General features: G+C 41.6%; 1 protein-coding gene across 1 annotated transcript; it reads right to left on the bottom strand.

Annotated features, from left to right (window-relative positions):
* Positions 1-27,502: 27,502 nt before the first annotated feature.
* On the bottom strand, positions 27,503-28,486 carry KCTD12 (potassium channel tetramerization domain containing 12). Its single transcript, XM_006879493.1, has one exon. It carries the CDS (start codon positions 28,484-28,486, stop codon positions 27,503-27,505), a length of 984 nt encoding a protein of 327 aa, XP_006879555.1.
* Between the last annotated feature and the right edge of the window lie 24,519 nt (positions 28,487-53,005).

Consider the following 53,005-nt stretch of genomic DNA (forward strand, 5'->3'; position numbering starts at 1 on the left):
ATATATTTTAATTAAAGTTTATAAAGAACTTGGATTTTTATTCATTCATTGTTGCACATTTTCCTCCCTGTTCCCCTCTGCCCCAGTTCGCTTTTTCTTTGGAAAAAAAGGGTTTTCATTGCTTTACAGTTTCCTCTCTACCCCAACCGCTTTACTTTGCAACTCTTACTCTGGACTCTTATATATTCCTTTTATATAGTTTTCTCCCTCACCTGTTTCAATGCCATGTACATTATTTAACCCCTCTTTTCTGTTTCTTCCCAACCCCCATATCAGTCTTATACTATAACAGTGGCATTATGCAGTATTTGTCTTTTTGTGACTGAGATATTTCACTCAGCATAATGTCCTCCAGGGTTACTCACATGGTATATTTCATGAGGTTTTTCGGTTTTTTCAGTGCTGCATAATATTCCATTGTGTGAATATACCACAGCTTCTCTGTCCATTCACTTGATGATGGGCACTTGAGTTATTTCTAACTCTTTGCTATTGTGAACAAAGCAGCAATATAAACATAGGTGTGCATAGATCTGCTTGGGTGATAGTTCTGGTTTCTTTAGGGTATATTCCCAGTAGTAGAATTGCTGGGTCAAATGGTATCTCTATTTGCAACTTTTTGAGAAAGCATCATACTGCCTTCCATAGTGGTTGCAACATTTTACAAATCCACCAACAGTGAATAAGAGTTCCATTTTCTCCACCACCCCACCAGCATTTGTTGTTTGCTGCTCTGTTAAATTTTGCTACTCTTACTGGGGTGAGATGATCTCTAATAGTTGTTTTAATTTGCATCTCTCTTAGAGCTAGGGATTTTAAATTTTTTTCATGTGTTTGTTTGTAATCTGAATGTCTTCTTTGGTGAAGTGTCTGTTCATATCCTGTGCCCAGTTTGCAACTGGGTTTTTTACCTTCATTTTGTTGTGGCATTTGAGTATTTTATAAGTTCTACATATAAGTCCCTTATCAGACATGTCATTACCAAATACTTTTTCCCCAGTCTGTGGCTTCCAATTTTACCCTGTTGGATAAGTTTTTGGATGTGCATTGGGATTTGATTCTTAGAAGGTTCTATTCATCTATTTTATCTTCTCCTGGTTATGGTTTTTTCAGAATGCTTGGAAGACTCTTCAAATCTGGATTAGTGCTTCTAGGGTTCTTCCAAGCTTTTCTCTAACAAAGTTTATAGCCCTTGGTTTTAGTCCTAGGTCCTTCTTGATCCATGTAAAGTTGGTTTTTGTGTATGGTGTGAGGTGTGGGTCTTGTTTAGCTTTTCTACAGATGGTTTTCAATTTTGCCAACACCATTTGTTAAAAAGGCTATCGTTTCCTCACTTAATTGATTTCATCTCCTTGTTAAAAATCAGTTGTCCATAGGTAGATAGGCCAATTTCCAGGTTGTCAAATGTATTCTATTGATCTATGTGTCTGTCATTGTACCAGTACCATGCTGTCTTGACCACCACAGCAGTATAGTAGGATTTGAAATCAGGGAGTGAGAGGCCTCCTACGTTGTTTTTCTTTTTAAAGAATGTTTTGCTTATTCAGGATCTCTTTTCATTCCAAATTATATTGGAGATTGGCTTTTCCATCTCATTGAAGATGGAATTGGTATTGGGATTGGGATTGCTTTGAATGTGTAGATTGCCTTTGGTAGGATTGTCATTTTTCACAATATTGAGTCTTCCTATCCATGAGCAAGGGATATCCTTCCATTTATCCAGGTCTCTTTTTGTTTCTTGTAGTAATGTTTTGTATTATTTTTTAATAAGTCTCTTGTGTTTCTAGTTAGATTTATCCTCAAGTATTTAATCTTGTGATTAGCTATTTTGAAGGTATTATTTTTCTTAGTTCCAATACTATATTGTTTTTGTCACTGTAGAGAAATCCAATTGATTTTTGTATGTTGATCTTGTATCCTGCTATTTTGCTAGATTGGTCAACTATGTCCAGTAGTTTTCTTGCTGAATCTTTAGGGTTTTCTAAGTATACTATCCTATCATCTTCATATAGAGATAATTTTACCTCCTCTTTGCCAAATTTGATACTTCTTATTTCCTTCTCTTGTCTTACTGCTGCTGCTAAGACTTCTAATACAATATTGAGTAGGAGAGATGATAGTGGGCATGCTTGCCTAGATCCTGTTCTCAAGGGGAATGCCTTTAATCACTCTCCACTGCATGAGTTTTTTCTTCTTTATCCTCTTCTTATTAATTTCTAATTTTGTAGCACTGTGGTCTGAAAAGATGCTTTGTATTATTTCTATGCTTTTGAATTTATTGATACTTGCCTTGTGTCCTAAAATGTGATCTACTCTGGAGACTGTTCCATGCAAATTGGAAAAGAAGGTATACTGTGCTTTTTGGAAGTGCATTAGCCTATAATTATCTACGAAGTCAAGTTGGTTTATTGTGTGGTTTAATTCTTCAGCATTTTTGTTGAGGTTTTTTTCTGGAAGTTCTGTCTTTTCTTGAAAGTGTTATATTGAAGTCTCCAACTATGATAGTAGTGTTGTCTATTTAATTTTTCAGCTTTGTTAATGTTTGTTTTATATATTTTACAGGTCTTTCATTTGATGCATAGATATTTATTATTGTTATATCTTTATGCATTGAAATCTATTTTATCAGAAATTAATATTGCCACTGTTGTTTTTTTCTGTTTGCCATTTGCTTGGTATATTTTCCCCAGCCTTTTATTTTTAGTCTTTCTTAAACTTGTGAGGAGATGCAAGGCAGAATGTGGAGACCTGATTGAAAAACAATAAAACCTTGGTTTTTCCTTCAAGAACGAGCTCCAGCTGTCTCACTCCCTTCTGACTGAGCCTAAGTGGTCCCATATCAGTTTTGGGGAGAGTTGTATTGAAAGTTCTGGTCACAAAGCTGTTTATAGTCAATTAATTCTCTGCATTGGGCAATTAATGGACAATTAAGAAACTGATTCTTCTATCATTTATTTAATTATTATCTTTATTAAGATATCTGTAACAGAAATGGCAATATTTTTATCTGGTGTAGAAGTAGAATTTTATTTTTTCTCAAATTACTCTGTAAGGCTTTGTATCACACCATTGTGATACAAAGCTCAAAAATTTACTTAGAGACCAACAGCTTTAATATATATCTGCAAATATTGTCACTAACACAGATAGTTATAAACTAGGAGGTGGAGGTAGGGCAGAGTTTATCTTATAAAGACTGATGAAGCTCTAGAAAAAATATCAAGCTTGAGTTTAGATTATTAGCAGGGCTTCACATCTGTTCAGTTATCTCAGTCATGGCCAGTTGAAACAAGGACAGACCAAACTTGCAAAATATGGGCGCCTGGGGAAGATTGGAGTTGAAAACTTGTAAGAGAAGATTCAGAAGAGACAGAGTGAACACTTTCAAGAGCCTAATCCAGGAGACTTGGCACCAACAGCCAGGAAATCAAAGACAAGTTGCACTGAGAAAGTCTGCTGTCAGGGACATCTCTAGAGTGCTAAAGAGCAATGCTATCAGTCTACAGACTAAGGTATGCCTGATCCAGGTCATGGTCTTCTCAATTAATTGCTATACTTCTGAGAGTCATAAAATGACTAAGGATGACAGAAGAATTGATGTCTTTGAGTTTTGGTACTGAAGAAGAGTATTGAACATATCATAAACTGTCAAGAGAACAAATAAATCTGTTCTGGAGAGGGTGAAATCAGGTTGCTCCTTGGAGGCAAGGATTTTGAAACTCCATCTCACATACTTTGGGCATGTTGCCAAGAGGGAAAAGTCTTTTGAGAAGGATATCATGCTGGAAAGGGCGGAAAGTCAATGCAAGAGAAGAATACCCTGAATGAGATGGATTGAGACAGTGACTGGGGTAATAGGGGTAGGTGTCTCAAAGACAGTGAGATTGGCTCAGGATAAGGCAAGATTCAGAACTATTACTCATAGGGTCACTGTAAGTATAGTCAACTTGACTGCACATAACAATAACAACAATGCAGGAGGCTAGATTACTACTAGCACTGTACAGAGCAACCCACATTCAAAGCATCACGGGGACCTCCATCATTGAGTGGGGCAGTGTTACTTCTCACTCTGCTGATCAAAATATTGGGTTGCTATGCAACACTGATGCCTTTGAGCTGTGGTGCTGGAGAAGAGTACTAAGAATACCATGGACTGCTAGGAAAACAAATAGATTTGTCCTGGAGAGGGTTAAACCGGGTGGCTCCTTGGAGGCAAGGATTCTGAGGCTCCATCTAACTTACTTCAGACATGTAGTGAGGAGAGACCGGTCCTTAGAGAGGGACATCATGCTTGGAAGGGTGGAGGGACAACGCAGGAGAGGAAAGCCCTCTATGAGGTGGATTGATTCAGTGACTGGGATAATTGGGATGGGAGTGTGAGAGACAGTGTGATTGGCACAGGACAGAGCGGAGTTTAGGGCTGTTGTACATAGGGTCGCTATGAGTCGCAGGCGACTCGACGGCACATAACAACAAACAACAACAACAATGCGACACTCACAATATGCTTGTTTTCTAAAACAAAGATTGAGTTTCTACCAGATCATGGATTTGTAGTTTTTCCAATCCAGTTATTGTTCCAAGCTCGAACATTCCTCAAATATCATTTTGTCCAGGTTACACTTTATTGGCTATGACTGAGCCAGAATGGACCGGTTGGAAGTCCTGGGCTGGTGGTTGGCTTTCAGCTGCTAATATATGTAAATGAGCCCATCCAGGGGCCCAGCTGCTGCGCATTGAAATGTGCTGATGAAAGTAAACTGGGATTCTGGAGAACACAAATCAAATTGTAAGCAAAATTACTGAACTATACCAGCCCTCCTTTTAAGCATTACAGGCCAACCTAAGAAAAATGACTAATGTATAATAATACACAGCCCTGACAGGAATCATAAGCCAGGAAGGAAGCTGCATGTAAAATCATAATAAAGAATATTAAATTGCCACCAGTCCCTGCCAGAGACAAATGAAAAGACAGAGCCGGGTCTCACCAATGGTCACTTACTCAGTCCCTTTGCAAATGTCCCAGGAACCTGTTGACAGAGAACGGTTCCACTCATAGTGCTCTTCTACTTTCCTTGAGAAAGAAATGTGTTCTCAAAGCTGGAAGTGACAGATAGGAAAATCCCACTGAAAAAGAAGGCCTAGAGAGGACCCATTCCTACCTGTGTTATGATCATTTGTGAAGGATCCAGGGTAAAACAATGGCTGCTTTTACCAGCTCTGTGGGGGAAAGATGTGCAATCTCGTGAGATTTGGAGCCTCTGAAAAGCCACTGGAGGATCGGCTAAGAGTCCATTCAGACTTGATAGCAAGGAGGTTTTCACTGAGTTACCAGCTTATTGTATAGAGACTTGTGTTTTTTCCTGAAATAGCCCCACTTCAATGCCCTTACATTTCTTCTCTGTAATGTTGTCCTTTCTGATATGTAAAATATGAAATCACTTGATTGTATATGTAATTTAACTCACATTCTTTTTATTCATGAGTTCTTTTAGTTACAAGGCAAGTAAGTACTTCAGTATTTTCCATTTGGAAACTCTCCTGAAAAATAAATCTCAAACTATGCTATTCATCACTAATAAAATGTAATGCCCTACCTGCTTCCTACCTCTCTCACCAGGGTCTAACCCTCTCTCAAAGGCACTGGCTACACCCAGCCTATGACAAGTGGCCTCCTGGACATAGTCCAGGTACACCCCTATAAAACATGAGGGCAAGGGTCAAGCAGCTTTAATCTCAGGGATCGATTATTTCTGAGTGTTGGTCTTAGTGACCCTGGCTCTTCCTCTTGACTGTACTGACCTTCTAAGTGTCTGAGAGCAAAAGCACAAACCGTCTCTATTTGGCAGACACTCCACTGCTTGCACGCCTAGTGAGTGAGTTGACAGGAGTGCAGATGTCATCAGCAGCAGCCATGGATGGCAATTAACTAGGTACTTTGTGGGGACCATTGCTGTTATGAAAACTGTGCCTTGTTCATGGATAGGAAGACTCACTATTGTGAAAATGACAATCCTACCAAAAGCAGTCTACATATTCAATGCAATCCCAATACACATACCAAATTCATTTTTCAAGGAGATCAAAAGGGAAATTGTCAAGTTTATTTAGAGAGACAAGAGACCCCCGAATAAGCAAAACACTTCTGAGAAACAAAAATTAACTGGGAGGTATAGCACTCCCTGACCTCAAAACCTACTACACAGCAGTGGTAACCAAAACAGCATGGTACTGGTACAATGACAGGCATATAGTCAGTGGAACAGAATTGAGAACCCAGAAATAGACTCAGCTATCTATGGTCAACTGATATTCAACAAGGAAATAAAACCTATCAAATGGGGAAATGATAATTTCTTCAAAAAATGGTGCTGGCAAAACTGGACTTCCATGTGCAGAAAGCCGAAACAGGATCTATATCTCACACCATATACAAAAATCACCTCAAAGTGGATAAGAGACTTGAGAGTAAAGGCTGAAAACATAAAGTTCATGAAAGACAAACTGGGATCAAGCTTAACAGCCCTAGTCTATGGTATAGATTCCCAAATACAGCCAGAAATGTACAATATGAAGAGGATAGAATTGATGAATGGGACCTTTTAAAGATTAGATCTCTGTATTCATCAAAAACTTCTTCCAACAGGGTTAAAAGAAAACCTACTGACCGGGAACAAACATTTGGCAATACCATCTCAGACAAGATTCTCATGATGAAAGTTGATAGAATACTCCTGGGCCTCCACAAGAAAAAGACTGATAACTCAATTACAAAATAGGCAAAAGACCTGGAAAGATTTTTCACAGAGAAATAGATATGAATGGCCAACAGATATATGAAAAAATGCTCAAAATCACTGGTAATAAGAGAGATGCAAATCAAAACCACAGTGAGATATCATCTCACTCCAGTGGCAGTAACAAAGTTTAACAGGACAACAAGTAAAAAATGTTGGAGAGAATGTGGTGAGATAGAACTCTTTTACATTGTTGGTGGAATTGTACAATGGTACAACCACTCTGGAAGGCAGTTTGGCGCTTCCTCAAAAAGCTGAACATAGAAATTCCATATGACCCAGCTATCCCATTGCTTGGAATATACCCATTAAAATGAGAACTGAGGCTCAAATGGAAACTTGTACACCAATGTTCATAGCAGCATTATTCACCATCACAAGAACATGAGAACAGCCCAGATGTCCAACCACAAATGAATGGATTGAGAAGTTGTGGTACATTCCTACAATGGAATATTACACAGCACTCAGGAGCAATCATTTTGTAAATTACTACCTCACTTGGGAGGGACTGGAGAATATTATGCTGAGTGAACTAACTCAATCCCACAAGAACAAATACTATATAAAACCATTATTGAAGAATAAATGTGAGGATTTGAGGTTGAGGGGAGAGTGGAAATAGAGGGGTGAGGATGGGGGTGTAGGGTGTTAATCATAGGGTTGCATAATATGATGGGTGGGTGGGGTGAAAGAAATGGGAAGGATCTGTTGTGAAAAACAATGTATTCAAACTCTAAATAAATCAGAGGAATATAAAAGAAATATATTTTTAAAAAAGAAAATAAAGGAGTTCAGATGTCAGCTTAGGAACACCTCCATGCTTGTCTCCTTGGCGCTATGGTGGAATGGTCCAGAGGGAAATGTACTGCTAACTTCTCTCTGGCATTTCAAATCCAAGAGCGGTTGCAAAGGATGAAGATGGGCAATCTTCTGAGATTTTCAAACCACGAAGAGAGTCAACTATGAGTGGGTTCCAACTTGATGGTGCTGAGTGAGTAGCTCCTTGAATTTTCTTTTTCTTTTCTTAAATTAATTTTTTCTTAAATTCTTAAACTTTTTTAATTGAAATTTTGCTAAAAGTTTATAGAGAACTTGGATTACCATTCATTCATTGTTGCACATTTTCCTCCCTGCCCATCCCTGCCCCATTTCACTTCTCTCTTTGGAAAATTATTTCATTGTTGGAAAAAATTATTTCATTGTTGTACATTCCCACTCCTCCAGTCCACTTTACTAGACACCTCTTATTTTGGACTGTTGTCATGCAAACAATACCTAATCATATATTCCTTTTAAGCAGTTCTTTCCCTCATTTGTTTCAATGCAGTGTACATTCTTTATCCCCTCTTTTCTTTAGTTATCCCTTTCTATAGTTATCCCTTGAGGAAGATTTCTTGATCATTCACACAAGGCCTTAGTATTTGAAAGGGCATTGGAAAAAAGGCACATTTAAGATTCTGACTTTGATCCTAACAGAATCAACTATACCCCTCAAAGAAAGATTATTGGTTTTTTATTTTCACAGACCGGATAAATGAATAAAAAACATTCCTGAGATTTTCACCCTTTGTTTTTCCCTGTGTTCTTATATATACAAATAATTTGTTTACATATAAGACCCAGTTGTCACCTATCAATGATGTCATTTGCAATGTTGTCACAACCACGTTGTGCCAAGAAATCTGGAAGACAGCTACCTGGCTATCTGACTAAAAAAGATCCATATTTATTCCCATTCTCAAAAAAGGTGATCCAACATAATGTGGAAACTATCATACAATATCATTAATATCACACACAAGCAAAATCTTGAAGCTAATCCAAAAAGTACATCAACAAAGAATTGCCAGAAATAGAAACTGATATAGAAAAGGCCATGTCATTAGGGATATCATTGTTGATGATATCTTGGGTGAAATCAGAGAACACCAGAAGGATATCTATTTGTGTATTTGTGTATTATTACCTATTCAAAGGTATTTTGTTGTGTGGAACACAATAAATTGTGACAAACATTGATAAGAATAGGAATCCCAGAATACTTGATTGTCCTCATGTAAAATCTATACCAAACCAAGAAGTTTCCCTTGCTATGTTCAGACCTGTAATCTGAACATAGCATGAGAACACTGCATGGTTCCATATCAAGAAAGGGATGTATCATGGATGTATCTTTTCTCCATACCTTTTTAATTTATTTGCTGAACAGACCATTCAAGAGGCTGGACTTAATGAAGAATGTGGCATCAGGATTGAAGGAACTCTTTAACAATCTACCTGTGTCATGAAGATGACAAAATCTTGCTTGCTGAAGGTGAGGATGACTAGACATGCTTGCTAAAGATCAAGGACGGCAGTCTTCAGTATAGATTGCATCTCAACATCAGGAAAACAAAAATTCTCACTACTAGGCCAATAGGCAGCATCATAATAGAGCAGAGTTTGAAGTTGTGAAGGATTCCATCTTTCTCAGATCCACAATCTGAGGGCAAGAGCAGTTAGAAAATTAAAAGACGAGTTGCATTGGGAATATCTTGCTGTCATGGACCTCTCCAGAGCACTAAAAAACAATAACAATGTCTAATTCAAACCGTGATCTTCTCAATTCCTTGCTATACACTGTGGACTGGACAGTGACTAAGTATGACAGAAGATGAATTGATGCCTTTGAGTTGTGCTACTGGAGAAGAATATCTATGGACTGCCAAGAGAACAAACAGATCTGTCCTGGAGAGGGTGAAATCAGGTTGCTACTTGGCAGCAAGGATTTTGAAACTCCATCTCACATACTTTGGGCATGTATGTTGTCAAGAAGGGTCAGTCCTTGGAAAGGCCTGGAAGGATAGAAGATAAGCCCAAGAGAGGAAGACCCAGGATCAGATGGATTGACAGAGACTGTGGCAGTGGGGTAAGGTGAGTTGGAGACATTGAGGTTGGCTCAGGATTGTTCATAGGATCGCTATGGGTTGTAGTTGAGTTAACAGAATGACATCAGTGATATCAGTATAAAGGTTAAGATGCACCTGATTTTTTCAATCGCTTCCTATGCATCTTAAAGTTGAGCAATGAATAAGGATGACAGAAGATGAATTAAAGCCTTTGAATTGCTATGTTGGTGAAGAGTACTGTATATCCCATGGACTATGGACTGCCAAAAGCCAAACAAGTATGTCTTGGAAGAATAGCAAATAAGGTGCTCCTTAAAGCAAGGATGGTGAAACTTCATCCCATATACTGGGGGTACGTTGTGAGAAGGTACCAGTGATTGAAAACCAATATCATGGAGGGCCAAGGAGATAGAGGAAGGCCTACAAGATGGATTGACACAGGGACTGTAACAATGGACTTAAACATATTCGAGATTGGATGGATGGTACAAGACAGGACAAAGTTCTGATCTACTCTTCACAGGATCTGTGTGAGTCAACATGACACCTACCAACAATAACAATCAACGATGACTTTGTAATAATTGATGTGAGTGACCGGCTTTAATGTATTCACAGAGAGACTGACCCTCATCTAACCTTGTACCTAACCTTCGTTTATTGTTATTCGGTGCCTTTGACTCACATCTACCCTATGACTAAATAGATTGGAACCCTACCCTCCCATGCCATCCCCACTATCTCTGCCTTATTCTGGCTCACTGCTACAGTCACCCTGTCAACCCATCTTGTTGAGTGTCATCCTCCCTTTTGCTGGCTTTGTCTTGGGTAGAGCTGTGTTGATCGCAGGATCGCTCTCATTTTCTCTTCCTTTCTTCTGTCCTCCCTCCTTTTTACACAATGTGCCAAAGAAAAGTACTTTTCTTGACTTTGCAACTCTCATGCTGTGTTTTCCATTACAGTACAAAGCTACTGCTTTGTATTCCACTTTAGCTACATTAAAAACATTGGCTTTGTATTCAGTCTTAGCCACATTAGAAACATTTGAAAATCTATACATACCTACAGTTTAGAACCATTGCCCCAAGTGTCAGCATTAGTTGGTCTGACCAAAGTTGTATTTTTAGCTCCCTAAGTGATTCTACTTCGGTTTAGGGTCTCCTCTGCCATCTGGGATATTTATTCGTTCAAGTTTCAGTTTTCACCCAAATCACCTGCATTACTTTAAAGCAGCTACTGCCTCTTGAATTAGTAAACTTCAGCTTTGAGTCTCCCTCCCAAAGGATGCAAAACGCAAAGCAGCTTAGACAGATCTTCCTGTGCTCAGACCTCCTCCACCTGCACGCCATCCAAAACCATCCTGGCACAAGTGTACCTTGGGAGAATCAGATGGTGCAGCTCAGTGTAAGGTTTCAATCCATGCTAAATCTATTTACTCTGAAACCTCCTTAAAATCAAGACTGTGATTTCTCCGGCACATACTTCTGCTGCATGAAATATGGATTTATGTTCTAATCCCCGCAAACACTAAATTAATGTATTTAACATTAAAAGTGGTAATTAGATTCCAAATGCTAACTTAGTTGCTGACTCTAAGTACTGAGTCTTATCCTTTTACAAAGTTATTTATTCCTCGCTCAGGCTTGTACAATGTTAGCTCTCAAGGGAATTCAAACTGAGTGGAATTTCACTTCAATTCATTTTGAGTAACCAACTCTTAATTATTTGAGCCAATGGAAAAAGCGGGAGCTCTGGTGTGACTTTAGCTGTAAGGTATTGACATCAATCCAAAGGAGTCACCTCTCTGGGTTAAAATCCAGCAGGTTCTCTGAGGGAAAACAGCGGGCGATCTTCTTCAGTACACTTTATAGCCACAGAACCAAACAAAGGTGCAGCTAGGAGTTGGTTCCAAATCGACAGCAATGAGCTGTTGTTGTTTATAAAAATGTATTGATCATTTAACAAGAAAAAAAGTGTCAAACAACACTTGTTTTTTCATACCTTCTTTATTGTTACATCAAATAAAAACTGGGAGTTCCAAGATCCCATTCCAGTGAGTATGTTAAAAAAAAAAAAAGTACTGTTTCCCAAAAAAATGATTGCTTTGTAAGACACTGATTATAAAGATTTCTTCATTTGGCTTTGTTAGTATAAAAAGAACATTCCTGTCCTTGAGGAGATATGCTTCTTGCATCTCCACTACTCTGTGTCTGGCTAGCTCCATCTTTCCTTGTCTGTCTCACTTTCAATCATCCAACCTGTGCCATGGACTCTGGCCATCTCAAATAGTGCCTAGAAGACAAGTAGTTGACTAGGCCCGTGTGGTTTGGATATTAATCTTCGCTTTGTTTTGGCTAGTATGCTTTTGTGACTAAAAACTCAAGAAGTTATTTTAGCAAATATTCTATGTAAAAAAATATTTTGGACATTGAGCAAAGGATATTTAGATGAAACACATGTTAATCTAGTATTTTTAAAAAAATAAATAAAAGAAAACACCGAAACAAAAAGCCTTGAGTTTTCATACCAAATTATATTTGGGTTAGTAAATGCAAAATATCAGTAAGGAAGACATAATTTTATTTTTAAAGTTTACTTCAGCTGTCCATAGTGTTAGTTTTATCAATGGAATTTAGCTACACAAAAACCATTGGAACTATGGACACTTCTTTGTAATACAGAATTTGGCTACAAAACAAAAATCCTTTGGGATTCATACATAATAAATAAGTAAATATTATTTGTAACAAAAAATTCCAAGACTAAGAATTGGGAAAGCACTTCTACATTGGTGTTTGGGAGATTTTCTTGAGAGGGGAGGTTCAGGGTTTGGGATGTTTTTTGGTGGCTTTTTTTTTTTTTTATTTTAGGACTTTTTTTTTTTTTGCAGTGTCTCTGACATCCTCACTTTCTGAGCAAAAAAGCACTCAAGTGGATGGTGGTGACAATCACAAACATGTCTCCAAAACCAATTTCCTTCCCACCACTCCCAATAATTATCCTTACAGAACGCTGAGCCCTAGTTTTAAAACTGCCCTGCAAGGGAATGACATGTCACAATTAAAGAGCTAAGTTCCCCACAGTCCCTCACCATATAGTGTGGCAATTTTAACTTCAATCTCTTTAAAGGATAGTGATGCCCTTCTCTCTGCTTTTTCCTGACTAAAGATCATTTCCTACAGCTAAGGAAAAGCTAATCTCATCCTTTATAACAGAGATCTTGCCAGTAGATTTATCATTTATGTCTAAGTCCATAAAGGAAGTAAAGACAAATGGTAAAGGATTTAAGCACAGAAAGCTCTTTCCACTCGCTAAATCCAAATAACTAAAAGTATCCTATTCATACACAAACAATACTTGTGTTATACAGTTTCTTGGAAGCTCTCATGTGTTCATTTCCTGTGTTTGTTATGGGTGTTATTTGCCCAGGGAATTATAAGGGGAAATGCGGTAATTGGTTGCTTAAGCCAGGTGACAGCCCTGAGTCACAGTGGCCACATGCAAGTCAGACAAGGATTGGACTCCAAAGGCTTTTCAACGGCTGATCTGCTGGAAGTGAGTTGCCAGGCCTTTCTTCCAACGTGCCTCTGGCTGAACTTGAATTTATCCTTTAACATTACAGTATATTAAGTATTTGTACCCACCAGGGAGTTCTCCTCCAGATTGGTTCAAACCTAGTATTGCATTTCATGATGCTGATGAGATGTTTTTGTTGGGGTTTTGTTGTTGTTTTGTTTTACCTTGTTTTTAATTCTTCCAAGACACTGGGGAAATGAAGCTATAGATTACAGAGGAAAATAACTGCAACAACTCAATAATGACATTTCTCTGTTTTCCTCTTACTCACATTTTAAAAGTAACTCTCCCAGAACTGGTGGGCAAAAAAGAACTGTTGGCCTAACAGCTGTGTTTTCCATATTAGCTCATGGAAAGGAGCTACACTTTGAACACAGAGACCCAAATGGGAGGGGGGGGGCGAGAGTGCGTGGTGCTGAGGAGAAAGAAACACATGCGCCATCGTAAGGTCAGAGCGTCACTGCACAGATCACCTCTTTTCTAAAAGTCCTTGCAGCTGTCATTGTAAATCCCCAGGACTCTAACCAGCAGAGCCTTTGGAAGAGTTCACCGCAGCATTTCGGGCAGGTCAGATTTCTTTCCCACAACACTGAGAGGCACCTCCCGAAACTCTGCAGTTAGGATTTTCCAAATGCTACCACATGGGAGCCCCAGAGGAAAACCTATACTACGGCTGTCAGAGAACTTGACTTCCGCCATAAAATGGAAACACTGTCAAGTATTTTCTCCATTAGCTGGAAATTTACACAGGGTTTTATAGCAGCAGGCACTTAATAACTCTTCGGGGGGGGAAATATATAATATATCCTCAAATCCGTGTAGGTCCCATTGTATTAAAAGCTTATGACATTCAAGTCTGATGGAAGGACAGCCATTTTTTATCTAGTTAGTCATGAAACTAAAGTTGCAACTTTTCAAATGGAATTTGAGAAATTTATGGAAAAAATATTCTTGTTTTGGGTTAGCAAATTGTGGAAGATTTTAAGCTAGTTCTCTCTTTGATGTAGAAATGACGTGATTAATTAACACGAGCATTCATTTATCTTTCCCACAATGCTATAAATAACCATAAAGAAGATCTGGAAGTGTGGTTTTTGTGTTGTGCTGCCAACCTAAATATCTCAACTTTCTGGCAGTTTGAGTCCATTCACAGGTTCTCAGGAGAAGAATGAGCAATCTCCTCCTATGTGTTTTGCAGTCTTAGAAAGTCACTATTGGGTCAGCTCTAAGTCAGCTCCAATTCAATGGCAATTAGCTGAATGATGGTCATTTATGTCGACAATGCCTAATATTCAGGTCCCATCATAATTACAAAACCCAAGAAGCTCTGGTGTCCTGGTGGTAAGAAGCTGAACTGCAGTCCCTAAGGCACTTGGTTCAAATCCAATAGCGGCTCCACAGAAGAGGGATGGGCAGTCTCCTCCTGTGTGATTAACTGCCTCTGAAAACACACACTGGAGGGTCAGCTAGGAGTCATTCTGACTCAATGGTACACAACAAGAAGGAGCTCTGGTAGCCGAGTGGTACAATTCCAAAGGCATGTGATGTGAATCCACCAGCCGCTCCAGGGAGAAGGATGGACAATCTCCTTCCACCCGGTTTACTGCCTCTGAAAACCTGCTGTGAATTGGTTCACATAACAGCAGTTGAGCAATTAAGGGAGCTCTGGTGACTAGTGGGCAAAGAGTTATGCTGCCAACTCGAAGGCAGGAGGTTCAAATCTACCAGCTGCTTGGAGGGAAAAAGATGGGCAGCCTTCTCCCACTGAAAACTCACTAGAGAGTCAGCTATGGTGAGTTCCAGCTTGAAGGCAATGAGCTAAGAGTAACTGCTGAACAACAGACAGGTGATATGAACACCAAAACACCAGCAGCAAAATACGTTGAGTCAACTCTCAGTTGGTTCTGACTTGACATCAATAAGAGTTTTTTAAAAACATATCTTAGGTGGTGCAACCATTGTGGAAGGCGGTGTGGTGCTTTCTCAAAAAATTGCAAATAGAGATACCATTTGACCCAGCAATCCCATTACTGGGAATATACCCCAGAGAGACCATGTCTGCCATCCAAGCAGATATATGCACACCCATGTTTATCGCAGCTTTGTTTACAATAGCAAAGAGTTGGAAGCAGCCTACAGGCCCATCAACAAATGAATGGATAGAGAAGCTGTGGTATATCCACACAATGGAATACTACGCAGCATTGAAAAACAAGGAACTCATGCAATATTATTCAAAGTGGGTGACCCTGGAGGACATTATGCTGAGTGAAATATCTCAGTCACAAAGGGACAAATACTGCATGGTGCCACTGTTGTAGAATGGGTCTGACATCAGGGTGGGGGTATGACAGAAAAAACTGGATAAATTATGTATATTATATTGAAACAGATGAGGGAAAGAACAGATTAGAAGTGATATATGATTGAGTATTATGGTTAGCACAGGAATCCAGAATTAAGGTTGCATAGAGAAGTGTACTCGGGGTGGGTGGGGGGGGGAAGGGACGTGGGAATTGTATACTAATGAAGGATTTTCTTTTCTCTTCGGAGGAGGAAGCGAGCTGGTGGGGAGGGGTGGGCAGGGAGAAAAGTGAGGCAATGAATGAATGGAAATCCAAAACCTCTGTAAATGTCTATTAAAATTAATAATAATAAACATATCTTAAGAAGGAGGCCTGGCGGTATAGTCCATCTGTAAAAGGTCAGTAATTTTGACCCACCAGCTGCTCCATGGGAGAAATATGGACAGTATCTTCTCGCAAAGACTTACAGATTTAAGAACAGACACAGCGAGTCTGGTTTGGCAATGAGACACAACTTATAAAATATATACACAACTTAACAAAAAGACAAATAACCTGACAAAGGACAAAGGCCTTGAGCAGATTTGAAAGAGGATGTTAAAACGATCAACAAGCACCCACTTAAGGTCATTGATTGCTGCAAATCACACCTAAGGGCAATTGTTTTCATTTTAACTCCTCATGACTTCAGAGGCCAGAGTAGAACCAATTCCAAAAGTTTGGAAGACTTTGATATTTACAGGAGCAGGCTGACACGTCTCTTTCACCCCAAAAGAGCCGGTGGGCTTGAACCTCTAACCCTGTGATTAGCAATCCAGTGCTTAATCACAAGTACCACTCCTGTGCTCAACAACCCTAAGCTAAAACATATCACTGCAAAGTGGATTCCAACTCACAGTGACCTTCCAGACAGTCAAATGGCCCTTCTAAAGCAGCTGTTGCTCTTGTTAGGTGCCATCAAGTGAAGTATGACTCATCGTGACCCTGTGAAGGACAGATCTGAACCTTGTTCTGTCCTGTGCCAACCTCATCATCTCTGACACACGTGAGCTCATTGCTGTAGACACCATGTCAATCCTTCTCATGAAGGGTCTTCCTCTCTTTTGCTGACCCTCTACCCTTCTAAACATGAAGGCCCTTTCTAAGGAATGGCCCCCTCCTGCCAATATACTCAAAGTATGTGAACTGAAGCTTTACCATCTCTACTTCCAAGGAGCACTGTGGTTGCACTTTCTCCAAGACATGTTCTTTTGGCAGTCCATGGGACATTCAGTACTCTTCTTCTCCAACTCAAAAGCACTGATCCCTCTTCTGTCATCCTTATCAGAAACTCTCAGCTGTATAGTAGGAAGTGACAGAAAGACCACAGCCTGAATCAGGCACAGCTTCAAGGCACAACTTGGTCCTTAAACTGGAATCACCACTCCTTAGTACTTTGAAGAGGTCCTTGACAGCAGATTTCCCGAGTGCAACACATCAGATTCCATAAATCTTTATGGAAAAATGTTATCCAAAATCTCCACTCATTTTTCTCCTGAAGAGCAGCTGACAGATTCCAGCTGCTGACCAATGCATCCCAATGCTTAATCTACTACACCACCACTTCTCTTTGTGCTTAATAAACAACAAAAAACTGGCATGGAGTTAAGTTCAACTTATAGCGAACTTCCATTTGGTTTCTGAGACCGTTGATCTTAATGAAGGAAGTTGTCCATCTTTTCTCTGGAGAATGACTGGGAGTCTCAAACTGCTGACCATTTGGGAAGCAGTGTGACAAGCTACACAATATGCTTGATAACATAAATCAATTCTTTCTAAGACACCCATAATGTGTTCTGGTGATGAGATCCAGGATTAAAAGAAGAAACAGGTTCCCCATTCAATTTCTCATCAAATATTATTGCAGACAATTTCACAATGTACTACTGCATGACCTAAAATTCATTCAAAGGAAGAAGTAAGGTGGGCAACACCTGAAGCCACCGCTGCAGCCAGGTGACCTGCTTTTGTCTTTAATGTAGCCCTCACATGTAGACACCCATAGCCAACCCCAGCTGGTACCCTTACTTCTGGTTATACCCACCAAATGTATCCCCAAGGACTTGCAAGCAGTCTGCAAAATGGAATTCTCTGATTACATTACAACTCACTTCAAATTACTATAGTCCAAACCTTTCAACACTGCGTCTGGCGTTCTCACCACACTCTGACTCCACATCCCTTTGCAGTCATTTTTTTATGTTCTTGGTTGGTTAGATTTGGGAGAGATGTGGGTTAGAAATAGCAGCCCTGATGGCATAGTGCAATTATGTGCTGGGCTGTAAGCTCAAAAGTGAGGTGAAATCCATCAAGCGTTCCACAGGACAAAGACGGGAAGTCCCCTCCTGTAAAAATTTACAGCCTCCAAAACCTGAAGGGTGACAGTGGAGTATTTGATTTGAATGAGAATTGCCATCAGCTTCCAGCAACAAAACGTTATTTCTCGTTTTCACATACACACACACACACACACACACACACACACACACACCCCTCCTTAGTTGTCTCTCTCTCATGCTGACTTGACAGTCATCATCTCTTCTCATTTTGACTCGAAAGGCCCTTCTTCACCTGCTCCTATTCTTTTTCTTAGGTCTTGGGTCTCTTCCCCTAGGAAATAAGTTAATGATTCCTGTCTTACTCTTGTCATCACCCAGATTCTCTTAGCACTGAACTTCTTACTAAACCTCAGTGCATTCATGTCTTACTGATCTCCACCACCACCACCACCTCATCACTATGCCACCACTACCACCACAAAGTCAGTATCACTACACTACTCCCACTTCCACCTCCACCACCACCACTGCCACTATCCCACTATCACTATGTCACCACTACCACCACCACCATCACCACCTCCATCACTACCACCATCATCATCATCACCACAATATCACTATTGCTACCCCATCATACAACCACCACAGCACGATCACTACACCACCCCCTCTACCACCACTATCACCTCTACGGCCACAAAACAAGTTGTTAACAGCAGAAGAGGGTGAACTTGTCCTTAGTAATTTACAAATTCAGAGTATCTTTAACAATAACAGTGTTAATCTTTTAAATTCATGTAAAGATGTCATTCATTCCATAAAATGAAGCAAATGTGTTTAAGTCACACTCCAATCAAATGTATCCATATTGTTTTTGTTGTTACATGCCATCAAGACTGAGCCAATCACAGCTGACCCTCCAGTGGGTTTTTAAGCAGAAGTAAATTGCACAGGAGGAGATTGCTCATCTTTCTCCTATGAAATATCTGGTGAATTCAACCCACATGTCTATACAGCTTTATTGTTGTTGTTGTGTACCACACAGTCAGAAACAACCCATAGCTGACCCTTGGTTTCAGAGCCAGTTAATCACACGGGAGGTTTCACCCTTCTCCTGCAGAGCAACTGGTGGCCTCAAACCACATGCCTTTGGGATTGCAGGGCAGCGTTGTGCCACTAGGCATCTAGAGAGAAATCTTTATTAGCAAAGCTAATATTCTGGGAATATCATTGTCTTATAGTTATCCAATAGGTTTCCATCTGTTCCCAACTGCCTCAGATGTGCTTTTTAAAGACGTATAGGATACCATATGGTTCCTGTGCATATATTTCTAAAAATCAAATGTTTGCAATAATTTATGAAATAAAACAGAAGAGGAAGGATCTTGAAAAAGATAACGTGAGTGCCTTGTCCCTGATGAAAGGGCCCTGGTGGCAGAGTCGACAGGGAGGAACGCTGCTATCCCAAAGCTGTGCCTGTCTGCAAGTTTGAATCCAAGGGGCTCCAAGAAAGAAAATTGGGTTAACTCCTCTGTGTGACTAATGGACCCTAAAACCACCAGAGGATCAGCTATGAGTTGGTTTCCACATGACGTTAGGAGTTTAAGTTTGTCCTGGATGTTGAACAGGGTTTCTGAGCATGCGCACTATATGGGAACAGTCCATCCTACCTTTCTCTCATTAAGCAGCTAGGAGGTTTGACCTGCCAGCCTTTTGGTTACCAGCAGAGTGCTTATTCACTGCACCACCAAGGGTCAGTCAATAGGATTCTGCTAAATTAAAAGTCTGCACACCTACACAGTGGTGTACCAAGCAGAATATCACAGAGCCACCAATATAGTAGGAAGACTATTCTTACATGTTCATACGATGTAGGTTCTAGAACATGCGAGAAAGGATGAAAACAGGCCACAAACCAGCTATAATTTCTACAGAATGAAACAAATGAGCAGGGAATAAATATGCAGGTGTTGCTATAAGTCAAGTTAGAATCAATTCACAGTGGACCCTCCAATGTGTTTTCAGAGGCTGTAAATCTCACAGGAAGAGACTGCCCCTTTCTTTCCAAGCAGCAGCTAGTTGATTCAAACCACCTACCTTTGGGTTGGCAGTGCAACTTCTTACCCACTAGGCAATCAGAACTCCCTAAATAAACAGGTATGTTCACTGGGATGGTACACTGGCAGAGAACTACCAGAAATACAAGCTGGGTTTAGAAGAGGACTAGAGACATTATAGCCAAGGTCAGATGGATCTTGGCTGAGAGCAGAGAGTACCAGAGGAATGTCTATCATCTATCCATTTCATTGACTATCCAAAGGCATTTGACTGTGTGGATCATATCAAATGTGGCTAAAATTGAGAAGAGTGGGAATCCCAGAATATTTGATTGTACTCATGTGAAACCTATACTTGGACCAGGAACCAGTCATCAGAACAGAGCAAAGAAACACTTTAAGGTTCAAAGTAAAGAAAGAATTGCAGCAGGAGTATATCCTGTCCTCAAACCGTTTCAATCTATATGCAGAACAGATCATTTGGGAGGCTTGATTTTATGAGGAGGAATGTGGCCTGAGAATTTGAAGAAGACTCGTTAACAACCTTTGTTATACAAATGACACAAGTTTGCTTGCCAAAACTGAGGATAGATAAAAACATTTACTAAAGAAGGTCAAGAACTGCAGACATCAATAGGTCTCGAAGTTCAACATCAAGAAAACAAAGATTCTCACCACTGGGCCAACTGGCTGCACTATGATAGATGGAGAAGAAACTGAGATTGTTAATAATTTCAGCTTGCTCAGTTCCACAGTCAACACTCTTGACAACAGCAGTGAGGAAATCAAAAGATAGATTGGCTTAGGAGAGTCTGCTCTCAGGGACCTCTCCAGAGGGCCGAAGAGCAATGACATCAGTCTAGAGACTAAGGTGCCCCTGATCCAGTCCATGGTCTTTGCAATTACTTGCTACATCAGAAAACTGAACAATGACAAAGGATGACAGTAGGATCAATAACTTTGAGTTCTAGGGCTGGAGAACATTGAACTGGACTGCCAAGAGAACAAACAGGTCGGTCCTGGAGAGGGTCAAACCAAGTTGCTCTCTGGACACAAAGATTTTGTAGCACTATCTTACATACTTTGGGCACGTGACCAGAAGGGACTAGTCCTTGGAGAAGGATATTATACTTAAAAGGGTAGAGGGACAGCACAAGAGAGGAAGACCCTGGGGGAAATGGAATGATGCAGTAAAGGAGCAATGGGGTTAGGTGTGTCAGAGACAGTGAGATTGGCTCAGGATAGGACAGAGTTCAGAACTAAATTACATGGGGCTTCTATGAGTTGAAGTATATATATATGAGACTATATATATATATCTATCTATCTCAGGTCATATGCATCTGTAGTCCCACTAGGTTATTAATGTTTTTGTTGCTCCCCAAAGGAAAGTACTTCTAATTTTATTTTTCTCTAATGGTTTTAAAGGGAACTCTGGTGACTTGGTCTATAGGAAGTGGCACTGCTAGTTCCAGGGTCATGCCTCTCCATGGTTCAAATCTACCAGCAGCTTATTCTTGCTTGGTAGTTTGGGTTTCTTTTTATTCTTTTTAATCATACATTAGCTTTTCTAAAGTCTGCTGTATGTGTGTGATGATATACCCACACGTTTTAAACAAATCATCTAGAGGAAGTATGGGCAAGAGTAAAGAGGAAGGGTGCAGCCTGGCTGGTTTTGCTCACGGCTTCCTGTGCGATAACCAAGGCCTTAAGCTGGCACTGCCCGCCCTCGTTCCTGCGATTCTTCTGTCTGAACAGTTCAAAGATTTTAGAGGGAGAGCAGTGGGGAATGGAGCCAATTCATTCCTGAGCCTTCGCATCAAAAACACAGATCTCACCCTGCCCCCAACATTACCGAGAACATTTTCTTCATTAATAATAATAATAATAATGTGTCTCGTAAGGCACATCTCTCAACTTCTGCCTCTGCTCCCCTACAAACTGTAAGAGGCTATCTGTACCTACATTTTCCCAGGTTCAACTCAGTGCTCATGTTGGAACCAGGGTAAATGGAAACCCCATGGGAGTCTTCCACCCACATGGATTCCCCTACCTTTTTTGCATTCTAGACAATGAACTCTGCAGAAAGAACCTGTTCACTCCTGGCCCAGTTGACCAATCACAAAGTGAAGCATTCTTCTGATGGTATGACATACATCATTAACTCCCCCATGATTCAGAAAGTGTTCGCAGTATTAAAAGAATCCCTTAAATGAGATTAGACTAATGTTTGAGCCAATCCACACCCCAGAGTCGAGAGGAATGAAGTGAATGTTTTATTCTTTAGTGTTTAATAGAATACATAACGAGTCACAGAGTCAATGAGTCACATACATGGAGAAAAACAGTACTGAGTATTTCTGTTATACAACTGGTTGTGAACAGGGAGAGAAAAATTCTCTAGGGCATTTAGATAGTTGAAAAAATTCTCACTTGAAATTTGGGCAATTCTGAAAAGACTTCAAGAGTGTGTTTTTTAAAATATAGAGTGATTCCCCCCCCCTTAGCTTTTGGTCTCATTAGAAAAGTCTGATGATCTTATTAGGATATTTTTCCTAATATTTATGAAATAATAAGTGTCCTAATTAGGACAGTTTGAGAAAATGGCTCTGTACCACTGAGCATATAACATTTTCAATTACCTCAGAATCCAAGAAAGCTCTGTGGGACATCATATACAGATGGTTAAGTGTTTTTCAGATGCCTGGAAAGACTTAAGTATTATGTAATTTACATCTTCAAAATCAACAACCAAGAATGAAGTCTTCAGTTTTTCTTATTAAATGGTTACTGGTGCTGTCAGAATGGTCATAAATGAATTGGCATCATTTATATTCAAGAGGAACAAAATTCACTTGCCTTATAGTCACAAAGACAGCTGTATAATAGTTTACATTACAATAAATGTCCACATACCTCAAAATACATTTTTAAAAACAAAATTTGGCGTGGAAATAATCATGAAACACGTAAGGTGACAAGAATTCTTGGTCAACTAGTCCATCTTCCCTATATGAGGTTACGTAGATCTTCTGGTTGAAATTCTTTCCGGGTTCAAGGGTCCCAGTAGAGAGTCTAAATCCTCAAATGCTAATACTTTTAGATATATATGGTCAAAACTGTGAGAAAGAAAAGTTAACTACAGCAAAACGTGTTTCTATCTATAGGCAACCCGATCTTGGGTACTACAGCAACTGGAAAGATAGGAGTATTTTCTTTCTTATTTCTTATTTCTAGAGAAAGATTCAAGTCATCTAAAAAATGTAATTCGGCCTTTAAACAACTTAATAATAAGGAAGGAGCCCTACTTGCACAGTGGTTAGAGCACTAAACAACAAGTCAGCAGTCAGAACTGACTAGCCACCGCATGGGACAAATTTGCGGCTATCTGCTTATAAAATGTAGAGCTCTGGGGACTCCAGAGGGCAGCTCTACTGTGTCCTGTGGGGTCACTACGACGTCGCCTTGATGACAGCGGGTTTGTCTTGTTGGTATACTAAAGAAAATGCAGCAAACTTAAAATCACAATAACTAACTCTTAAAAGTTCAGAAGAAAAGATTTACTCAGATACCCTTACAATAAAAATATTTCATTCACTATTAAAAAAAAATTAGGTCAATTGACTAGAGTACAAATCATTTAGAATATTTAAAAAGTCTTAAGGAATTCAGTATCTCCAGTCAATACATTTTCTTAAATGTCTGCATTTTAATGCAGCATTTTTTTAACATGGGAGTATAAAAACATTCTGAATATTAGATTGAAAGATATCCTAATTTGAAGAATAAGAAAATTATCAAAGTTTCAACATACATGGCTTTAATGTAATAACATTCTACAGATATCCCAACAGAAACTGAAACATGTTTCTGAGCACTGCCAGTTGCCTATTTTGTCTGAGTTTTCCCCAGATGACTCATTTTTTCAGAGAGGCAACAAGCACCGCACATCTGGATCTGATTGCAAGAGAAGACCAATTTGTCTGCTATTATAAATGCTATCAGTCTGAAAAACAACCAATCTGAAACCCAAGAACAAAAACAACACTGAAAGAGAAAAAAGAAAACTGAAAGTCTCATGTACTTGAGGAATATTTTTCACAACATTTATGTTTCAAAGTAGAATGAATACGATTCGCATGTATTTAAAAAAGATTACACAACTTGTTAAGCACATGATGCAAAAAATAATGAACATGGTACCTGATTTTTTAACCACTATTTGCCATCACTATCAGTAATTGTTTTTTCTCATCAAAAGTCTAATGTTATGCAATTGTAATATGGGATGGCAATTAAAGCAACAAAAGCAAATGTCTGCCACTCTGTGCCAGGTTAGTACAGCTGTGGGTATCTGAACAAGTCATTTCCCCAGGTTATGTGACGTTTGGGGACATCTTATCAAATTAGGTCTCCTATATCCATCCAAGCTCATATGTGCCAACTTATCCTCCAGGCCACTTTGAGCATGGATCACAGCACCCCAGTCCAAAGTGTTACGAATCGTGCCAACGTCCAACACTCTTGAAGGGAACGAGATTTAAGATAGCTCAAGTCAAGGGTCATCTTACCTCAGTAACACTGTCCAGTCAATAAGAAATGACCCTCCTAATAAGCTCTTACTCTGGGCTAACAGCAAAATGTTTTCATCTATCAATATCCAACTTTGGAGGACAGTCATTCCTAGAAAGAGATACGTTTACTATCTGCTCATGAAATTTCCAGTCCTCCGTGCAATGAAAAGCGCTCAGTGCAGAGAAGCAGGGGTAGCAGGGAAGTAAGGTGTCTATGCACAAAACAGTAGATCAGTTCATTGGGAAATTTTATGAGATGGACTTCATGTTGTTTCTGAGTGGCAAAGACTAGATGAGCATGATCTCATGATTCCTGACGTTGTCCAGATTTAACAAGGAAAATCACAACTGTTGTACTTCACCATCTGTCAGTGGTTTAGGCTTGTCTTAAGATGTACAATTCTGAGATGGCTTTTGTTGGTGTTTTTAAGCAATCCAACAGAATGCAATGCCATTCAGAGTGGAGAAATATCTATGACCCTTACTTATGGCCACTAAGGAACTTTCCTAACCATTCCAGACTTGAAATACAAGTAAGTCCTGCAATATTACCAGTCTGAGCGCAAACTCAATGCAGAAGTAAATCCAACTTCCTAGATTTCTGGTTCCGTTTCCCTTCATGCTACAGTCTCTGCATACAAAGCTAACTGCACTTTTCTAAACATGTGTCACTAATAATGCACTCCAGTCTTTCCCAATTGAAAAATAAAAATAGTAGTAGATTAAAAACACAGGTACCTTGATTTGTAAGTAAACAATCAATGTATTATTTGCATACAACTAATATCCAAGCAAAAAGTATGGAGCAAACTCAGTTTTACAATAACATATTCTTTGTTTTCAAACTCAAATTCCTTTTAGATGAGATTATAAGAAATTCATGAAAACATGTTGCTTCGGCATGAACACCATCTGCTACAAGTTACAGGGGTAAATATAGGAAATTGTATAGCATTAGTAAATTAATTAAAAAACTAAATGATTCGTGTAAAATGTTTATATATGGTATATACAGCTTGGATCACATGAGTCTAAGAATAAAACTGCTTCAATTCTAAATATCTGTTACGGACATTATTAGTAAGATACAGTACAAGATCCATTTGTAAAAAGAAGGAAAAATAGCGCTAATTTAAACACTGGAAACAGCTCTTACAAAATCTTTAAAAACATACTTTTGAGAAAGATGCTGAAACAAACAAACAAAAAATAGAAAGGCTTCTCAGTTATCATAGAATATCCAAAGGACTCCTCACAGCATGAAAGAGAAGGATTTATTTCCCTTCATGTAGGGTGTAGATAGGCTATGCAAAGGGAATTTATTCTATATTAAAGGCATAAGGCAACCGGGTCTCTCTGTTAGTGCTGCATTTCCCCAAAACACTTTATTGCTCAGCTCATTTTTAAGCACTTAACTTGCCTTCATTTAAAAATGTTCCATTTTACAGCTATCTACAGATGGGCAGCCCTTGTTGCTTAATTTCTCTGCAGCTCTGTCTATCCCAAAGATTCCACTTCCACTTCAAGCAACTGCATGAGAGAAGAGTGCAAAGTGGCATTTGGGGGTTTATTCAGCCACTGACTACGTGCTGGGCTCAGGGAAAATTGGGATTTGTATTGAAGAGCTCTTAAAGTCTGAGTGACCTACAAGAAACCAATTTTGCTCAAGTAAGGAGATTGAAAAATCGGGAGTTATATCCACAAAGAAAACAAAGTTCAAAAACTAAAACCCTACTGGGTAACTCTTTGGTTAGGTTATAATAATGGATTACTTCTAAGTTTAGGATTCAACACAGTTCAGGAACTATCAGCTAACAGCAGATCCGTTAATTTCATCTTTAGAAAATGTTTTGCATGTTTGTGTTTACTACTGGATGTTTTAAAAGAAAATAAAAAAAATGCATGTACTCAAAAGGATGATACAAATTTCAAAATAAATGAGTCAGCTTTTCCTTTCCCACCCTTCCTACCCTCCTTCCGCCCTCCCAAGCCCACCCCCACCCCACGTCTTAAGAGCTAAGTACAATCCTATTGCCATTCACTGCAAGAATATGAGTATTCCTAACATCCACGCTGTGCATTACTACCCAGCTCTGTTTCAATCACTGCCAGGTGACTTTCTCTGGTGCTAGGTGACCTGCCCTCTTCTGCGGCAAAGCTCTTCCTCACTCTTGCCAATAAACTGTCAAGTCAACCAGAATCGAACCAAGTGCTTCAGGCCATGAGCCAAGGAGAAAGGGCGCCTCCACAGGCAGGAAGCTCACTTTCTCTAAATTTAAGTCACATGCGAAGATCTTGTATTCGCTAGTGAAAAGGGTGCGCTCCTCACTGTGCCAGCACTGGATTCTTCGACTTCTACCTGTAACTTGTTAAAGACTTCAGGCAATGAACTTACAATCCGTTAACTGCTTCACTGGGTCTTAACTCCAGAGCCCCAGTCTTTCCTCCAGATTTCTCAATATCTACCTTTACAGAGGGTTATAAGAAGACAAAGTAAAGACTTCTGAAAACACTAATGCAGCTGATGTTATCAACTTTGATCTCTTAAACTGCCAGCCAGTCATACAGGCTCATGTAGATTTCAAGGAATCTCTTCACCTTGGACACCGTCCAATCAGATTCTGATAATTCAGTCATTTCCAGGTACTTGTTGATTTTTGTGGCCACACTGCCCCACTCCATCCAGATGGAAAGGAATTTGGAGGCGGCGTGGTTTGAGGCTGAGGGTGGAGAAATCAAGGACTGGAAGGGGTCTGTCTGGGTTCTCTTGGCATGGGAGTTCCAAAGAAAATGAGAAGCCCAGAGGGTTTGTCAGCTGTAGGTTCTGAAATGAGGGTGTCTGGGGTCTGGCCCCAGCTCCTGGAAGCAAAGGGTATGGGGAGGGGCAGAGGGAAGGGAGAGATGGGATGCTCGAACCATCCCACACAGAGAAGGAGCAAGGATGAGAGCTGGAGTGGCAAGGGCCTTGGAGAGCTCACTCCCTGCAGAAGACATACTCGGTGTAGCTGGTCCAGATCTTGTCCTCGCTCTGGTCGGTGCTGCCCGCGAAGGCGCAGGTCCCCGTGGAACTGCACGCCACCATGTGGAAGCCTGACTCGGACAGCTTGTCAAAGGCCTGCTCCAGGAAGTTGAACTTGAGGTAATAGCGTGAGGTGTAGCGCTCTGGGGGCCGGTCGGGGTCCCGGCTCTCGTTCAGGGTGTCTCCGAACACCTCCTTGGCCAGAGACGTCTTGCCACACACAGTGATGCGAGCCACCCGCCGGAACTTGGCGTCTGCCTGCGCGTCCCGTCCGATGGTGTAGGAGCCCCGATAGCCGATGGTGATGTAACCGGAGCGCCGGCTGCCGTCCAGCGACTGGGACGGCGTGAGCAGCGGGCCCGCCGCGCCCCCGGACGGGCTGCGGCTCGCCAGCTCCAGCGTGGGCGATGGCACCCCGGCCGAGGCGCCCTCCTGCTGCTCCGGCTCCGCGTAGCCCAGCTGCACCAGCTCATCGCCCAGCGAGCCCTCCTTCTGCACCCCGCGCCGAGGGTGAGGGTGCGGCGGCCCCGGGCCGGGCTGCTGGGGCGCCCCGAGGCGGCGCACGAGCTCCGGCAGCTCGAAGTACTCTGCCTCGCGCTGCAGCCGGCTGCGCTCGGGGAAGTAGTCGGGCAACACTAGCTGCAAGTCCCGTAGATAATCCAGGATGTAACGGAAGAGAAAGCCGTCCCGGTCCAGAAAGAAGCGGCCTTTGCTGTCCCGGGCCAGCTCCTGCGGCTGCTGCTGCGTGAACATGCGCCAAAGCAGCGAGTCCGGCACCGAAACCACTGTGCAGCGCCGGGTCACATACACCTGGCCCCCCACGTTCAGCTCCACGATGTCAGGAAAGAGCCCGGGCTCCGCGGAGGACGACGAGGAGCCGCTGCCGCCCCCGCTGCCGCCCCCATTGGGTAATCCACGAGTGCTGTCGGCCAGAGCCATAGCCAAGAGGTGGCTGGGCTAAGGCCAACGAAGGGAGCCGCAGCCGCTGCTCCTGGAGCTCAGGCACCCGGACGCTGGCTCAGCCCTGCGCTCCGGCCGCCGACAGCCGCACAGAGCCGAGCTATGCGAGCGCGCAGCAGTGCGCCCCCGTGCGCCCCGGTGCGCTCCGTCCGCCTCGCCCGCGCGCTCCAGGCGAGTGCCAGGTCGCGGCCGGCGCGCCGCTTAAGTAGAGCCGCCCGCTCGGGCGCCGCGGCGCGCAGGAGGCGTGGGCGGCTGCGGAGCGGCGGGGCCTGGCTCCCCCACCGGGGAGGGGAGGCGCGAGCGGGGACTCGATTTGCATCTTAAACGCTGACGCTGCGCCCCGGCAGCAGGCTCCACCCCAAGCGCTCAGAGCGGGGCGCCCGGGTCCCCACCCCCGGCTGAGTGCGCAAGGCCCTTTCTGCCACCACCCAAATTTCTCCCTTATTTAAGGGAACGAACTCTGGGATAGGCGGCTTAGCAAGCCAAATCTAATGTGGGAGGGGCCCCTGTCCTCCCTGCCCCAACTCAACTCCCGCCTAGACTTTTTAAAAAGGACGTAAACTTTCCCAGTTCGTTCCCCCTCCCCCGGAAGGAAAAGTGCATGGCCTCTCTGGTCTACTCCAAAACCGGCCTCTTAAAATGGTGGTGGAGCAGCGTCACTGAAAGTTCTCGGGAGAAGAGCCCTGCCTGGAGTGATGGCTGAGTTGTGTCGGTCAGATTCTGTCAGCCTTACTTAAAAAATACAAAACAAAACAGAAAACCAACAGCCAACCTACCCCAGAAACCAAAACATCCTCTATACTGTGCTGCAGGACACTGGATAGTTCTCGTCAGGGTGTGGGAAACACTCACTGGTTAGGAGACCTTCAACTAGGAGGGAAACAGTCGTTATAAAACTTAAGGAGAGCGTTTCCTGGAGGGCAGCAGACTCTGCCTCTTAGTGAGACCAAGGATCCCCTTTTCAGCCATAAGGGAATCATGCTATAAATATTCAGGTGTTTGCAGATCTAATGCCATTTGCCAAAACTTTTAGTTCCTAGCTCTCCTTTTACTCCTTAAAGGCCCGAGCTTCGCCACGCCTTAGTCATTCTTTTCAGTCCTATGTTCCAATATCATAGGAACTTTGACATTTGCAAGCTCTCTGCATTGAAGGTATCTCCTTCATTTCTCCCTCTACATTTACGTTCACTTTTCAACTCACATTACTCCGCTGCCACTTCCCCTCCCACAAGAAAATCGTCTTTGACTTTTCTTGGCTAGTGGAGCTACTTTTCAGTGGCAAGTGATTTATACATAGCTGACCCTCCATTGGGTTTCTGAAACTAAATCGCACCAGAGGGGATTGCCCATCTTTCCCACACTCCATCTCCCCAACCACTGGTTGATTTGACCCCCCAGAGAAGCATGATCTTTGAGTTAATAACACAACTCCTTATGTGCTATGCCTTCAGAGCTTCTTTCCCACGCACTGTTAATATTAAGTGCTATTAAGATTCATGTTCATCCTATGAGATCTGAACCATGTCCTATCCTATCCCATCCTTATCATGTCTAACATACTTGAGTTCATTGCTGCGATCTGTATCAATCATGTCCTGGAAGGTGGTCCTCTCTTTGGCTGACACTGACCTTTCCAAGCATGATTTCCCTTTCCTTTCCAAGCAGTAGCCCCTCCTAACAGCATACCCAAAATAAGAAAGATGAAACTTCTCCATCCAAGGGCGCATTATTTCATGTTGTTATTGTTATATAGCAACTCAGTACACATCACTGAATCCTACCCTATCCTGAGCCAGTTTCACACCCATTTCCATTACCCTAATGACTGTGTCATTTCATTGTTGTTGTTGTCGTCATTATATGCCATGACTCATAGTGACCCTATGTACATCAGCTCTGAACCCTGCCCTATCTTGAGCCAGTCTCACTGACTCCAACACACCTAATCCTATTGCCTGTGTTACAGTGTCAATCCATCTCCAGGTCTTCCTCTCCTGCACTGTCTCTCCACCCTTCCAAGCATGAAGTCCTTCTCCAGGGACTAGGTCCCTCCTAGCCACATGTACAAATTATGTGGCCACCTGTCCAAATTATGTGAGACAGAGCTTAAAAAATTCTTGCCTCCAAGGAGAAGCTTGGTTTCACCCTCTCCAAGACATATCTTTTTATGACCATGGTAGGTTCAAGACTCTCCTCCAGCAGGACAACTCCAAGGCATCAATTCTTCTGTTAAAGATTGAGTGTGTTCACCAAAATATGTTATAAATCCTATGCTTTGTGCCTATGTTTCCAATAACATTTAGGTATGGTTTATGGGATTGGAGTGTTATTTTTCATTTATTAGTGGTGCAATATCAATAGAGTGTTTCTTAAATTCTTTGGATATATTTAAAACACGCACACAACACCCAGAAAAAAAAAAAAACAAAAAAAACAAACAAAAAACAAATCCAAAGTAGTAAATAAGGGAAACAAACAATGAAGCACCCTTGATCACCAGAAACCCATGAATTGACACTAAAAGGAGACACAACTTCTGCCTGAGCATGCATGATTTCCCATAGAGCCAGAGCCCTGAATTTTTGTCAACTCAAAAGCATGCAGTTCCAAGCCACCAGCTGCACCACAAGAGGAGGATGAACAATCTCTGAGGTGATTTACAGCCTCTGAGATTCCACTGGAGGGTCGGCTACAAGTTGGTTTGGACTGAACAACAACAAGGCTTCCTCCAAAAAAGTACCTAGTTCTGAGGGGGCTGTGCTGTTAATGCAAAGACCAGTCCTCTCCAGCTGTTGGGGTTCACAAGCAGCGCAGCAGGAGAAATAGGAGCAAGCAATCATCTCCAAATTGACTGACAGCCCTGAAAACCAAAGCAGGATCCCTGTGAGGCTTACCCGCCTGAAGGAAGGGCAGTGAGTTTTGGGGTTAAGCCTTCAAAACTGTAAAGCAGTCAGTTTCTGTTGTTTAAGGCCCACTGCTTACCATTGATTCCAATCCACAGTGGCCCTAGGGAATAGGATAAAGCTGTTTCATAGGTGGGTGAATCTTTCCTCAAGCAGATTCTCCTTCAAACCTGGTGGGAGATGTGACTTTAGGAAATTTCAATTAGCAATCCAGCACTGTCACCAGGGCACCTTAGATCACTGATTTTACTTAAAAATAATTAAGTAAATAGACCACCTGAAGGAGGGCTGGGGTGAGGACTAGTGGAATAGTTGTAACTTCTTATTGTTGTTATGTGCCATCCAGTCGCCTGTGACTCATAGTGACCCTATGCACAACAGTCCTAAACCCTGCTCTATCCTATACCAATTTTATTGTCTCTGACACATCTACACCCCCCCACCCCTTACCCTAGTCACTGAATTAATCCATCTCATAGAGGGTTTTCCTCTCTTGCACTGTCCCTCAGGCAAACTTCTAATCAAAAAGTCTGCAGTTTGAATCCACCAGAACAAAAATAGGTAGTTTCCATTAATAAGATTTTCAGTCCTCAGAAACTGAGGGAAGGGTTCTATCAGTTGAAGTTGACTCCATGGTGGTGGGTTTGGCTTGGGTTTTTCAAAGGGACTGTATTGCATTTTGTGTTATGCTACACTGCAAAGCAAACTCAAACTGTTGGTGATTTGAATCCATCAGGAGCTTCCCAGGAGAAAAATGGCCAGCATTCTCCCAGAATGATGTCCAGCCTCAGAAACCTGCAGACAATTCACCATGAATTGGAGTCCACTCAGTGGTAGTACCTTTGCAATCTGAAGGCTGCCAGAAGACAGGATGGATGAAGATGTTAAGAAAGCAGTGAAAATGTGTTGGTCACCTGGGCTGTTGCTTGGCCAAGTATGCCAACAACAGATATTGAAGAATGCAACATTGAATCAAATCTAAGACATTTTCAGCAAACCAGTGGTCAGAGGGCCTGAGGTCTGAGATCAGTTGAAAAGACAAGATTGTCCATCCATCTGAGTCAGTGGAAAGCTTTGTTCTTGACAATGAGGCTTACTCTATTGTATAATAACGCAGTGAGTTCTCCAGTCTCTGCACAGAGAAGCATCATTTTTGACTTGGAAATGTTTGTGTCTGCTGAGCAATTATTGCACTCGTGTCAGTGTGCTGAAATAAGATCAAACCCCCGCTCAGCTCACTTAATTGCCAAGTTCAGTTTTTAGATGCTGACTGTATCTCATCGCTCTTTTTTTGGTTTTGTTCTCTGGGATAAATAATAGATGACACAAAAGTTCCAAGTTCCAATACTGAGTTTTCTAGATAGCGGGGCTGTTCTTTGTTCTGTCAGTGCCTCGGACCTGAAACACCCATCTCTTTCCATGGTTCCAAGAAAACGTTTCCACCTGCCCCTCAATTTTGCACATTGTTTTCATTGTCTCAGCAAATTTTGTTGGCTTTTTCTTCAAAATGCATCCAGATTCTTAGCATTTCTCTCCTTCTCCCTGCTGTTCCACCATTATCTGCTGTTCTAACAGTTAAGTCCCAATAGATCACACCATGGGCCATGTCCAATATTTTTTCTTACCTGGATTAGTACGCAAGTCTCCCAACAGCTCCCACCTTTGCTACCACAGTCAAGTCTCACTGAGATGAAAAGAGAGATGATGCTAAAGCCTGACACAGATAATACCATTCTCCTCAACCTTTTCTGACCCATAACTTCCCATCTCGGACTCATTTGAAAGCCAAAATGAGTTCATTGGGCTCTAAGATGCATACATGATGGGAGGAGCTTCCTCGTGGCCACCTCTGCAACCACCTCCTATCATTTCCCTGGTGTTAGCCGCATTAGAACCATCACTGCCCTCTAGAGGAATACCTGGGTGATGCAGATAGATACGGACTTGAGTACAGCTAAAAGGTTGGCAGTTCAAGCCCACCCAGAGGAACATAATGATCTGCTTCCAGAGCATCAGAGCCTTGAAAACCTTCTGGAGCAATTCTGCTCTGCACAGAATAAACCGATGGCAACAAAAATCTGTCTTTGAACCTACCGTGCCCTCTGCCTACAACACTTGTTCCTTGACCTTCACCTCATTCAAGTACAAGTTTCTCCCCTTGCTCAGGCCTCTCCTGTGAGACTTTCCTTTGATCAGGAGGCTTGAAAGCACATAACAACAACAACTCTGTAACATGTAAGTCAGAATCTCACTTGTATATGTGCTTTACATGTATAAAGGCTTCTCATGTTTATATGAGGTGCCCACTCAATGCCATCTGTCATTGGGCTGATTCCAACTTATAGTGACCCTATGGGGCCGAGTAAAACTGTCTCATAAGTTTCCAAGGGGATATATCTTTACGGGAGTACACTGACTCATATTCTATGGATCGACTGGCAAGTTTGCACCATCAGCGTTTGGGTTAGCAGCCCAGTGTTTCACCTGGTAAGGAATTTAGCTGCCAACACAAAGGTGCACGGTCCAAACCCACCAGCTGCTCTGTGGACGAAAGATGAGCTATTTGCCGTTTGCTTTACTGCCTCTGAAGACCCGCTGAGGGTCAGCTGTGGCTTGGTTCCAACTCAAGGGTGCACAACGACGATGAGAAAGAGACCGCCATGGGAAATGTTAGAAGAAGAGCATTCCAGGTGGAGCAAAGAAAGTTAAATGTGTTGTTTTTAAAAATTAGCTTCACGGGACAAGTTTATCATATGCATCTGCTAGTATCCTGGGTCTCGCTCAGGATGTACCCTTGAAGAGCTCATGATGGTCAAATATGAAAGATAATGTGCTTCTATACACAAGAACCGTTCTGACAGTGAACTGCTGTCATCCTCTAACTTGGCTACAACCCATTTATTTACAAAAAGTTAGTCAACTGAAGGAAAGCCGATTGGTAATTCTTTTTATGACAGCCTTCGCTGTACATACTCATTGCTTTAGAGTCGGAACTGACTCAGAGCTAACCCTCAATTAGACTCCTAAGGCTGTAAATGGCAAGGGAAGGGTTGGCCCATCTTTCTGATTTGAATAACCGTAGAGAAGTGGCAGTGCAGCTCTCTACAGACCATGCCAACAGGGCTCCCTCAGATGAGCATGAAAGGCCTAATAAGGCATGAAAGAGATGATTCAGTTGTGGACTATGAAGGACTCATTTTCTGTGTCTTGTTGCTCAATTACTGGGGTCAGGAAATTCAAGAGGAAATGTAATTAGAGAACTTCGATGCTAGAACTTAAAGGTCTGGGTGTGCCTGGGGGGGTGGGATGGATCATGACCCTTTATTATTACATCCAACCTGTCCAAACAACTTCATTAATCACCTTGTTCTTTTATTATTATTATTATTATTATTATTATTGTTACTGTTGTTATTTTTCCCCTTTTTTTTCAAATTGAGTTTTCATTCAGCCTTTCATATGCTTTTTGTTCTATAACTTTAATTCAGTACCCACATCATAATCACACATCTCCCACTTCCTCATGCAATTCTAATTTCCATTAATCTTTGTCCATCTCTCTGTGAAGACCTTGGTATCTTCCTAAATAAGGGACGATGTTTCCCTGGACTCATTGGGCTTTTTTGTCCTAAATTACTGGAAGCATAGTATCTTCAGGATTAAATTCTTATTTGATTGTTTATCTTCTTCTCTCTCACCTCACTTACCACTGCCATGAAGTGGATCGTGACTCAGCGAACCTCCACTGAGTTTCTGAGGCTGTAAATCAAGATGGGAGGAGACGGTCCGTCTTTCTCCCTTAGAATCAATGGTGGAGTCAAACTGCCAGATGCCCAGCCTTGGAGTTAGCTTCATAGCTACGACCTAATCCAGCAAAGCTCCCTTCTCCCCCAGCTGCTATCTTCTTTCCAACTTCTCACTTTTTGCCTTGCCTCCACCAAAACTAGAGAGGGGAGAAAATGCGCTCTACTTCATTGCCATTAAGTTGACTCTACAAGCCCATGTGTGTCAGAGGAGACCTGCAGTCTGTAAGGTTCTCAATGCCTGATCCTCTCCCCAGGTAGATTCTAAGGCTTTTGTTATGAAGTTTCTCTGTGGGTTCCACAGTCAACACTCTTGGCACCAGTGACCAGGAAATTAAGACGTATTGAGATGGGAAAGTCTGCGGTTAGAGACCTCTATAAAGTACTGAAGTGCAATGATGTCAGTCTGGTGACTAAGATGCACCTGATATATGCCATGGTCTTTGAAATCACTTGTTATGCATCAGAGAGCTGGACAATGACGAGGGAGAATAGAAGGAGAATCGATGCCTTTGAGCTGTGGTGTTGGAGAAGCGTACTGAATATACATGTACTGCTAAGAAAATGAACAAGTTTGTCCTGGAGAGGGTGAAGTCGGGCTGCTCCTTGGAGGCAAGGGTTCCAAAGCTTCATCTGACATACTTTGGACAGGTTGCAAGGAGGGACCAGTCCTTGGAGAGAGACACCATACTTGGGAGGGTGAAGGGACAGCACAGGAGAGGAAGACCCTAGATGAGATGGATTGATTCAGTGACTGGGGGAATGGGCATAAATGTGTCGGAGATGGTGGGATTGGCACAGGATAGGGCAGAGTTTGGAGTTGTTGTGCATAGGGTCGTTATGAGTCACAAACAACTCAACAGTACATAGCAATAACAACTAGGTGGGTTCCAACTGCCAGCCTTTTGGTTGTCAGTCCTGTATGTGAATCACATGCACCACCCAGGAATCACCCCACCCCCAGCCCTCCACATGTTGTTGTTAGGTGACCTCGAGTTGACTAACCCTCATAGCAACTCTGCGAGCAACAACAGATCAGAACCTTGCCCTATCCTGCATTATAGTCAAGATCCTCCATGCTCAAGCCCGTTGCTGCAGTAACTGTGTCCATTCAGGTAGTTGAAGGTCTACCTCTCTGTCATTGACCTTCTCTACCTTCTTAGTAAATATTCTTCATATCAAAGATTTGAGGAAGGAGATGAAGAACACTGGGAAAAATATAAAGTTAAAAGGGAAGGAAGATACAGCCAAGTGATAGACCTGAACGTGAACAATGACACCAGGAAGGAACTGTCTCCTGAGAACAATCCACCATATACGACCAAAAGGCAGCATTTGCACAAGACTAAAAATAAAAAGGCAAGAAAGAAGAGGAGAAAAGGATGAATGGGAATAAGAACCACAAAGAAGTAATGGGAAGAACACTATTACAATGTGGAGATTATAATCAATGTCAAAAACAAGATACATGAACAGTGTCATGAATATCAATATGCTGTGTAAACTCTCACTGAAACCACAATAAAAGTTTTCAAAAAATTGCAGGGCAGAGGAAGGAATAACTGAGATGGAATGAAGTGAGCACCTCTGAGAATTTAATGAATTTAACATATGTGGAAATTATTTGCAAAATGCTATTTGAATGTCAGAATCCTTCTTTTCCATCACTTATCATGGTGCCTGGCACATCTGCTCGATAAATAACTGAGTAAATAAATGAATGGCAGAAACACTCAAATGCATGATAGGAGGAAAAGGCGGAAGGAGCAGAATCAGAAATTGTCCTGAGCAAATATGTAGCCCATTCATCATCATCTTTTCTGCACGCAGCTCTCAAATCATTGGCTTCAAGGAAAATTTGTATTCAGAGGGAAAACATATTGGATCCAGAGGGATCAAATAAAGTAGAGTTTAAGTGAATCAGAAAGTGAAATGATTTAGTAAAGATTTGAGAAATGATATTCCAATTGTGAATCTTAAGAAGGTGCAAAGACATTTTATGAAGAGCCTTGCTTAAATATATCTAGAAAATAAGAAAATTTCAACATCGCTATTGTCTGATCTTACAGATAATAAAACCACCAGGGGACAAGTCTAATACTTTTAGAAAGTTTTAAGCTTCTCTTTCATATTTTTTATGAACAAGATTGACAGTTTGCAGGAAATGAATAATATTTATTATGATAATTATGCTATAAATAAATAAGTAAAAATGGAAATGACCTCACCCTGCTTCTAAAAATATATGTTAACTGATTTAATCTTCCCAATAGCCTTTTCGGTTTGTACTATCATTAATTCATTTTTAGACAAAAATGTAAAGCACAGACAAAAGACTTAAACAATCTCCCAGATCACAGAGGTAGTAAGTGATGAAGCTGAGATTTGAACCAGCAGATAGTGCACTTGGCTGCTACTTCAAACGTCAGTGGTTTAAACCCTCTAGCTTCTCCTCGGGTGAAAGATGGGGCAGTTCTTGTAGCAGACAGACCCACGATGAGTCAGACGTGAGCATGCTGCAGGTGATGAGGATGGCCCAGGACAGAGCAGGGTTCAGATCTGTTGTTCAGGAGGTTGCTATGAGTCGTAGTTGACCCCCAACGAGATGGACTGACATGGTGACTGCAGCAATGGGCTCTAGTGTATGAGAGATGGTAAGGATGGCACAGGATAGGGCAGGACTCAGACCGGCTGTTCATAAGGTTGCTATGGCTCCTACTTAACTCCAAGGCACCTACCAACAATGTGAGGCAGATCTAGTCAAGTAGCAGATGCCAATGGCAGCTCTCACGTTAGCTTTGAAACACTGTATTCCACAGCTCTCCCCTCCACAAGTCGTTTGCTGCTGTTTTTCTTTAAATGTACAAAAACTCATTCATTGCCATCCAGTCAGAACTGACTCATAGCTGACTTTCCAGCAGGTTTCCAAAGCGATAAATACTGTGGAAGGAAGTGGCCTGTCTCCTTTGGGTTGGCAATGTAGCTCCCTACAGACAATGCTATCAGCACTCTCTTTACACAGACTGAGGCTTTTACTATTTACATGAAGTAAATTCTGTCAAAGGAGTCCAAGGAAAACAGACGTTAAAGAACTTGACCATGATGGTAACAGCCATTTCCCTCTGACTGGGGCAGAGTTGGAACTCCAACTCTGTGTGCTTACTCGAAGTTGTTACAGCACATGAACTAGGGTTAGGAAGGAGTTGAGCTCGTGGCACTAACTGTTCTTTCTGGCCCCTGTGAATGGTGTAATCCTGGCCCGGGTTTGAGCCCATGGATACAGCTGATGCATTTTTTTTCCCAGCTCAGTCCTGCACACACAGTGAACATATCATTATTTCTGGCTTTCCAAAAATACCATTACAGCTTGCAAAGCACCAGATTCTTAGCCTGTGTACTCAGTTTCATTCCAATCTCATTAGCTCGAGACAAGGATAGAGTGAATCTGTGGAAAGTGCTGAGATCAAGGTTTCTGGTATTCACAAGCAAGCAGTATGCATTGGCCTTCTGGGGCTCGTGAAATTGAGCCAAGGCATTCTACTCATGGCTTCACATATCAAACTGAGCACAAAAATAATGGGGGCTCCAAAACAACGGGTGATTCCAGAATCTCTGGCCAATGGCAATTAATATCCTTGAAATTAGGAGAACTGGGAGCCTTCGTTTTAACCTGTGATATTAAACTTAGAAGTTCATTATCAATCAATTGCTACATTCCATTATACCTGCTACACTATTTGGAGTGTTTTTCTATAATTCCCGCCAAAATTAAACCAAACCCACTGCCACTGAGATAATTCTAACTGGTCTAGTGGGTTGAAGTTGTGCTGCCTCCACTGCCTACCCAAACGCAGGTGGTTTGAATTCACTAGCTGCTCTACAGGATAAAAATGGAAAATCTTTGCCTGTGTGATTTAGAGTTTATGAAAACTCACTGGAGGGTCAGCTATGAGTTGGTTTCAACTCAACAGTAATAAATTATTCAAGGGTGTGGTTTTGTTTTTTTAGTTTCTAGAACCTAGTAGCCCTACCTCAATAGGGTTTATGAGGCTGTAAATATTTATAGAAACTGCCTTATATTCCACCACAAAGCAACTGGTGGAGTCAAACCTCTGACTTTTTGGTCAGCAGCTCAGAGAGGTTAAGTGACTTTTCCAGCACCTCCCAGGTTGGTGCCTCTCAAAGAGCGCCAACCAGTAGTCGGTTAAAAATGGTGCTTCTTGAATCTATGCTCTGTGCTTTCTTCAATGTCGTTGTTGTGGTAGCGGTAGTGGTAGTGGTGTAATGTCAAGTTTAAACTGACCCACAGCTGACCCGCTAGCAGTTTTTCATAAACAGTTAATCGCACGGGAGGAGATTGCTCACCTCCCATGGAGCAGCTGGCGGATTCAAACCGTGCACATTCGGGATTGCAGCTCAGGTTCTTACCAGCAGGCCACCAGAGCTCCCCTTCATCTTCAGTATCCACAGCAAGTCAACTAAATCTAATGGTAAGACGCATGTCATTATTTAAAAATCACTTCAGATACTATGCACTTATATGAAATCACTCCTCATTTTGGGGCCACTACTGATGCTTTTTGAGTTGTAGAGTTAGGAAAGAGTACACGGACTGTCAAAAGAATAAATAAATACGTCTTGGAGAAAGTGCAACTAGGGTGCTCCTTAGAGGTTAGGGTGATGAAACTTCATCTCACATAAGTTTGGGCATGTTGTTAGGAGGGACTTTGTTGGGGGGGGGGGATCGTGCTTAGTAAGGCACCCAACAACAACAACAACTGCTTTAAACAGAGCGCTCCGGTGGTGTCAACTGTAGAGAATTGCACAACCCAAAGATCTAGCCTCTCTGGCAGCTCAATTCCACCAGCAGCTCTTCTGGGGGCGGGGGATGATGGGCAGTCTCCTTCCTTACCATTTACAGATTTGAACACCTGCCAGTCAGATAGGAGTCATGTTCAAACCCATGGCAATGAATTTGAGCTCTGAGGTTGGCTGTTTAAAAATGGTCTTAGAGCCAGTTTATTCCAGTATATCCTGCTATGACTTTAGAGTTATGCCAGATTTTGTTTTGGTCTCTTTTGCAAAGGCTCAAGAACAAGGCACTTCATTCCAATACAAACCCACATGACTGAGAATAAATGAAGGCAAAGAACGATTTCAGGAGTGTGAAACTAAGGCGATGATTATCAGGCATTCACCTTTTGACATTGGAGTTTCAAGATCTCGTCCCTGGAGGTCTCTATTGTGCTGAATAGTAGTGAGTTTAGGTTACTCCGAAGGAAGAAGGGCTGATTCAACTGCAGAAATTGTAATATGCGGTTCCAGAAAGTCTGCATATTTCACTGTGAGGTTTGGACCAGCGGCTGAGCCACTGGCTAGACTGTAATGGTTGGCTTCTTATGTAATTGTAACATCATTTGTTTGGTATAATTAGCGAGAGGAAAAACAAAAACCAAAAAACTTTCCACAATTTGTTTCCAGCTACTAACAAAATGTGTAGGATAGTTCGCTGGAGGGAAAGAACCTTAAAACATGCCAAGCTTTAAATTTGTAACAGTTGATACGATTTCCTATAAAAAAACAATTTTCTTTACTTGCTCCTTCTTGCAGGCAAGGATTCTGAAGCTTCGTCCAACATACTTTGGACATGTTGCAAGGAGATACCAGTCCTTGGAGAGGGACATCATGCTTGGGAGGGTGGAGGGACAGTGCAGAAGAGGAAGACCCTCGATGAGATGGATCGATTCTGTGACTGCGGTTATGAGGGTAGGTGTGTCAGAGACAATAATGTTGGCACAGGATAGAGCAGGTTCAGAGCTGTTGTACATAGTGTTACTGTGAGTCACAAGGGACGCAATGGCACATAACAACAACAATAACAACCTGCAGCTAAGTAATTTGTTGTTGTTGTTAGTTGCTGTCAAGTTACTGTCAACAGTAACCCGATGTGCACAGGGACAAAACCCTACATGAACTTGAGCCATTCTCAGAATCTTTGCTGTGCTCAGAGGTATTGTAAAGAGGCCTTAAATTTTAGCTTCTTTAGGGAACTCTAGAATCATGGTCCATAGAAAATTGTACTACTAATCTAAAGTCCATACCTCTCTGATGGTTTGAATCCAATAGCAGCTCTTTGGGAGAAAGAAAGGTAATCTTCTGTGCCATGTATTAGACACCCACTGGAGGGTCAGCTAGGAGTCAATTCTGACTCAAAGCACTGAATGTGAGTTTTTACAGTCCAAAGACAGTGACTTCCTCTTTGTACTCAAACTGTAGGTCAAAAAATGATGAAGAACAAAACCTCCAGAAGGCACAGCAGTAAGAGCACTGTCCCTAACAGCCCCCGTGGTGTGTCCCTGTGACTTCCAGGCTACAAGGAGAAAGGGCACTTGTGCGCACCACACAAGTGGCAGAAGTTTCTCATGATGACAGCAGAGATTAGTGGGAAACCTATCAACAGTGCAGAAGTTTGTTCCTCTCCGATGTTAAGCACCCCTTGAAATACTCAACGGAGTGCCGACTGCTCATCTTGTCAGCGAATGTGGATAACTGTCCGTCTCAGGCCATGGGAATCTGCGCAGTATCAAAGTGACTGGCCAGCCTACTGTTTATGTCATGAGCAGTGAAAAAGAAGCTTGGACTCCAAGCTTCGTCACCTCATGCAGCTCTGCAGTGAGAGGGTGAGAAGATTTCCTGAGCTGTATTTATTTGGAGTGGTATGGCTGATTAAAACTAGGCACTTAGATACTACAAAGAGCACATATGCTCATATTTTAATTGAGCTAGATGCTACTGTTAATTAATAAATAGATATTTTTATGTTAGTAATTCATTAATCTGAAGTGCTTGGGAGATGTAAACAGTTAAACACTGGACTGGTAACCAAAAGGTTGGCGATTTGAATCCACTACAAACGCCTTGGAAGAAAGGCCTGGCAATCTACTTCCCAAAAAAACCCCAGTGGATCAAAGTTGAACTCTTCACATGTATGGGATTCCTAAAAGACTGTTTGATGGCCGCTGATAACTGTTCATTGATGAATCTGTTATAGAAGTTACATAGCATGTGCTTGGTTGGGCTGCTAATCAAATTGTCAGCAGATCTAAACCACTAGCTGCTTCACAAGAATCCTCCTCTAAAGATCTAGAGCTTTGGAAAGGCCGTGGAAGGTTGTCGTGAGATGAACTGACTAGAGGGCGGTGAGTCTGGGTGTTGGGGCATAATAGGAGGAAGTATTTGGTAACTAAACTGTCAACGTCCAGTGCCCTCCCCCAGAGTGACTTTTCCCACAAACGACATGCCTTTCTGTGGCTTCTGTCTCTAGGTTCCATATGAACAGGGTGTGAGAGGACTGAGCTTCTCCATCCAGGCAGAAACTGTCATCTGCTTGCCAGAGTCAGAGAAGATGCTTCCCAGGAAAGAGAGATTAGAAAATGTGGGGTTTCTCTGCGGCAAAATTCCACAATGGATTATTAGATTGTTTATGAATGGAGAGAGAGAGAGCTTCATCTTTAGGAGACTATATGAACTTAGTATGTTAAATTCGTTCAGTCAAAACATGTTTTCTTCTTAGATTGAATCGCCAGTCTCATGCAGTGCAATAAAGAAACATACGAAGATTCTAAATGGAGATTTTAAATGTCAGTTCTAATGGTGTAGTCTGTCCTGTGTTGCTATGTTAGCCAAAGGACTAAGAGTCTGAATTCACCATCAGCTCTGAGGGAGAAAGATAAGCAGACTCCTCTCCTTGAGATTTACAGCCTCAGAAACCTAAGGCTATGGGTTGCAGTCAGCTTAATGGCAGTGATCGAGTTCAATGCACCTTATTTATTTCACAGTTCACTCATGACATCCTTTTGACCAAGATAGAGAAATAGAAATAAAAAATGTCAATTAGATAGACATTTTTCCCCCTAGGGAGAGTTGCAATACTAGCCCAAATGTGCTTCAAATCCTCCAGCAGAGAAAGACGGGCAATCTCCTCTATGATTTACAGCCTCAGAAATTCAACAGTCAGCTGTGAATCATTCTGACTCGAAGGCAATGACTTTTTTCTTCTACTTCTTTATTGTTTTATATTTTTACTTTTTAAAACTAATATATTCAGAGTTATTAATTGATGTAACAATGTCAAACTAACAAGAAAGGATTACAAGCAAGACTGTTTTAGTCCTTTCCTTTGGACTTTTATTTCATCAATGAATTAAATGAATATATGAGTGTCTGGCTAAGGAAATTTATGAATGACAGAAATCTTGGTGGGCTGACTGATTCAAGAAGTAAGAAATTAACATTCAAAATTATCCATAATGGCTTCAGAAACAAGAAGAAAAGCTGTAATAAGAGTAAATGTAAAAATTGTGCAACTGCTTAAGATGCAGCTGTGTAGCAATTCGTGTGAAAAATAGGGGACTCTGCGTCAACGTCAAGTTCAAGGAGCCATTAAGATGACCTGTCTGCTAAAGGAACTACCGTGCTTCACAAAGGTAGGCAGCCTTAGACACTCTTCAAGTCATACTCTCATTCTTTCAGCTAAAAACTGAGCATCATAAAAAAAAAAAACAACCAAAAACTGAGCATCACAACAATAGAAATGTTGAAACAGATAGTAATGTTATGCTGTTTAATCTAGGCATTACAATGCTACTTCAACAGGCCAGGCTACACTTAGAAGAATAAAAGTAAAGCTGTGAAGAAAAACACACCAATATAATAACAAGTTTTTCTTTTAGCCTAGAAGATAGTAGAACAGTCTAAAGGTGATAATTGTGGAGGCCGCAGAACAACTGCCTCAAAGGGTACAACTAGGATGTGTGGTTTGTTGTTGTTGTTGTTGCTGCTGACCCTCCCACAGGTTTTCAGAGGCCGTTAATTTCCTGAAGGAGATTACTCGTCTTTCTCCAGTGGAACACCTGGTGGATTTGAACCACTTGCCTTTGGGTTGGCAGCACAACTCCTTACTATTAAGCCCCTAGAGCTCCCTGAGATGTGTAGATAAGAGTTATCCAAAGGGGAAAAAAATCAGGTTTCATTTCTCAAAACTCCTCTGTCAGTGAGACTGGCTCAGGACAGGGCAGACTCCAGAGCTATTGTACAAAGGGTCGCTAGGAGCTACAGGCAACTCAAGGGCACATAACAACAATAACAACAACAACAACAACAATGATGCCAATTTAAAGACTAAGGTTTATCCTAACCACAAGATAAAGCAATAATTGTTGTTCTGTGTTGTAAGTCAGAACCGACCCATAGCTGGTCGGCCAGCAGGTTTTCAGAGACAGCCAATCACAGGAGAAGAGATTGCCCATCCTTCTCCCATGGAGCAGCTGGTGGATTCAAACCACAAATCTTTGGGATTGCTGCACTGCTTTTTACCACTGGGCCACCAGAGAAAGGATCAAGCAATAATACTTGCACCCTGTACATGATTATTGTTTTTCCAGCCATTTTCCTTCACTCAGGTGAAGCGATAGAACTGGATTCACCCATGGAGGGAGGGAGATGACAGTGTCCACAAGGCAAAGGAGTGGTTAACATGATGGGATGAGTCCCTGCTGTGTGAGGGGGGAAATGAGGACATGAGGAGGGCCTTCTCAGAACAGCACTTAAGATACCTGATTATTCTTCAATATTCTTTTCTCCTCCAAAGAAGTCTGAGGAACCAATAGAACATATAATAGGGCTTCTAACCATGAAGGGATAATGGGAGGATCATTTCCCACCTCTGCGCCTTTGCTACATCTCCCTGTAGTATCCCTTTAGCCTCTTTTGTTAACAATACCTGCCTGAATCCTGCAGCTTAGCGTCCACTGTGAGAACAGAGCCTTTTCAGCTTCTCCTGAATGAATCAATATTCTTCCCCCTTAAATCCTTTTTTGACCTTCAAAAGTAACCTCTATCAGTAACTTACACTCCAGTTTGTACGGAAGAAGTTGACTAGCTAGATTCATTCGGTATATTATTTCCATCTCATTCAGTCTGGCCAAAGGCAAATTTCCTATTTCCAAAATTAGAGTGGAAAATAGGATCTTAGTCCTGTAGTTAGAAATACCTCTTAATAGCAGAGCTTTAGATGGTCCTACCGGATTCTGTCATGGCCAGTGGAACAAAATCAGAACAGATCTGAATGTGTAAAATTTGAGTGTAACAGAACAATAACTCAAATGAGAAAAATCACAAATGGAAGCCCTGGAACAGGAGACTTGGAAGAAACAGAGTAAGCCCTTTCAGGAACCTAATTCAGGAGACTGGATTCTTGCCAAGAATGTAGCAAGTGACACATATTCAAAGCACCGTGGTTGGCAGCCATCTTTGAGACGGGCATTCCAGTTTCTGACTCTGGTGGTTAAGAGATTTGATTGCTTTGCAACACGTGCACTGCTCTTGTTTCCTGAGAAGATGTTAAATTTCTAGAAGTGTGTGAAACTGTAGGGGGTTTTTTTCCTATTCTGATTATGTTCTATTACACCCATATTTTGAAATTTCAGGTTCATTCCAGTTTTGTTTCATCAGCCATGACTCAACCGAGAATAATGAGTCCAAAGCTTTGCCTAACAAAGAAATTAGACTTAACAAATGTGAATAGAACAAAACAAAATAAACCAAAAAAAACAGTATTCCTGATATTCCCTTGACCCAGTTGAGATTAAGGAAAGAGGTTGTCCCAAGTAGGGGACAGGTATCCCCACACCTGAGCATTGCATATGCTGATGGCTAACGGGAAGACAGGTAGCACCTGGCAAAGTGCAGGTCCCAGAAATCCCACACAACTCTTTCACATCAATTTGGCCAAAACTCAGTCATGTGGTCAAAGCTAGCTGCAGAGAATATCAAGGACATGTAGATAAAACCATCTACCTGGAGGCTGACAGACAAGCCCTCCAGGAAGATTCCATAGCAGAGGCATCAGCAGATCCAGAAACACATCCATTTAGACAGTGAACAATTTTTGTCCACTTAGCCTAAGGGCATTTTAAAATGATCAAGGGAGCCTATAGAGGTGCTTTCAGACCTGTGACATATTTGAGTTATGACAAACTACAACTTTTCTTTTTGTCATCTTATTGTTAGCAGTAAGTATTGAATACAATGTCATAGTATGTAGTTCCCTAATGTCATCATTTTCAGATGTAATGACTCCGGTGCCTCAAAGATCAGATTTATAAAAATGATAATAATAATTAGATGGTGAGGATGGTGCAGGTTAGAGGAAGGATCCGATCTGTTGTTCACTGAGTCACTATGAGTCACAGTTAACTTGCAGTCACCTAATGATAACAACAAGAAGAATGAAAGACAATAATAATTTAAACAGGAAAACAAAAGCTAAGTATTCAATTTCTATCAAAACCAACTTAATGACAAAGGCACAAGAATAGAACATTCCTGGAAGTGGAGGACACCTGTATTGATAGCTAGCCTCAGGTCGAAATAAAAAGCAATTCTAATGAGTGATCAACTGCAAGTTTCCAGTCTACACATCTGAATCTTCCTCCTCTTCACCTTCTCCTACTCCATTCTTACCTTCAAGCTTTCACCAACTAGTGACCATCTCACTTTTAGATCAGAGATATATGAACTTGCCCAGTTAAAGATTGTCGGACGGGTCAGCAGGAAATGAAAGAGCGAACCAGTGAATTTCTCACCAAACTGGATGGGTGAAGCTGGGAGAAGTGAATTAATAGATTCCAACACTGAATCTTCCAGTGACTTGTTTTAATCTTTAGATCATGATTTACTTAGCTTTTAGTTCTTTTCCCACCTCATTTTTTTTTTTTTTTAGCGATTGGGCAGATAAAATTAAAATGTTTCCACATCTAAAATGGCTGAATTTAAAATCAGATGCCTTAGTAAATCTCTTTGAGAAAGGGCTCAGTGGAAATAAATAAGAGGCTGTTTTATGTGCTCTTGAGCTTCACCACCATTTACTATGTCATCTTAAGCAGTGGGAGGTAGAAATGCATCCGGGAAAATTAAATGGGCAGCTCTGGTGGCCTGTCCCACAGGAAGCTGAACTACTAAGACCATAGAGGAAGACAGTGTCCCTCCGGGGGTTTGAATGCACCATCCACCCTTCAGGAGAAAGAGGGATCTCTCCTCCTGAGCAATTGGAGGCATCAGCTATGAGTAGGTTCCAGCTCTGCAGTGAGTGAGTGAGTGAAACAAGAGTTTCTATCCCTCAAGTGCATATGACCTATTAGAAACTGTTAGCTTGAACACCCATGCTCATTGTGGCTTTGTTCACAATAGCAAAGAGTTAGAAACAACCTAAATGCCCATCAACAAATGAATGGATAGAGATGCCCTCATATATTCACACAATGGAATACTATGCTACAGTGAAAAACAAAGAACCCATGAAATAGTATTCAAAATAGATGGCCCTGGAGGACATTATGCTGAGTGAAATATCTCAGCCACAAAAGGATAAATATAGCATAGTGCCACTGTTGTAAAGCGGCACTAACATCAGGGTTATAGGAGACTGAGAAAGAGGGGACAAATAATGTATACTGCATTGAAACAGATGAGGGAGAGAACTGTTTACAAGGGATATGTAATTAGGTATTATTATCAAGACAGAAGTCCAGCATGAAGGCTGCATAGTGGAGTGGGCTTGAGGGGGAGGGATTGTATAACAATGGAAGAATTTTTCTTTTAATTTTCAAAGACAAGAGTGAATTGGGGGGAGGGGTGGGCAGGGAGAAAAATGCAACAATGAGTAAATGGAAATCCGAAGTCTCTGTAAATGTTCATTAGAATTAATTAAAAAAAAGAAAAAGGAAACATTTAGCATAGGACCATTGACAGAGCCCCCATATGCTGTGGTTTTGTTTTTTTTCCCCATTCTCTGTAAATGTGTTGAAAGAGGTTTGGTAGCAAAATTGTCCATAGCAGGGAGTTGCATTCTTGACTCAAAAGGCCAAGCCCATCTAGAGGTTCACATATACCAGTGACTTCCTGGAAGAAAAGTGGACAAGCTCTTCCCTGGTGATTTCCTGCCTTGGAAAAACGCCCTGGAGGGTCAGTTAGGAGTTCATTCTGACTGAACAGGAATGAATGGGTTTTTTAGTAAGTTTACCGCGTACCAATAGTAATACCTATAGGATGGTTGTTATTTCAGACGCGGGGGCACCCCGTGTGTACACAGGGTTTTCAGGTTGTGATCTTTGGGAACTGACCGATAGACCTGTCTTCTTGGTGCTACTGGCTGTGTTCAAACACCAGCCTTTTGATTAGTGGTGAAGCACCACCCCGGGGACATCTTTGGGACCATTTAAAAATGCAGAATCAAACAAACTAACTAAACAATAAAAAAACTGCTCACTGCTGTTAAGTGAGTTCTTACTAACCGCTTACCCTCCATAAGTCTCCAAGGCTGCCATGGGCACCTTCAGATTCCTCAAAAGCAAATGAAGATAACATATTTTTTTTTAATAGGGCTTTAAAACGCATATCTGGAGTCCTCTCTTCACAAAGTGCTGAATGCTTAGCCAATCACATTGTAAATGTTATGTTGTTGTTATGTGCCATCGAGTCGTTTGCAACTCATAGCGACCCTATGCACAACAGCCCTAAACCCTGCTCTATCCTGTGCCAACCGCACCGCCTCTGACACACCCATCCCGATTACCCCAGTCACCGAATCAATCCATCTCATAGAGGGTCTTCCCCTCCTGCGCTGTCCCTCCACCCTCCCAAGCATGATGTCCCTCTCCAAGGACCCGTCCCTCCTGGCAACATGTCCAAAGTATGTCAGACGAAGCCCCAGAATCCTTGCCTCCAAGGAGTAGCTTGCTTGGTTTAATCCTCTCCAAGATAAATCTGTTTGTTTTCCTGGAAGTCCAGGGAACATTTAGTACCCTTCTCCAGCACCACAGCTCAAAAGCATCCACTCTCCTTCTGTCCTCCCTAGTCATTGTCCAACTCTCTGATGCATAACAAGCGATTGCAAAGACCATGGCCTGTATCAGGCGCACCTTAGTTTCTATAGAGACACTGTTGCTCCTGAGTACCTTTGAGAGGTCCCTAACAGCAGACTTTCCCATCGCGATACGCTTTTTGATTTCCTGACTGCTGGTACCAAGAGTGTTGACTATGGAGCCGAGCAAACTGAAGCTGTGAACAATCTCAATCTCTTCGTCATCCATCCTGACGCTGCCAATTGGTCCAGTGGCGAGAATCTTTGTCTTCTTGACATTGAGCCTCAGTCCATACTGAAGGCTGCAGTCCTTGACCCTTCGCAGCAAGTGCATGAGGTCCTCCTCAGTTTCAGCAAGCAGGGTTGTGTCATCTGCATAACGCAGATTGTTAATAGATCTTCCACCAATCCTGATGCCACAATTCTCCTCATAGAGCCCAGCTTCTCAGATAATGCTATATGATTACAATAACGTGCAAGTGCTTAGTTAAAGTAGTGTCTTGTGTTTAAATAGCCACAATACTAAAAGCTAAATTAGTTTTACATGTTGACATTTTGAGAGTGGATTGAAATATCATGGGGAAAGACTACCACGTAGTGGTTCAAAGCAGCCACTGCAGCCACCATGGCGTTGGCTGAAACTACAGAACCTACTTCCTTCCTTCCTTGGAGAAAAGATACTGTGCTTGGAAAAGTGGGGGATCCGCTTAAGAGAAGAAGAACTTTCATAAGATGAATGAATTGGCACCGTGATTGTATAAATGGTGAGTATCAATTGTCTGTATCAGTACGTTAGAGACAGTAGGGACGGCACAGGATAGGGTAAGGTGCAGATTTGCTGTTCATAGGTTTGCTATATCCAGGAATTTGGGGAAAGTTTAACTTTTTAAACATTTTGCAGGTAATTTATGCTTGATTAAATATACAGTTTCTTCAGTGACCTGAGTTTTTTTAAATAGTTATATGTGTAAATTTGCTAATTCTGGTGAAGTCCCTGACAGCAAATTTTCCAAATGCAATTAATCTTTTGATTTCTTTAATTTTAGAACACTTATTAAAATTGTTGTTGTTGTTGTGTACTGCTGAGTCTGAATGACCCACAGCTGACCTTCTGGCTGGTTATCAGAGGCAGATCGTCACACGGGAGGAGATTGCCCATCTCTTCCCTGCGGACAAGCTGGTGGTCTCGAGCTGAGTGCCTTCAGGATTACAGTGCAGCTTCTTGCCACTAGACCACCAGGACTCCATTTACTAAAGTATTACGTATTACTCTGGTTTTTTCATACTACATTGCTGTTGTTAGATGTTCATTCATAGCGACACTATGTCCAATAAAACGACACATTGCCCTGCGTGTGCTGCCCTCCCATTTATTCCCCTGTGCCCACTGTTGCAGACGCTGTCAGTCTATCTTGCTGGCAGTCTTCCTCTTTTCTGATGACCCTCTACTCTACCAAGCATGGTGTCCTTCTCCAGAAATGGTTTCTTCTGACATGTTCAAATTATGCCAGACAATGTCTAAGAAGCATTCTCATTGCCACAAGTATCTCCCATTATAGAGTTGTTGTTCTCCTGGTTGTTGTTGTTGTTATAGTTGTTGTTGCTGTGATGTGTTGTCAAGTTAACTATGACTCACAATGACTCAATGAGCAACAAATTGAAACGTCACCCTGTCTTGCACAGTCCACATGACCTCCGACATGCTCGAGCCATTGGTAGAGTCAGTGTGTCAATCCATCTTGCTGAGGGTCTTCCTCTCTTTCTCTGAGCCTCTACTTTTCCAAGCTTGATGGCTTTTTTCAAGGATTGGCCCCTCCTGATTGGCCCTAAGTATGTAGGACAGATGGCTGTACTTCCTCCAAAACAGATTTGTTTGTTCTTGTGGCAGTCCCTGGGATACGCAGCACTTTTCTGCAGTATCACAGTTCTAAGGCACTGGTTCTTTTTCAGTCATCTTCATTCATTGTCCAACTTTTAGATGCATGGGAAGCAATTCAAAATGACCATGGATGACATGATTTACACCTTAGTCTTGAAATTGACATCCTTGCCTTTTGTCATGTTAACGGCATATTTACATTATCATAAATGTTATGTATCTTATGTTAACAGCATAATTCAAAGACATAATTTCTTCTTTGGTACTCCTTAATCACTGTTTAGCATTCGCAGGCATATAAGGCAATTGGAAATGCCATGGCTTGACTAGAAATAGCACGTTATTCCTCAGAGCACTCTGCTTCTTAAAGAGGTCCTTTAAAGCTGCTTTGCTCAGTGCCATGCATCATTCTTTCAAGTTTTTTTATTTGCTGCTACCGTAGGCATTGATTTTGCAGCTCAGTAAAATGAAATCTTTGGCAATTTCAATCTTTTCCATATTTATCATGATACTGTTTATTGGATTCTGTTTTCTTTATGTTGAGATGTAATTCATACTGAAGGTCATAGTCTTCGATCTTAATCATTAATGCTTCTTTTTTGCTTTCAGCAAGCAAGGCTGTATCAACTACACATAATTTTTTCACAATTATATTGTATTATTATTTTTATTGCTATGACTATTGATAGCAAGGTAAGAAGGAGCATTGTTCACTCTACTTGATTTTTTGTCCATTATTATTTTTATTTCATTGCATAATTATTACTGAAAATAATTTTATAGATGTAAGATGGAGGTGTAGAAGTGAGATGCACTCCAACTGTCAAATACACTAGATAGATGCACTCTATCCAGCTGCAGGAAAGATTAGGAAACATGGTCTAGTCCACAAGAAACATCCAGCTAGGTCCTGGGTTTCCGGTTTATGGAAGGAGAAGGGGCTTAGGGAAGCAGCGGTGTCCATGTTTTGCACTCACGACACAATCAATTTTCCCTTCCACTGCATTCCCTATAATATGTTTTACACATATATTCTACCCTAAAACAATAGCAGTTGTCACACACTGTCTCTGTTTGGCTGGATTGTGAATTCTATGAATTTGGTAGAATGATGGCCTCTCAACGCTCAGGGCTTTCTTTTCATCCCAAGTGGGTGCCAGCATTTGGGCGTGCTGAAATTGCATGATACTGAAATGTTTGGCCACGCCTGTAAGCTGAGGGCTGAGGACTAGTTTGTTGTGAATCTTGATTCCAGCTGCACCTTAGGATGGCCTCTCATTTAAAACAAGCTTGGAAACAGGAGTGGCATCCATTTCCATAATAGTTTGCCTCCGAACACCCTATGTACGTGAAGAAAGGATGAAAGTTATACAAGCGTTCAGATTTTTCATTGATAGGGTCACTATGAGTTGCCTACAACACGAATGCACTTAACAACAACAATAACATTGAGATTAATGGTCAGGACTGTATAGTCAAATATCTTTGCTAGCGTCATGGCTCTGCCACTTAGCAGTATGCCTTTGGGGAAAGTACATTAGCTTTCTATGCTTCTGTGTTCTCCTGTGTAAAACGAGAGCAACTCAGTGGTAGAATTCTTGCTTTCCAAGTGGGAGACGTGATCTCAGCTCCTGACAAGGCACCTCTGACCCAGCCACCGACTCATCTCATTGTGCAATCATGCGTAAAATGAGGGTAATTCAGTAGCAGAATTCTTGCCTTCCATATGGAAGATTTGAGTTCAGTTTTTAGCCAATGCACCCCGTGCCCTGCAGCCAACCTCTCAGGACAGCCTGTAAGTTACTATGATGTTGAACAAGTTTCAGTAGAGCTTCCTGACAAAGGCAAGATTAGGAAGAAAGGTCTGATGGTCTGTTGTTTTTGGGGTGTTTTTTTTTAATTCTTTTTTTTCTTTATTTTTCATTTCAACGAACATCTACAGAGATTTTGGAATTCCATTCATTCATTGTTGCACTTTTCTCCCCGCCCACC

The sequence above is a fragment of the Elephantulus edwardii genome, unplaced genomic scaffold (assembly GCF_000299155.1).
Source record: "Elephantulus edwardii isolate Elephantulus edwardi_28Jun2011 unplaced genomic scaffold, EleEdw1.0 scaffold00004, whole genome shotgun sequence".
In the NCBI taxonomy this organism is placed as follows: domain Eukaryota; kingdom Metazoa; phylum Chordata; class Mammalia; order Macroscelidea; family Macroscelididae; genus Elephantulus; species Elephantulus edwardii.

Excerpts from the sequence above, each read along its gene's own strand:
- KCTD12 (XM_006879493.1), bottom strand. The coding sequence starts at position 28,486 with ATGGCTCTGGCCGACAGCACTCGTGGATTACCCAATGGGGGCGGCAGC.